Source organism: Oncorhynchus mykiss, chromosome 3, assembly GCF_013265735.2.
Source record: "Oncorhynchus mykiss isolate Arlee chromosome 3, USDA_OmykA_1.1, whole genome shotgun sequence".
NCBI classification, from domain to species: Eukaryota; Metazoa; Chordata; class Actinopteri; order Salmoniformes; family Salmonidae; genus Oncorhynchus; species Oncorhynchus mykiss.
Window position 1 is genome coordinate 28794533 of NC_048567.1, and position 72089 is coordinate 28866621.

Here is a 72089-nt window from a genome sequence, read left to right on the forward strand (position 1 = left end):
GAGCGGGGTTTTTTTTTGTCAAGAAGAAGGACGGGTCTCTGCGCCCCTGCATAGATTATCGAGGGCTGAATGACATAACAGTGAAGAATCGTTATCCGCTTCCTCTTATGTCTTCAGCCTTCGAGATCCTGCAGGGAGCCAGGTTTTTCACTAAGTTGGACCTTCGTAACGCTTACCATCTCGTGCGCATCAGGGAGGGGGACGAGTGGAAGACGGCGTTTAACACTCCGTTAGGGCACTTTGAATACCGGGTTCTTCCTTTCGGCCTCGCTAACGCTCCAGCTGTCTTTCAGGCATTAGTCAATGATGTCCTGAGAGACATGCTGAACATCTTTGTTTTCGTTTACCTTGACGATATCCTGATTTTTTCACCGTCACTCCAGATTCATGTTCAGCACGTTCGACGTGTCCTCCAGCGCCTTTTAGAGAATTGTCTTTTTGTGAAGGCTGAGAAGTGCACTTTTCATGCCTCCTCCGTCACATTTCTCGGTTCTGTTATTTCCGCTGAAGGCATTAAGATGGATCCCGCTAAGGTCCAAGCTGTCATTGATTGGCCCGTCCCTAAGTCACGCGTCGAGCTGCAGCGCTTTCTCGGCTTCGCGAACTTCTATCATCGTTTCATCCGTAATTTCGGTCAGGTGGCAGCTCCTCTCACAGCCCTTACTTCTGTCAAGACGTGCTTTAAGTGGTCCGTTTCCGCCCAGGGAGCTTTTGATCTCCTCAAGAATCGTTTTACATCCGCTCCTATCCTTGTTACACCTGACGTCTCTAGACAGTTCGTTGTCGAGGTTGACGCGTCAGAGGTGGGCGTGGGAGCCATTCTTTCTCAGCGCTCCCTCTCTGACGACAAGGTCCACCCATGCGCGTATTTTTCTCATCGCCTGTCGCCGTCGGAACGTAACTATGATGTGGGTAACCGCGAACTGCTCGCCATCCGGTTAGCCCTAGGCGAATGGCGACAGTGGTTGGAGGGGGCGACCGTTCCTTTTGTCGTTTGGACTGACCATAGGAACCTTGAGTACATCCGTTCTGCCAAACGACTTAATGCGCGTCAGGCGCGTTGGGCGCTGTTTTTCGCTCGTTTCGAGTTCGTGATTTCTTATCGTCCGGGCTCTAAGAACACCAAGCCTGATGCTTTATCTCGTCTCTTCAGTTCTTCAGTAGCCTCCACTGACCCCGAGGGGATTCTCCCTGAGGGGCGTGTTGTCGGGTTGACTGTCTGGGGAATTGAGAGGCAGGTAAAACAAGCGCTCACTCACACTCCGTCGCCGCGCGCTTGTCCTAGGAACCTTCTTTTCGTTCCCGTTCCTACTCGTCTGGCCGTTCTTCAGTGGGCTCACTCTGCCAAGTTAGCCGGCCACCCTGGCGTTCGGGGTACGCTTGCTTCCATTCGCCAGCGTTTTTGGTGGCCCACCCGGGAGCATGACACGCGTCGTTTCGTGGCTGCTTGTTCGGTCTGCGCGCAGACTAAGTCCGGTAACTCTCCTCCTGCCGGCCGTCTCAGGCCGCTTCCTATTCCCTCTCGACCGTGGTCTCACATCGCCTTAGATTTTGTCACCGGACTGCCTTCGTCAGCGGGGAAGACTGTTATTCTTACGGTTGTCGATAGGTTCTCTAAGGCGGCTCATTTCATTCCCCTTGCTAAGCTTCCTTCTGCTAAAGAGACGGCACAAATCATCATCGAGAATGTTTTCAGAATTCATGGCCTTCCGTCAGACGTCGTTTCGGACAGAGGTCCGCAATTCACGTCTCAATTTTGGAGGGAGTTTTGCCGTTTGATTGGGGCTTCAGTCAGTCTCTCTTCCGGCTTTCACCCCCAGTCTAACGGTCAAGCAGAACGGGCCAATCAGACTATTGGTCGCATCTTACGCAGTCTTTCTTTTCGCAACCCTGCGTCTTGGTCAGAACAGCTCCCCTGGGCAGAATACGCCCACAACTCGCTTCCTTCGTCTGCGACCGGGCTATCTCCCTTTCAGAGTAGCCTCGGGTACCAGCCTCCGCTGTTCTCATCTCAGTTCGCCGAGTCCAGCGTCCCCTCCGCTCAGGCTTTTGTCCAACGTTGCGAGCGCACCTGGAAGAGGGTCAGGTCTGCACTTTGCCGTTATAGGACGCAGACTGTGAGGGCTGCTAATAAGCGTAGAACTAAGAGTCCTAGATATTGTCGCGGTCAGAGAGTTTGGCTCTCCACTCAGAACCTTCCCCTTAAGACGGCTTCTCGCAAGTTGACCCCGCGGTTCATTGGTCCGTTCCGTATTTCTCGGGTCATTAATCCTGTCGCAGTTCGACTTCTTCTTCCGCGATACCTTCGTCGCGTCCACCCGGTCTTCCATGTCTCCTGCATCAAGCCCGTCCTTCGCGCCCCCGCTCGTCTTCCCCCCCCCCCCCCATCCTTGTCGAGGGCGCACCCATCTACAGGGTCCGTAGAATTTTGGACATGCGTCCTCGGGGCCGTGGTCACCAGTACCTCGTTGATTGGGAGGGGTACGGTCCTGAGGAGAGGAGTTGGGTTCCCTCTCGGGACGTGCTGGACCGTGCGCTGATCGAGGATTTCCTCCGTTGCCGCCAGGTTTCCTCCTCGAGTGCGCCAGGAGGCGCTCGGTGAGTGGGGGGGTACTGTCATGTACTGTCATGTTGTGTCTTGTCTCTGTCCTTTCCCTTCACCCTGTCTCCCTCTGCTGGTCGTTGTTAGGTTACCTTTTCTCCCCCGCTTTCCCCCAGCTGTTCCTTGTCTCCTCTTGACTACCTCGTCACCCCTTCTCCCACCTGTTCCCCTTTTCCCTCTGATTAGGTCCCTATATCTCTCTCTGTTTTTGTTCCTGTCCTTGTCGGATTCTTGTTTGTTGTGTTTCATGCCTGAACCAGACTGTCGTCATGTTTGCTGTAACCATGTCTTGTCCTGTCGGAATCTGCCGGTCCGTCTGAGCCTACCTATGTTTGGTAATTAAAGAAGCTCTGTTTAAGTTAATTCGCTTTTGGGTCCTCATTCACGCACCGTAACAGAACTGGTACTGTTGGCACCCAGTTGGCACTCATGCCTAGTTATGTAAAGTTATGTAAAGGGGGTTTGGGCTGAGTGCAGCCCACATGAAATGGTGATCTGCTAGCACTAGCCTAGGCACTTGTCTCCGTGTAGTCTAAATAAAATGTGACGATCAAAACACGCCTGTTCAGACCAGAACAATACCATGGTGTAGGGGGATGCATGTGTCAACATCATGTTCTATAACACTTGGATTAACCTCTCCACTGTTCTAGGGAGTGTATAGAAAAAGCTTCTGGACGTGCTGATCTTAGGATCAGGTACCTTCATGTCCTTATAATCGTATTCATTATTATCTAAGAGGCCAAACTGATCCTAGAGCAGCACTTCTACTCAGGTGAGTATTTAAGGTGAGTATTTCATTTCTAACCCAAGGACATACTGTACAGCTGTTGACATTTATATCGAGAACGCTCCCTCTTGTTGACTCATATCGTCAAGATGAGACAAATGAGAAAAAGAGGAGAACAGAAGACGAAGCGAAACAGGAAGTGAGATAATTACCCATATTGGGGCAAAGTGCGCCAGATAGATCATGCCTGAGTTAAGAGAAAGAACAGCTGTGCAGTTTTGGGAAAATAAGAGAAAGTACTGATACTGGTCACAAAAATACATCCACACATATAGGTTTCAGTTTAACACGTGTAAAATCTATCAATAAACTTACAACAACAAAAAATGTAATGAAAGAATGACCAAAGGATATGAAAGCAATACCAATCCCCCAGGGCCCATTATGCACTTGTTGACAACATTGGATGAACTCTACGCTATGGCAATTCAAGTCCATAACACAACACTATACAGCAGTAGGCTTACTGTCCATATTGTTGTGCAAGTTTGATTGTCAGTGTTGTGTATAACCCAGGCCTACCTGTTGTCTGTTATCCCCACCTACCTGTCATGTGTGTCTAGCAAAATAATGATATCAGCTCAAGCCTAGATTTCAATCAAATCACCATTTACATGAAGTTATTTTTGGGAGAACTTGCATCTGTGTGTGAATATACTTTGTTATCAGCAAAAACAACTTTATCACTGTCAATCAACTTCTTCGCTCAATAGTTGGCTAAAATATATATGTATGCAAATGTAGGCAAATCCATCAACACTACATGTCTATTCATGTAGTGTCAGGTGACATTGGAGCAAACAGTCTGGAGTTCAAATTTGATGTAAACTAGGCCTGGGGGAGTAGGCCCCACTGAGGAAGGGCTACTATAATATGGCCTACATAATGGGATGGGCAACCTTGATGCGGGTGGGGGCCACAAAACATCTAAATTTATCAGGAGGGGCAGCAGCGGCTCTGTGTACCCACATTTAATATATCTGAGTGAGAGTGACAAAGCAGATCAATGGGGGTCCTGGTCAGCAATTCAACCGTTATTAATACACGTTTGGATAGCTGTCTAGACTATGGGCTACTTGAGTGACTGACATAACAATAGAAAAACTGCTGAGGCATAACCACATTTAGGAATTGCACCTTGTGTATTCTACTATTCTTATTCTCCCCGACTTATTTTTGGGGGCCGCCATTTCCCATCCCTGGCCCACAGTACATGACCAAAGCGCAGCACAGTCCGAAGGTTCGAAGTCAGAAGGAGGAGATTTTTCTCCAATGTCGGGGCGGGGTCTTGTGACTCAACACTAACTTCCTCATAGACAGTAGAGCCGGTGAACTCTGTCACTCTTCAGCATTGTACAGTTAGAGGTCTGAGTAGGCTGCAGTGGAAAAGGAACGGGAAAAGTTGTACAGTATAATAATCTGCCCACTGGAGTAGCGACCGGTATACCGGCTGCAATTCTCATCATTTGAATGTCTGGTGACACAGCGCGAGAGGTGGGCTTCGATTGTCAAGTCGCAAAGGTGCATTCAACAGCAGATATAACGTCGGGTAAGCGCAATCACCCATTCTACCTTCAAGAATGAATTGCAAACTTTTCGCCATCCTATCGCCACTATTCTTGGGTAGGCCTACGTAAAATCTAGAGTAGGCCTACACACACGTTTCTTATTCTTTGGTTTTCATCAATGAATCCATGTGCATTCTTTCTTTTTAATCATTCGTTTGGGCTATTTTGAATCCCATTCATTACGCATTTTAGCCTGACGTCAGTAATGTAGGCCTAATGTGCATTTATTGAAGTAAATACTTTTTACTTTTTAATTTGAACTTTTCAGTTTTTAACTTTTAATTTGCAAGGTGAGGCTAATGAAAATAAATTCAGCAGTGCTCCGGGATTATGAATGAATGAATGAATGAATGATAGATACAGTAATGCGTATAATCCATGTCAGGACAGGAAGAAATTTAGAAATAGCCTACTTTGTAGCAGTTTTGTTCATATTATACTACTGGCACTAAGTAACCTGAGAACAACTGGAAATTGAGACTAGACTATACTTAAATGTTAGCTTTCTGCTGGGCAATGCAACAAAGGGAGTTATTAAGTAATGCCATAACAGCATGTAGGCTTTTGTTTTCACGTGTCAAGCATAAGAGCCTCATAGAATGGGATCTTTTGACTAATGATATGTCAATTTCAATATGAAATTTCTACTTTTCACATTTCTAAAGCAACAACCGGTCAATAGCTCCCACCTAAACGACTCCAAGTATCTCCTTTTATAAGTATAGTAGGAACGGTGAACTAGTAGTGCATGTGGTGCACTATGTAGGGAATAGGGTGCCATTTGAGACGGAGCCATGGAATACTTATCACCACTATTCTCTCTGTTTTCTCTGGATTTCGTGCTACCTGTTGAACCTTGAGGCTGTCATCAAGACTAGCATGCCTGGGGCATCCTGGCACTGATGCAGGTAGGTAGCTGAGTAGTTCCCTCCTCATTGACTCGGTGGTCAGTCCCCAAGGCTGAGCAATTCTCAGTGGCAAGAGGAAATGGGATGTGGCCATGTGTTTGGGATGGGTATGTCGCTGTGTTTTGAGTTGTGTGAATTTTCATAGTTGCATAGTACTGTAAATGCTAGCCATATTTAGGGTTGAACTTTCCCCAAATTCCCTGGTTTTCCTGAAATCCTGGTTAGAAAACATCTGGAATCAGTATGGAATAAGCAGGAAAACCTTTTGCATCCCTAGTCATGTTGCTGTCTCATCTGTTGCCGTTTCACACATGTTACATTGGGCGAGAAAGGGAAGATAAATCATACCCTTAAAATAGCTGTGTTACCACGCTTACTGTGGGTTCCAGACCGACTAGGTAAGGCGCCTGCCTGTGCAGTTGGTTCTCCCTTCCATGCTTCCTGCCTTCTGCCCCACCTGGGACATCTTTAGAAATCCCTGTTTTTCTACACTCAAAAGACTACAGTAGCCACAAGGCTGTTGACAACCAAAGCAACCATTATTGCAGTTGTTTAGCAGTTAACCCACTTCTTGTAGTTTGTTTCAAGTAATCATTTTATTTTCAATTTCTACTTCAAGTGGAGCACACTGTTAATAACATATAAAATAATGTCATTCAAATAAGTTGACTCACAAACATAAGTATACCTGGATGCTTATGTATCAACTTTAAAATAGGGTGTGCTTTGTTTGGGCTAATGGCTAGGTTCCAAGATGGTGTAGCAGTCGGACGTCTGTTTTGTCTTGTCCCGTGTATATATCGTTTTCTTCGTATGTATTTTTATTCTCAATATCCATCTACGGATTGAAAGAGGGTGGTGACTCTAATTCCATCGGCGGCATCATTTAGGTTGGCCCCTAGGTATACTTAGGGACCAACCTAAGTTTGGCTATGAACCGAGCGTGAACCAGCAAAGTTCCCCCATGGGTTGTTGCGTCACCTCGCCTTAGCTGAGGAACGCACCCTTAACCTCTCTCACTAAAGTGTCAGAGGTCTGACAAACTACAGTGTTCTTTAAAGGAGCCCCTCTTCTGGGTGTGTTGGTACAGTATAACAGATGCCCAATCTAATTCATAAATTGGCACCATTCCAATTACACTATATATACAAAAGTATGTGGACACCCCTTCAAATTAGTGGATTTGTCTATTTCAGCCACACTCATTGCTGACAGGTGTATAAAATCGAGCACACAGCCATGCAATCTCCATAGACAAACATTGGCAGTAGAATGGCCTTACTGTAGAGCTCATTGACTTTCAATGTGGCGCTGTCGTAGAATGACCCCTTTCCAACAAGTCAATTTGTCAAATTTCTGCCCTGGTAGTGCAGCCCCGGTCAACTGTAAGTGCTGTTATTGTGAAGTGGAAACGTCTAGGTGCAACAAGGGCTCAGCCGCGAAGTGGTAGGGCATACAAGCTCACAGAACGGGACCACCGAGTGCTGAAGCGCTTAATGCATAAGAATCGCCTGTCCTCAGTTGTAACACTCACTATAGAGTTCCACACTGCCTCTGGAAGCAAAGCCAGCACAATAACTGTTCGTCGGGAGCTTCATGAAATGGGTTTCCATGGTCGAGCAGCCTCACACTAGCCTAAGATCACCATGCGCAATGCCAAGCGTCAGCTGGAGTGGTGTAAAGCTTGCCGCCATTGGACTCAGGAGCTGTGGAAACGCGTTCTCTGGAGTGATGAATCACACTTCACCATCTACCAGAAGTACGCTACCTGTCGCAATGCAGATGTTTACTGTAAAGTTAAGTGGGAGGGGAGTAATGGTCTGCGGCTGTTTTTCATGGTTCGGGCTTGGCCGCTTAGTTCCAATGAAGGGAAATCTTAAGGCTACAGTATACAACGGCATTCTAGATGATTCTGTACTTCCAACTTTGTGGCAACAGTTTGGGGAAGGCCCTTTCCGGTTTCAGCATGACAATGCCTCCGTTCACAAAGCGAGGTCCATACAGAAATGGTTTGTTGAGATTGGTGTGGAAGAACTTGACTGGCCTGCACAGAGCCCTGACCTAAACCCATCAAACACCTTTGGGATGAATTGGAATGCTGATTGCGAGCCAGGCCTAATCGCCCAACATCAATGCCCAACCTCACTAATGATCTTAAGGTTGAATGGAAGCAAGTCCCCCCCCAGCAATGTTCCAAATTCTAGTGGAAAGCCTTCCCAGAAGAGTGGAGGCTGTAATAGCAGCAAAAGGGGGGCCAGCTCCATATTAATGCCCATGGTTTTGGAATGAGATGTTTGAAGAGCATGTGTCCACATACCTTTTGGTATTGTAGTGTATGTCTTCATAAATGATTTTAAATAAGAAAATAAGCTTGATTCATAAACAAGGATGGAAGTAAGTGTCTTACCACTAAATCTTACGCAAAAACCTTAGATTTAATAGATCAAATACAAAGCTTGTTTCATAAACATGGATAGAAATAATAGTACTCGTTGATCTATATTAAATTACATTTGATTTATGAAATTAGATTGGATGGGAATTAGATTACTTTCGACATTGATGCTCTTCGTTTTTCCGTAGCATCACATTGTCACTTATGAAAGTCAGAAGGTCAAAGATCATACCCCCAAAGACATGCTTACCTCTCACCGTTACCGATAGGATCTTTGACCCCCTCTAGGGCCTTATTAATTCAGTGCTGCGGAGAACACGGACGGAATCACAGAATCAAGACATTAAAACGCAATTCAACAATATTAAAACATTTATTGAACATAGGATATCAACTAAGTGTATTGAATGAACGTATTAGAAAATGTGTTAATATGCCAAAGATTATCATAAGACCTGAACAAAATGCATCAGTGATTCATATTTTCCCGTAAACTTTCTGAAGCCGCAACGGCACAGGAATCCCCTTGTCTGAATTTGCGCATTTGTCTACCACTTTGTGTAGCCATTAGCGATGATGCTAATGTAAGACAACCTCTTCTGGTAGATGGAAAGGTTCCCAAAAAACCTTCTCAATTAAATGTTAACTACAAAGTAGCCTATGCCTACCTGGCAGAATGATATGATTGTTTGTATCAATCCAGTGGCCATTTTGTTTTGCGAAATCCGCAACCACATCATGAGCGTTACAGTAACATCACTAACCAAATTGTCTCAGAATGGTGCACAGTTAAATTAAAGGGTAACTACACCCACAAATTAAAGTGTCTTTAGATTTTTCCAGACCTCAAAACTGGTCTACGGATGTGGTATTAGCATGGTTGTGGACTTAGAACAACCAAAACTGAAAAAGCAAGGAAAAACAGGGGGGGGGGGGGGGGGGGGGTGGGGACTAACAATCAGGCATAAGATTTGACTGATTTGTAACTCCAAAATATCACAATACATGATTTACCATTCATTTCTCTTGGTCACAAAATAATTTGTAGAAGAACCAATTCAAACAGCAAATGCATCCAACATGTTTGTAGTCACAAGCTTGATGTAATCATTGCATACTAGGTTTATGGGACCAAATACAAAACCTTTGACTACTTTATTTATAAGAATCTTTAGCAGTGATTGCAAGTTCGTCTCTTTTTACTGACTCAGATCTTTTCGACTCCTTCAGTCAAAAGAACATATTTTGACTCATTTTTGTTAATTTGTGTCAGTAAAGCCCAGACTTGTAGGACCCCCTACCGGTGAACGATGAACTGAAAACTCGAAAGTGTCATGATTCTGCATGTCATTCTTCATAAGGGGCATATTGGAGTTGTCATTTGTGATATTGTTTAAAGCGCAGTTATTTGTTGATTGCTAGGCATACAAATAAGATCATTTGTTGATGCTTTTGAACAACTCTTGGCAGAATGCATTGCTTGACTGCCGTGAGGGTGATTGGCACCATATCGTTCGCGAACTGCAGCACCCCAACGATTCGTTCTCGAGTTCGAATTTGTTGCCAAAGGCTGTGTGTATGTTTTGGTTCTGCAAATCTGTGTCCATCATAACATTCCATAATAAATTAATTGCATAAATTTTTCCACCATGTGATCAATTATCAGTTCTATAAATGTATTACTTTTTTTGTGTGTATTTCACCCCCCTTTTCTCCCCTATTTTGTGATATCCCGTTGCGATCCAATTATGATCTCGTCTCATCACTGCAGCTCCCCAACAGGCTTTGGGAGAGGCAAAGGTCGAGGCATGCGTCCTCCGTAACATGACCTGCCAAACCGCACTTCTTAACATGCGCCCGCTTAACCCGGAAGCCAGCTGCACCAATGTGTCGGAGGAAACACCGTTCAACTGATGACCGAAGTCAGCCTGCAGGCTCCCGGACCGCCACAAGGAGTTGCTAGAGCGCAATGAGCAAAGTAAAGTCCCCCCCCCCCCTCCCCCCTAACCCAGACGACGCTGGGTCAATTGTGCGCCGCCCCATGGGACTCTCGGTCACGGCGGTTGTGACACAGCCTGGGATCGAACCCGGGTCTGTCGCGACACTCAGGAGGCCCATGTATTTTCTTCTTTATGGGACAATCTTTTTCCCTGCGCACACATGACAGACAGCTGTTGGTCGGAGCACGGCCACTGGAGTGGAGTGCGTATTAAGTCATTCAAAAATAGTGAATTGTTTGCGAACTGCACATCACTAATCAATGTCAGTGTCAATCATTTTGATTTAAAAAAGGATTACTTGTTAAACAAAATCTCTTTCTTTGAGCTATTTTATTAGTGTAAAATAAACATTTTTTTCGCATACAATATAGCTCATTATTTGAATGATTTATTTTAGAAATATATTGCTCATCTTTATCAAGGGTGTCAATCATTTCTGACCCTATATGGACAGTGGTAGTTCAGCTCAAAGCCATGTACCGCTGTCAACTTTGAAATAAAACCGCTCTTCCTCTCACTTGTACACCACAACTGGGGTGGCAGGTAGCCTAGTGGTTAGAGTGTTGGGCCAGTAACCGAAAGGTTGCTGGATCGAATCCCCGGGGTAAACATCTGTCGTTCTGCCCCTGAACAAGGCAGTTAATCCACTGTTCCCCGGTAGGGGACTGACATGTCGAGTTAAATAAAGGTTGAGTAAAAAATAAACTCAACTTCCTCCTATGAAGAGCTGTGTGATCTGTAGTGTCCTGCTGTGCCAACAAGGCCAGTCTGTTGGTTTTACAGTGACTCTTTTTTTCAGAGGGCAATAAAAGCCAACATCCTTTATGCAATATGTAGTGTCTGGCATTCCTGCCTTGACCCAGCTTATGGAGTATATAATGTGTTTTGCCTCTCTCTCTCGCTCTTCTTGTCTCTCTCTGGCATTTTAAGCGACCACGGTCACATTCTTTGGAGGTCTCTGTGTTTTGCTGAAGGTTAGTAGTGCTTTGTTTTGGAGTGGTGTCATGTTTAAACTTCAGTGGGACCATAATGACTTGTAACCAAATGTATTGGTCACATACACATATTTTGCAGACGTCATTGCGGGTGTAGTGAATTGCTAGTGGGTGGGGTTTGGGGGCTGACCGTTTCTAGCCCATAGTACAATGATGACGGACAAGTGCTTGCAGGTCGCTAAAGACTACAATGTTGAATTGTTGTGACGGGTTTGACGCTGCACACCTTTCATTCCCTCTTTCTCCAACTCTGTTGAGGAAGGTTCCAGTCGTTGTTACTTTTTGCGGTCTGCTTGCTGTCTTTGCTGACTCTCAAACACTCTAAGAGGAATTGTTATTGTGGTCTGTGAAATATTGGTTAAGCTACCGAGGCAATAAGAAAACAACTAGTTTTACAGAGGGAAAAAAACAAACATAATAAAGGTATTGAGCACACAAGTGGTCCTGAAATGGACATGTCAAGCATTACCTACAAAGCAGGCTTTTCTTTCTGTATCCTATATCCTATATCCTCAACCCCCATTTCCCTCTTCCTCCTGCCTTCCTCTGGTAGCCAGACTAGCCACTAACCAGGCACCCTTCAATTGAGTGTTGGGCTGCGTGGCAGGCAGCTGGAGTGTGTTTGGCCTGTCTATGAATGGGGGGGGGGGGGGGTGACCTCATGTTTCCTGCGTGAGTGGGGGTGGGTATCCAGGTGCTGCAGTGTTATTGTGAGTGGGCACGGCTTCCTCCAGCGGCTGCTTTGTTGGTAAATGACTGAAATACGATCCTGAGAGTTTGACCCTCTGCGGGAGGCAGCGTAGGTGCTCCCTGTTCTGCTGTCTCTTCTCCTCTCTCGTCTCTCTCTCTCTGCTATAAAGGTTATTTATGCCATATGTCGTTCTCTTCCATATGTTGTTGTTCACTTCTCCCCTCACCTCTTTCTATCATAAATGTTTATTTTGTCCCTCCTATGACATCAAGTAATCCTTCATCTCTACCCGATCTTGTCAATGCATGTTAAAGAGTTTGGCTATTCCAATAACATTTTGTGAGAAAGCCCTGTCCCACTCCTAGCTGCGGTTGGAACTGCATGACGTCAGCTACACCTCCATAGTTCTCGTGACGAAGCAGATGTTTAGGTGCACGATTCCTGTTGGGTCATCACCCCCCTCGGCCATGTATCCGGCTCTTGTGAGTCAGCCATGACTGGTTCCCTGGCCGCGCCCAGGCCTCCAGTAGGAGGATGTTGTCTACTGCAAGACTATGAGAAGTATAGCTATTGAGATATTGAAAGGCGTGTAATCATAATTAGTCCCCTCCTGCACAAAACAAAAAATATTTTATCCTGTATTTTAAGCCTGATCCAAAAATAAGAATTAAACAAATGAAAGCAATTGGCTGAGGATGATGCTGGACCATCTGACTAACAAACAAAAAAAATCTGGGCATATCACATGACTGCGCAAAACACATGGCCCTAGTCATGACGTGAGATGGACTGTCTAGATAGTATCAACACCTTCCATCGTGATTTAATGTTATCCTGTTTGTTCATCATTTTAATGGCACGTCTATAGTGTGGTAACCTGCCATCTCAGTGTTCAGTCTGGCTTAGGCAGTCTGATGGTTGATTTCATCTTTTGGCATGCATGACGATCCCCCTCGCCTAAACTTGCAACACTGTTAGATAATGTGCCCTAGAACACTGGCAGGGCACACCACAGTGCCTAGTCAGTTATAAACATCACTCTCATTCCCCGTTTTCCAATAAATGGAGGCCATAAATATATATGTATTTTTTTAAATTTTTCCTACAGCAAACATGCCTCCAAAACCAACAAGCAAAGTCACATCAAGCTGTGTAAAAGTGCACAAGGCACTTGAGACAACATGTAATGTGATGTGTATTATGAATGCCGTACATACAGTAATGGTTGCATTGGGATGTGGTTAATCATTAAATCATAGGATGGGCCTATATGATTAACAGAGGCACTTGGGGGGGTGTGTAATGTTGTCCAATAATCTATACAGCGTGGTAGGGTGTGTAATTTTGTCTTGCAACACACCTGAGAGAGAGACACCGTGTGTACAGGCCTCTTTGCAACTGTTTACTCAGCAGCCCTATGTCCTCCATTGACGTGGGAGTGTATATGTTACACAGATATATTCGCCATGCAGTAACTTAAACGTCCCTTTCGTAGCTGTCCCCTGTTACTTTGTCAACTCCCAAAAGCATTTATTTCGGGGACCGTGACCTACCAGAAACCTACTGGCTGACAACAATGAAATGAATAACAATGAGGAGGAAGGGTGAGGTTTTAGCGAGAAATCCATTGATCAATCAAACGCATCAGCCCAAACCTTTTTCTGCTTGCTTTCTTCTAATGGTAGTAATACATGGGTTATGTATAGCGTCTTTCACGACCCAAGACGCTTCTGCTCCGTGAACTTAAAGGCGGCTGCCAAAAACCCCACATCTGTGGGACAGACTGTCCTGAAGGATCACCCGCCCGTGATAAGCATGTTGTTTCTCTTGTCGTCTTTCAGTAATCTTATTCTCTGCTAGATTTACACCTCCCATAATGTATGTGACAGAAGTCATTGTTCATCTGGAGTGTCATGGATTTTTGTCTTCTCCTTTTTTGGGTTGCTCTCACTCACCAAGCATATGGCCTAATTGGCCATCACTTTGAGGCATTGTGGCTTGCTCAGATCCCCACCACAGAGTGATTCTCAACAGCCCTGAACAAGGCCCAGCACTGTTGCTAATTCTAACGATGCAACCAGAGAGCATTAGAGGGCCTGACATCTTTCCACCACAGCATGCTCACAAGGCTTTCTCATAACAGTGATGTCCTGGCGTAGCCATCCTTGTTTGTTCCAACATGCCATCAACACCACTGCAGTGGCTTTGTCTTTTATATGGCTTGGCTACCCACCTCGCCCCAGCACTCACGCGCTCACACACTGAGCTAAGTGCCAAGGCCGGTGTATTAGGCTTGATTGCCTCCCACCACATCTGCAAGAAATGAAACCAAATGACTGTGACATCGCCACAGATGTGGAATAATCGGAGGTGTGTTTGCGTGTGCGCGCGCATTTCCTTGTATTTGTGTGTGTGTTTGGATGTATGTGGAGTGGACCCCTTTTTGTTCAGATACTGAACCCTGTACCATAAGTTGTTACTCAGCGCATCGTCTTTTCTGAAGACGCTGTGTGAAGTGTGTACGTGCGCAAATTCCTCAACCCAAGTTATGGATTGGCTCACCCTAGCCGACCCTGGACGGACCCGTCTTGCATGGATGTTACTTGTACAGATTAGATATGTGTTTTCTCCTCTGTTAAATTCATATGGCTATTTTGTTTATTTGGAGCACAGCTGCGAGTGAGCGTGTTCCCCTCTCTGAGTAAACACAGGCAAATCCCTGCTCCGCCTGATGGAACTGGTGGGCCATCAAGAATGTGACTCCTTATCCGGGTATCTTCAGTAGCCGCCTCTCCTTTTCCCTCGCGCTCCCTCTTTTCTCTTCCCATCTCCGTCGTCGAATAGACAGTCGAGTTCTCTCTCCAGAGGAGGCAGGCTTAGACTAGGCCAGACCGACCTGCCACATTCACACATTCCGATAAAGGTGTGAGCGCATGTCACTCCGTGGACCATAAATCGAAGTGGATATGATAAGTTGCCCAAGTCCAACATAAACATTGTGTTTACTTGGCAGCAGCATGGGTACATGATGCCGCTAATGTGCAAGAGTCAAAGGCAGAGTAGGGGGGGGGAGGCTGTTCCCATCACAATGCCTTGTACTTGCAGGAGCCATAAATGGGAGAAAGTGTCCTTGGCTTGGATATAAAAGAACACCAGCTCCTGGTTGATGAGGAGAGGAAGACGGAGGTGATTTACGACAGGACGAGCAACGGCGAGCCACTGCCAGGGATGTTGAATGAAGGGCTGCAGAGAGGAGATGGAGAGAGGAGTGGCCCAAGAGGAACACCGTTAATGCTCGAAGGCACATCTGTCAGTGGCCTGTCACAGCTTGGCTTAATCTGAGATTACTGCAAGTCCCTACTGTTTTAGATGGCGTTCAGTCCATACTAATGCTATTGACTCTCGCTTGTAATGAATGGCTTGTGTTAGGCACTAGGCCAGAGATATTCCACTTCTTTTTTTCTGCATGTTAAAGGTAGACTCAGTAATATGGCGTAGATGCAGAAAATAAACAGCGTAGTGGGTACATTTCTGCAAGTCTTGCATCTCTCATTTCTATCTGCAGTGCTGCTCATGGCGACGTAATTTAGCGGCGTCTACCGTTTTAATTCAACAGAGCGGAAGAGAACATTGTAATTTTATCAGACACGCTTGATTAAACTGTTTACCTTTTTCCTTTTAAGGTCTTTTGTCAAACAGTCGGCTCTATGAGATCATAGGACTAATGTACTCCAAACAGCGTAATCTGTTTGTTTGATAGGTCTCGCAGAACCAAAGGGTGGATTAAGCCCAGGATGTTTGTGGATAGTTGAATATACACTGTAAAAAAATATATATATATAGTTTCAACTAATTATTATTAAGTAACAGCCTTTTTTACTTTACTGAACTTTTCTATTAGTATTTACTGAACTTTTCTATTAGTATTTACTGAACTTTTCTATTAGTATTAGCTGAATTGAACCTTTTTTTTAGTTGGCCCAAACTTGGCACCAATTTGAGTCAGACAAATTCTGTCAACATTAAATGTGTTTGCTCAACTTGTCTCGTGTTCATTCACCTATTATTTGGGCATCTTAACTCAAAACAATTTTTTAAAAGTCTGTGGAACCAGTTACTTAATAATAATAATTATATTTAACAAAAATATAAACGCAACAATTTCAAACATTTTCCCGTGTTTCGGCTCATATTAGGAAATCAATCAATTGAAATAAATTCATTAGGTCCTAATCTGTGGACGTTGCCATCTCCATTCAGACTAATTTAACGGGGGTTGCCAGATTACCTCTCTACTCTCCACTGAGACGGCGTCAAAGCTGCACATTCTCAACGCATTCCCCCATTCCTCTCGAGCAACGTCTGGCAAACATTATTAGTTGTTTGTTCTCTACTTTTTGACATACTTTAGTAATTTTTGCACTGCAAGTGGAGTAGGAGACCTAGGCATCAAACGGAACCACATCCAAAACAAGTGCTTCCTTGAAGAAGCTGGTAGATGGAAACCCGTGTTCAAATTTTGTGATCGCCGAAAACAGTGGCACCCCACTGGTCAAAAACTGGTTGAATCAACGCGGTCTCCACATTTCAACCCCCCCAAAACATCAATGTGTTGTCGTTGAATCAACATGGAAAAGTGATTGGATTTAGAAAAAGGTCATCAACATACAGGCTTTTCATCTTCTTTCACCCATAAAAAAATAATATCTAAATCCAATGACATGGTGACACTTGAATGTAAAATCAAAGCTAGACGTTGAACTGACATCTGTGCCCAGTGGCACTATGATGTTAGAGGGCTTTTGGTCTTCTTATGTCTGCATATAGATGATAAGGATCATAGGTCAGACCACGTCATACTTCTCTGTTGAACGCAGAGATAATTTGTGTATGCTGTATATATGTGGTCCTACACATTCTTGTGTTTGTGTGTGTGGGTGCCAGCTTTTTAACCTTCACAGTGTAGTCAGATTGAATGGTGTTTACTGTAGAGTGCCGTGGGGTGCCCTTTTATGTCACCATCTGTGGTTGACTGTGATGCTGTGCACGCTAGCATCCCACTAATCAGGGCTGTGCAGTAGATCTCGTTAATTTACACCTTGTGTGACAAACATGTACTTTTAGTTGATCGATGGAGGCGCCAGGTTTAGTCAGAGCAGTGACTAAACCTGGAGCCTTTGCCTACACACTACAGCTTTAGTCAGAGCCGTGACTAAACGTGGTGCCTTTGCCTACACACTACAGGTTTACTCAGAGCCGTGACTAAACCTGGTGCCTTTGCCTACACACTACAGGTTTACTCAGAGCCGTGACTAAACCTGGTGCCTTTGCCTACACACTTTCAGTCTGTCTGCCAGGTTTCTGTCTTTTCCCGTTTCACTGCTCAAGTCATTTTCCTGTTCTTACTTGTGTTGCACGGTATACCGAAACTTCGGGACTTTTTGTACTAGAACATGAAAACGGTTCGGTACTAGAACCTGTCACTTTCGGTACTTCTGTGAAATCTCACGTCGTCTACTGATTGGGAGAGGATCAAGTCTGTCCTACGGCGCAGCCGATGTCCCCTCATAGAGCGAGCGCACCGTTCCTGCTCCACTACTCATTGCTAGCTCTAGCCTGTCCTGAGGAACCACTGCACTTACTGGGAGTCTTGGCTACATCATGTTAGCTCCACACTTAGGCTGCCCAGAAGTGAACACACTTGAATAATGCAACACGGCATGTAGAAATGTTGAAACTGTTAATTACTGTTCGCAAAACAAGTTCATTACAGGCTAGAACACTTTACAATGAAAGAAATAGGTAGCTTCCAGCTTTGTAGGCTAACTTTCCTTGCTAGCTCACAGCTGATGCTAACATGAATAGACTACAGTAGTACCTCAAAACATAACAAAATAATAAAAACATATTGTTGAAATCCAAAGCTGATAGTCACCAAAAACTATATTAATTCCCTTCGTCTCCCCTGACTCACATATCTCCCAGTCAAGATCATCCTTGAACTGACTGCATGTGAATAAGCACTCACTTTTGTAAAATAACATACTGCTTCTTCTATGCAAATGTTGTTTATCAGTATAATAAACTCAGTCCCAAATGGAAAGGAAACTGTTTTTCATCTGTAGCCCCATGAAATCAGTCAATACAAGCTCAATAACACAATGCATGCACACACTTCTATTGAATATGCATTCACCGGTATTGCGAATAGGCCTAGGTTACATCTGGATTTACCCTGTTTATCAGTAGATTTACTATACGAATAAATCAATACCGTAGTTGGATTGGTAAAAAAGAAAGTCAAATTGATTGTGTAATGTATTCATTAAAATGCCTACATTTCAAAATTCAAACCTTTTCTTCAAATGTAATGACATTGAAGTAAAAAGATCTGTCTGGATAAAGTGCTATTCTGTGACTTTAGGTAATATGTCTTGTTTTTTGCCGTTGTATCGCTTTGGTATCAAATATTGTCATGTTATCGCGTATCGTGATACCAACCTGGTACTGGTATCGAAGTAAAAATTCTGGTATCATGTCAACACTACTTCCTACTCTGTTTAATCTGTTCTTAAGTCCTAGTCTTGAGGTTTCGCCTATACTGTTTCCTATAGCCTACCGTCTCCTGAAGAAGAGACATGTATAGGACCAGAGTAAAAGAGGGAGTTGAGAAAGAGTGGTGGAGATTGTGGATGATAGATTGAGAGAGATAAGACATGTCTGATTGGGACTCAACGTAATTCAACTCCACTATCTGTGTTTACCGAAACACCTGTGCTTGCTTACGGTGTCTCTTTATTTAACCAAAGTGCTGGGTGGACTTTGCAGTTTATCACTTTGCAGTGAATTAGGCGGAGAAGACGAATAGTGTTTTGCATGGCTGCATGATAAAGAGATCCCATGTGACACAGCGAGATAAGAGAGCGTGACGGATTGTGGCTCTCCTCTGGTAAAGTCGAAACTGGATTTCTTAGATTGGGCTCTCCTTCAAGCGCTATTGAACACTACAATAGTCAAGTCCAAGAAAAACTCCCTGTCCATTCGCACCAAGGTATATCTGCTATTTTTGATAATGATTATGGGAATTAAAAGGTGTCTACTGAGCATCTACTTATAACAACCTGCCACTCCCCAAATATCTTCTATGACAGCAATGCAATGACCTGCCCTTGACCTGGCTACTACTAGTTCTGACTCATTTTCCTCAGCAGTGGAGACAGAAGAAGGGTGCGACCAAAGTGAATGAGCATGGAGAATGTGCCTGCATCGCAAAGTCCAGCAGATAGTGCACCTTATAGAATAAGGAGTTTCATCTCTGGGCCCATGAGCTACCATCTTTCATGCACAACTATGAACGTGGTCCAGGTTCTCAGGTTGGAGAAGGGCAGAGAGATGGAGAGGTAAGGGGAAGGGTAGCGGAGGGGCACGGAGTGGAGTCCTTGGCATGGCAGCTTGATTTATGGACACCTTTTGAAGTGTGCTCATTCCAGCCGGTGTGTGTGTGTGTGTGTGTGTGTGTGAGCCGGGGCGTTCTCCTCACGGTACGGAGAGGGGGAAAAATGACCCGCGAGTCGCTGACCCCCACTGCCTGCACCACTCACATATGCACTTCCTGATTTTGTGGCAATTCATCAGCATGCATTTGACCTCCGACGCTAAAATGAGCAACGCAGTCTTCTCTCAACAGACACGTGACATTCTCTTCTCTCGGGTCCTATGTGAAGGTCAAAGAAAATGAGAGAAGGGGGGGGGGGGGGGGGGGGGGGGGGGGGGGAGAGAGAGAGAAAGGAGGTGGTCCTTTTTGATGGGTCTGCTGGGGATCATAAAATTGGGTCAGGAGAGGCGTGTTTCAGCACAAGCCAGCAGTCTTTCCTCTTTCTTCCCTCATGCCGGACTCTGGAAGGATGTTTAGTAACTGTGTGGTTGTGTAAGTTTATTCCCTAGTGGCCTAATGCTGAGATGTTTTTATTTTTTATTCCCCCCCCCTCCATGGCTGGTGTGTGTAAAACTTGTCACTTTTCCCTGTTATGACAGCTTCAGTGAAATCAGTGTTTGAATGAGCACAGCTTTCATTGGTCTCTTATACCAGTGAGGAGGGTAATTTGGCAGGATTATGCCTATTAAACTCTAGTGCTTCTTATCCCAGTCTGGTCCACTCTCTGTCTGCACTGGTTATCCACTCAGTGTGCTTTGATGACTGACCAGGATCTGCCCACTTTGTTTTTAGAGCTCATTTCCTAAATATATCAAGTTGTTTGATCTTATCGGGTTCAATTATGAGTGGAAGAGTCGGAATTGTGAATATAAGCAATAATTACACTCAATGGGAAGTCCCCCAAAAAAGATACTTTGTTTTCATCCCTGTTCCCTATATATGGTGCCCTACGTTTGACCAGAGTGTGCCCTTGTCAAAAAAATAGTGAACTATAGAGAATAGGTTGCGATTTGGGACTCAGTTTAAACAAACTGCTGGTGTGTGTATACAGCTGCTCGCTGTGTCTGGTCTTCCTGCACAAGTCACCCATTGTCCCCCGATTTTGTATTTTTGTCTTTGAGCCCTCGATCTTCCCATTTAGCTTTTCAGTGTAAAGAAGTTGTGTGTGTGTGTGTGTGTGTGTGAACTTTTGCATGTGCTGTATATGTTTGTATGTGTGCACAGTGGCCTGTGTGTGTTTCTTTGTCTAGTTGCTTGTCTCTGTGTCAGGCATGTTTATACAGTACATGTCTGTTTTTCTTTGTGACCGTGTGTGCATGCCTGTGTCGGTGTGTTTGTGTGCACAAATAGTACTCGTGTGTACTGTGTACTAGGGTTGGGATCTGTGAGATATCCCAGAGCGATCTCTGTTTGGGGGGACAGGAAGGAGTAACTGGCCCCCGCGTTGTCGTTGACCCCATGCTAGTCATAGGGGTCGCCGTCCAGCAGGAAAGGAACCCACTTCTGGTCTCTCCTACAAATACCAGAATTAAAGAAATGGTCATTACGTTTTTATGAGTGGAAAATTTAAATTTGAGATGGGGGGGGTGGTACTCTCGACATAGAAATGCCTGCCGGTCGCGCCTGTCGCTCCACCATTATCACACCCAGTTATTAGGTCTATTATTCTATTTTTGTACTGTAGATCTTTAGTACGCTGCTTTTAATATGCTTCTGTTACACTGTCCCTTACTGTACTGACATGGATTGACCTGATCTTCAGGTTCTGGGGGCTTTTGGCCAACTTTTTCAGCGTTGCATCAGTTTTGTATATTAATTTTATTTTGGGCACCTCGGATCCAGCTGCCAGCTCCTCCGCCAAAGACATAATGTGGTTTTATCGGGGCCAAAGTAATGAAGTCAGCCCACAAGTCATGTACAGTATCCCCTGAGAGTGATTTTTTTTTTATCATGCACTACATTGAGTGAGAGAGTCAACATATTTCGCATTGCCACAGCATCACCTCCAGAACGCTGGTTGCTGCCCTCAGTGAACTCCGGGAGGACAAGAAGCAAGGGAACACTTCACTGCCAAGCGTTTTATGGTGCCAGGGAATGAGGGCACTGTTTACACGTCTCCAAGGAGACCTTACTCTGTGAAGAAAAAAAGGGCCTCTGCATATTACTGGAAATGACTTATGACGGTGATTCATCCCAGTCGTTTCCCATTTGGCAGGTTCCCTCAGCATTTTCTGGACATACGTGATGTTTTTTCCCCACAAATAAACCCATCTTTTCAAGGTTATGGAGCGAGAGAGAGAAAGGGATGGTTTTTGGTGACCGCAATTTACTCTTGAGTTGCAGAGAACATAGCTAGGGTAGATGAGGTCAACTTTAGTACTCATTACAAGTGTACTTACTACTCTCACCCCCAGGTGGTATATACTGTACTCGATACCATCTACTGCATCTTGCCTATGCCGTTCTGTACCATCACTCATTCATATATCTTTATGTACATATTCTTTATCCCTTTACACTTGTGTTTTGTGTATAAGGTATCAGTTGTGGAATTGTTAGGTTAGATTACTCGTTGGTTACTACTGCATTGTTGGAACTAGAAGCACAAGCATTTCGCTACACTCGCATTAACATCTGCTAACCATGTGTATGTGACAAATACAAGTTGATTTGATTTACTAGGACCGATATGCAACACTTCCAATAGGACAGATGCCTATACCTGCAACCTATACCTGCAAGCCACAAAGCCTCCAGATAGTCCCTATGTAGGTTTGAAATGGAGAGAGCGAGAAATAGGGAAAAATACCATTGCCACATTGACCAAAAATCTGGCATCTTAACACAAGGACCAGGTGCCACCATAGCAATCATGAGTGGCCATGTGTGTTTGTGGAATAATTGCTTGCAGTTGTGGCGAGCAGCAATTGTGCGTCGCCATCAAAGGGTGCTCAAATTGCTGACTGTGCGGGCTCTGAAACTCTACTCCAGCTCCTTGATGCCCTCGCTAACTGTGCTGAGTCGGCAGAATCAGGCGACCCCTGGGAATGGCCAGTTTACAGGAGCCATTTTGGCTCTGTGCCGCATGGTCTAGCCTTGGTTTTTGGTCCCTGTGGGTTGGAAATGGACCTATAAAAGGCGGCGGGGAGGTAGGGCATGAGGGGATGATGTCAAAACAACTTGCTGATGTATTCATGCACATTGTGCTTACTCTTGTCATGCTAAATGGTCTGTGCAGCATTTGACTAGCCAACTTTGTGTCAAAGGTTAAGGGAACAACACGGATTACCATTTTGGTAAGCAAATATAGAATGTGAAGTGTCATTCAGGTCAGATCCCTAGAAACCAGGAAGGATGGAATTTGCATTGTCCGTTACAGACGAAAGGAAATCCACTGCTCTGGAAAGGAAGGATAAGAGGCAGCATGGATCTTTCACCACTGTCTCTGCATGATGGACCGGGCTCTGAAAAATGCCTTTGTTCTGTATATCAAGTTACCGGTGTCCTATCTCAGCCATTTGAAAAAAAAATCTTTCACCTTTTATTTAACCAGGTAGGCAAGTTGAGAACAAGTTCTTATTTACAATTGCATCCTGGCCAAGATAAAGTAATGCAGTTTGACACATACAACAACACAGAGTTACACATGGAGTAAAACAAACATACAGTCAATAATACAGTAGAAAAATAAGTCTATATACAATGTGAGCAAATGAGGTGAGATAAGGGAGGTAAAGGCAAAAGGCCATGGTGGCGAAGTAAATACAATATAGCAAGTAAAACACTGGAATGGTAAATTTGCAGTGGAAGAATGTGCAAAATAGAAATAATGGGGTGCAAAGGAGCTAAATAAATAAATACAGTAGAGGAAGAGGTAGTTGTTTGGGCTAAATTTATAGATGGGCTATGTACAGGTGCAGTAATCTGTGAGCTGCTCTGACAGCTGGTGCTTAAAGCTAGTGAGGGAGATAAGTGATTCCAGTGTCAGAGATTTTTGGAGTTTGTTCCAGTCATTGGCATCAGAGAACTGAAAGGACAGGTGGCCAAAGGAGGAATTGGTTTTGGGGGTGACCAGAGATATACCTGCTGGAGCGCGTGCTACAGGTGAGTGCTGCTATGGTGACCAGCGAGCTGAGATAAGGGGGACTTTACCTAGCAGGGTCTTGTAGATGACCTGGAGCCAGTGAGTTTGGCGACGAGTATGAAGCGAGGGCCAGCCAACGAGAGCGTACAGGTCACAGTGGTGGGTAGTATATGGGGCTTTGGTGACAAAACGAATGGCACTGTGATAGACTGCATCCAATTTATTGAGTAGGGTATTGGAAGCTATTTTGTAAATGACATCGTCGAGGATCAGTAGGATGGTCAGTTTTACGAGGGTATGTTTGGCAGCATGATTGAAGGATGCTTTGTTGCGAAATAGGAAGCCGATTCTAGATTTAACTTTGGATTGGAGATGTTTGATGTGAGTCTGGAAGGAGAGTTTACAGTCTAACCAGACACTTAGAATATGTGGACAACTACAAATACCTAAGTCAGAACCATCCAGAGTAGTGATGCTGGACGGGCGGGCAGGTGCAGGCAGCGATCGGTTGAAAAGCATGCATTTAGTTTTACTTGTATTTAAGAGCAATTGGAGGCCACGGAAGGAGAGTTGTATGGCATTGAAGCTCGCCTGGAGGGTTGTTAACACAGTGTCCAAAGAAGGGCCAGAAGTATTCAGAATGGTGTCGTCTGCGTAGAGGTGGATCAGAGACTCACCAGCAGCAAGAGCGACCTCATTGATGTATACAGAGAAGAGTCGGCCCAAGAATTGAACCCTGTGGCACCCCCCATAGACTGCCAGAGGCCCGGACAACAGGCCCTCTAATTTGACACACTGAACTCTATCAGAGAAGTAGTTGGTGAACCAGGCGAGGCATTCATTTGAGAAACCGATGCTATCGAGTCTGCCGATGAGGATGTGGTGATTGACAGAGAAAGCCTTGGCCTGGTCAATGAATACGGCTGCACAGTATTGTTTCTTATCGATGGCGGTTAAGATATCGTTTAGGACCTTGAGCATGGCTGAGGTGCACCCATGACCAGCTCTGAAACCAGATTGCATAGCGGAGAAGGTGCGGTGGGATTCAAAATGGTCGGTAATATGTTTGTTGACTTTGCTTTTGAAGACCTTAGAAAGGCAGGGTTGGATAGATATAGGTCTGTAGCAGTTTGGGTCAAGAGTGCCCCCCCCCTTTTGAAGAGGGGGATGATCGCAGCTGCTTTCCAATCTTCGGGAATCTCAGACGACACAAAAGAGAGCCTTGAAACCAGTCCTACTTCAGCAGGGGTCCAACATTTTCTAGCTACTTTTAAATTGCGAAGCATGTCGCAAGCAGCTCATTAATTCTTTCTTAGCTTTCAAATAGGCAGTATTTTGTCATTTCATATTCTGTGTTTCTCCATTTAATTTTTCCTGGTTTGGGATTTTGTTCAGTTATTCACTCAATTACAAGTATTCATAGAACATCCAATGTCATTGTTTTCTCTAAGTCTATGTTAATGCTTAAATTGCATCAGAAGAAAATTTGAGGGCTGAAAAACAAGAAACAATTAGATTTTTTGTGTAATACCCCTTTACTTGTGCATTTTGTGAAAGAGGAATGTGCTGGTCTATGGATGTTTTTACTGCTGCATATGGGAAAAGTGGGAAAAGTACCCAATTGTCATACTTGAAAAAAAGTAAAGATACCTTTTAAATGACTCAAGTAAAAGTGAAAGTCACTCAGTAAAATACTACTTGAGTAGAAGTCTAAAAGTATTTGGTTTTCAATATACTTCAGTATCAAAAGTATAAGTCATTTCAAACATTAATTTAAGCAAACCAGACATCACAATTGTGGTTGAAATTTATTTATTATTATTTTTTTTACGGATAGCCTGGGGCACACTTCAATACTCAGATAATTTACAAACAAAGCATTTGTGTTTTAGTGAGTCCGCCAGATCAAAGGCAGTTGAGTTGACCAGGGATGTTCTCTTGATAAGTGTGTGAATTGGACCAGTTTCCTGTCCTGTTAAGCATTCAAAATGTACTTTTGGGTGACAAGGATAATGTATGGAATAAAAAGTACATTTTCTTTAGGAATGTAGTGAAGTAAAAGTAGTCCAATGGAAATGGTAAAGTATAGTTACCCCAAAAATGAACTTAAGTAGTACTGTATTTTTACTTAAGTACTTTACACCACTGCATATATCACGACAGAGTTTTTAAATCAAAGTCCCACCCGATTTTATATAAAATAATCATTATATTATTCTGCCAGGTAAGCCTACTTTGCAGTTAACATTTAATTGAGAATGTTTTGGGGTAAGTGTTTTTCTATCCAGAAGACACTTCTCATTATCACAAACTGGTTACAAGAAGTGAATAAGAGACAAACGTGCGCAGCACACGGACATACAGAGGCAATATTGATGGAACTTAATTTGCAGATATTATTTTACGTTTGGCTTTTTAAGCCAATTCTGGCTAACTAGGAGTGGGATCATGTCAATGTGGATTTGATTGGTTAGAGCTTGAGGTGTGAGGTTTGTTTCGGACAGTTTGCGCTGGAACACATGCGCTTTCAGAATTGTTTTGCGAGCTAATGATAGGTGGGCTGCGAGCTACCAGCGTTCGACCTGTTGGAGACGCCTGTACTACAGCATAACATGTGTGACTGAACCCATTTCTATGACTGGATCACTCCCCTCCAAATTAGAAAATCACAATTTCCGTACCAATATCCAAGTGTCAATAAAGCGCCACAGTTCAAAAATATCTGACAGATTTAGTATTTTTTTGTTTCTGGCTCCAGACATAACAGCCTTGTGACTGGGGAGGTTGTTGTTGTGTCTGGCTGTAGGTACAAACGAGGGGAGCGGGGAGGGAGGTCGAGATGTAAAACACCGGCAGAGATGAAATTGTCACCACGCCAGTGAAGATATTGCATAGGAGGACTCCCTCCGTTTCCCCTTCTGAAGATATGTGCAAACACCATCCTCCCCGGAGACCAGCTAGGCTGACCTGCTGCTGAATCACTCTGAAAGGGATCCAGAGTGTATTGACCCACTGTAACTAAATATTCTGGTCGTACCGCTCTAGTAGCACCATTCTCCTTTTAGGTGGGCGAAATGCAATACTTTTTCCAAGGACCAAGCGAGGGCAGCGTGTTTTTTTGTTCTGTTGCAAGCATTAATAAAATTTGCCACACAAAAAAATAACTACAGCCTTCGACAGACATTCAAGCAATCGACTTCCCATGGTATCTTCACGTCCGCATTTACACCTTGCTCCAATGACGCCTCAGAGGATGATATTGAGCCAAACCCCTCCCCTCACTCTGCCAGTGTCTGTAGGGTTCTGCTTTCAAAGAGATGAAAGAGATGTCCTTGCCTATCCCCTGGATTGGAGTGCAGATGATGACAGGCAGCCCAGCCAGGGGGAGGACAGGACAGTGACGAGAATGATGGGATGGCCATGTTTGGTAATAAATCTTCACGGTGCTGCTGGTCAGTCGGAAACGGGGGAGCAAGGCCACTCCTGGGAATCAGGGTCATTTTGGCTTCTGAACAGTACTCACCCCACTCCATATAACACACTCCCTACCAATGTCCACTTGGGCCCTAACTGAGAACTACATGCTTGCTCCTTTTTTTCAGACATTTCTCTCTCTCTCACCTTAGCGTTTAAGTATATTCTCTTGTTTAATTTCATACTCTTTCTTTTTTTTAGCATGCCTAGCGTTTTATCCTTTTGTTGAAAATGATCTCTATATAGCCTTTTCTCTCAGCTCTTTAGTCTCTGCATTCCTTCACTTCCTGTATTCCCCTTGCAATGCTGACAGTCTTGTCATTATCTTTTCATCAACTAGTTTTTCCCCACTCAGGTCTAGGCTGATATATCTCCCCGCTTGCTACCTGTCTTTGTCACTTACTGTACCTCTCGCTTTCTCTTTCTCGCCCTCTCCGTTTTTGCCTCTGCCCTCTTCACATTTACCGGCGAATACCAGCGCTGCAGAGAAAGTAAAGACAGACCTTCCTGCATTCTCCAGTCAGTGACTGTCCAAAACCTCCTTTGGCATGCTGGAGTTGACTGCATACTTCCCCCGAATCCAAACCAGATGTGAAATTGTAATGTATGGCAGCGTTTTTTTTTCTTCTTTCTCTTCAAAGGAAGACAAATGTGGTCCAAAAATGTAGTCTTTTCACCATCCACACAGTGATATATAAAAATACATCCAGATACATTTTCCAGAATCTAAAGCTGTTCTTCATGGTTGGTTGAAAAAGCACCGTAGGATTTAGAATATTTTTTTCTGTTATTGCTTGGTGTTGGGGGAGCATTATGGTAAGCTTGGATAGACAGTTCGCAGAGGGGGGAGGGGATATATGAAAGTTGCATTTCGGACTGCTTTACTTCTGAGAGTAGCTATTCATTCTTTTCTCACAATGAGCGTGTCCTCTCTTGGCAAGTAAGAATGTGCTTTTATCACAATGTACTTTTTTTGGCATTTACAGAAGTCCGTAATAGGCCTACAGCAATTACTGATGAGGGCTGCGTTACCTCCTTTTCTGTGGTTTACTGACATTCTCCATAAGATGCTTTAAATCACCATGAAACTCCTGTTCAATGTTAAGCCCCATTCCCCCCCCCCCCCCCCCCCCCCCCCCCCCCCCCCCCCCCCCCCCCCCCCCCCCCCCTTCGGGGCCAGTAAGCATATATCCGTCTACTCACTGCGTAAACCCTGCTAACGTTCTAGCGGAGTTTTGTGTCCCACATAAGCCTGTCTTTTTTCCCGGGTTTCCTCTGCCTCTCTTCAAATCTCTAAATCACATCTCTCCTCTACACCTGCTCGCTCATTAAAAGCTAAGAGAAGAGACAAATTACAAAGGCCCTGCCACAGGTAGTCATTTGGCCTCCTTTATGTTTACGACACTCCCCCTCATCGGAGCCCTCGGTGTCCTCCCACCACCACACCAGGCTGTGTTTAAATGCTCAGGGACAATGACCGGTTAGGCCTCCTGTGTCTGGTCCTCTGCCCAGCCCACCTTTGCTGAAGTCAAACCCTCCCGCATGGGAACAGTGTACCCCTTTCTCGCTACTTAGCTAAACAAAGCTCAGCTGTACTGGGTCTGCCAGTTTACGCTTCCAGTGTAGTTGCTGAAAGCATGTGGGAAGGACAATATGAGAAGAAGGAAGAAAATATCTGAGCCAGCACAGTATGGCTTGAGTCTGCTTGATAGTATGAAACATGGTCAGCCGAGACAAAGTATCTCGATGGTGTTCTTTTAGGGATCACGGAGAATTGCGATGGCCACAGCAGTAGTGTTTTAATGGGTCCTACTGATTGTAGCCTTATGAAATGTGTGAGAAATAAGGATGTTGGTGGGTGGGCCAGGTTGTTCTCGTCTGAAAGTGGGGGAGAAAAGATGTAGAAGTGGCAACTCTTCAGCTCGATCCTCTGTTTGTTTACCAACGGCGTCCGATCTGTGGCTCCACTCCGAGGCTGGAAGCGTAAACAGCGGTGGCCACAGATTGCGCAATGGCTATGCAAGCATCCCGACCCGTGGAAGCTATGGAGTGCTGGGGCGGAGTTGGCCTGTTACAACCACACTTAAGGAAATGTTGGTTTGACGAAGGTTTGACCTACCGAAACTCATCAGTTTAAGATATTGTTCCATTGAACTTGCCACCTCAATAAAGGCATTTTAATCATGAAGAGTGAGTGCCTTTGTCCTCCTCGTTTTTTTTGATGTTGGGTACTATTGGAAAGCACCTAGCTAGGTTCTGTGTCATCCCCATGTGGATCGTCATTCTTCAGTTAGAAGCCGAAAGCATCTTTGTGGTCTGTGTCTGTACATTGGGTTGTTATAGTGACTGTTTGTAAGCCTGGTGTTATCTCGTTTTCATGAGCAATTTCCCTCTGCTTCCTCTGACTTCATTGGCTCACCCCTTCCTCATAGTTACTGTAGTGTCTTTATCTGATACTGCGAATGCCAGCAAGAGCAGTTCGCAACTAAAAAGTACAAACAGATGTTGCACATGATATGTGTCCCCCTAGTTTGACTTTGTTGCCTCATCGTGCCTCTTCTCTCTTGTCAACCGACTTGCATAGGCCGAGTTAGTGTCTTCAGAAAGTATTCACACCCCTTGACTTATTCCACATTTTGTTGTTACAGCCTAAATTCAAAATTGATTAAATAGTATTTTTTTCTCTCGCCAATTTACACACAATAAGCCATAATGACAAAGTGAAAAAGGAAATACATGATCTAATTTGCGTTAGTATTTACACCGCTGAATCAAGAGTTTTGTAGATGCACCTTTGGGTAAGTCTCTAAAAGCTTTCCACACCTGGATTGTGCAATATTTCCCCAATAAAAAAAAAACTGAATTCTTCAAGCTCTGTCAAATTGGTTGTTGATCATGGCTAGATAACCATTTTTAGGTATTGCCGTAGATTTAAGTCAAAACTGTAACTCGGCCACTCAAGAACATTTACTGTCTTGGTAAGCAGCTCCAGTGTAGATTTGGCCTTGTTCATTGTGAATTAATCTCCCAGGGGAATTCATATCCCAGTGTCTGGTGGAAAGCAGACGGAATCAGGTTTTCCTGTCTAGGATTTTGCCTGTGTTTAGCTCCATTCCGTTTATTCTGAAAAACTCCCCAGTCCTTAATGGTTACAAACATACCCATGACATGATGCAGCCACCACTATAGTAAAAAATAGGGAGAGTGGTACTCTCTAATGTGTCCTGAATACAAAATGTTAATTGCTTTGCCACATTTTTTGCAGTATTACTTTGCCACATTTTTTGTAGTATTACTTTAGTGCCTTATTGCAAACAGGATGCATGTTTTAGAATATATATATATATATATATTCCTACCATAGCCATTGATCTGTAACTGTCACCATTGGCCTCATGGTGAAATCTCTGAGCTGTTTCCTTCCTCTCCGACAACTGAGTTAGGAAAGACACCTGTATCGTTGTTGTGATCGGGCATATTGATACACCATCCAAAGTGTAATAATTTTACCATGCTCAAAGGGATATTCAATGTTAGCTTTTAATTTTAACCATCTACCAATAGGTGGCTTTCTTTGCGCGTCATTGGAAAACCTCCCTGGTCTTTGTGGTTTGAATGTGTGTTTTTGAAATTCACTGCTCGACTGAGGGACCTTACAATTATCTGTATGTGTGGGATACAGAGATGAGGTAGCCATTCAAAAATCTTTTTAAACACTGTTATTGCACACAGAGTGAGTCCATGCATCTTATTATGTGACTTAAGCATTTTTTACCCCTGAACTTATTTAGCCTTGCCATAACGGGGGTTGAATACTTATTGACTCGAGACATTTCAGTTTTTTTTATGAATTTTAAAATCAGACTAACACAACACAATGTGGAAAAAGTAATGCGATGTGAATACTTTCTGAAGGCACCACTTATCTAGCACGACTAACAGTAGCTAGATCATTCTGTCCCCAAAAGCCTAAATAGGCAGTTGAACCTGACAGCCCGTTGACGTCCTGATGTTAACCGAAGTGGCCAGGCAAATGTCCAGCCATCTTGGCCTCATAGTTTTCTCTCTGGAGAGTGTAGTCCTTGAGAATGATCAAGTGTTTAAATCCCAAAGGACTCTGGCCTTGCCTTGCATTCCAGTTTATGAGTAAAGGGATTGTAATCCCAATGACAGTCTAGAACAAACAGGTTCTGGACCATTTAAATATTGTTGTGTAATTCACGCCATTTGACATTTAGCATTTGTCACCAAATGGAAAGTCTTATCTAGCTGACACGGCGTGATGCATTGAGTAAATAAGACCGGGAGAGGTTCCCCGTTTTGGCGAAGTTCTGAAATGGTCATATTGCAATTGGGCTGTGACACAAATGAACTTTTCTCGATATGCTCAACCGGGCCTTAAATGATATAGTGAAGTGTCCAGTGCTGTATTTTCTACCCGTCTCAAAGCCAGCCAAGGAGCTTTACTCTGTCTGGAAGACATCCAGACGGTAGAACTGAGGAACACAATGTGGTGGTATGTGTTTATCCAAACCCAACGTTTCACTTTTCCTCTGCTCTGATTTATGACGTGCCATAGGTTTCAGATCCCACGCCAAGATTGGATTTCCCTCTAAATGTCACCCTCTTCTTTGCTCTTTCTATCTATTCCATTTGGTTTCTTCTTAATTTCTCCTCACTCTGTCTTTGCCTTTTTGTCTCTGTCCCTCTCATATTCCCCATTCTAGCCAGTTCAGCTAATGCAACAATTGTCATGTTTTAATAAAAAAAAAATTACTAAGCAGATTAATATTAACTGATACACTACATGACCAAAATGATGCGGACACCCCTTCAAATTACTGGATTTGATAAATTCAGCATGGCCGAGCAGCCGCACACAAGCCTAAGATCACAATGCGCAATGCCAAGCGTCGGCTGGAGTGGTGTAACGCTTGCCGCTTGTACTCTGGAGCAGTGGAAATGCGATCTCTGGAGTCCTCTGGCAGTCCGCTTCATCATCTGGCAGTCCGACGGACAAATCTTGGTTTGGTGAATACCAGGAGAATGCTGCCTGCCCGAATGCGTAGTGCCAACTAAAGTTTGGTGAAGGAGGAATAATTGTCTGGGGCTGTTTTTCATGGTTCGGGCTAGTCCCCTTAGTTCCAGTGAAGGGAAATCTTAACCCTACAGCATACAATGACTTATAGACATTTCTGTGCTTCTAACTTTTTGGCAACAGTTTGGGGAACAGTCCTGTTTCAGCATGACCCTGTGTAAATAATTAGGTCCATACAGTTTGTCGACATCGGTGTGGAAGAACTTGACTGGCCTGCACAGAGCCCTGAACTCAAACCCCATCGAACACCTTTGGGATGAACTGGAACGCCAACTGCGAGCCAGGCCTTATTGCCCGATCTCACTAGTGCTCTTGTGGCTGAATTGAAGCAAGTCCCCACAGCAATGTTTCAACATCTAGTGGAATCTCTTCCCAGAAGAGTGGAGGCTGTTATAGTAGCAAAGGGGGGACCAACTCCATATTAATGCTCATGATTTTAGAATTAGATGTTTGACGAGCAGGCGTCCACATACTTTTGGTAATGTATGTGTATATGCATTGATGTTTTTATATACATCAATGGTTAGTTCAATGTGTGTAAACTCTATTCCTTTGGGCTGCAATAGGAAGCCATCTTTGTTTCCCCTCTACTCTTCCATGTCTTTGAGATGTTGTGATATAGGAGAACTATTGGATAGACTCAGACAAACTGAGGAGTGGTCATAGACTGTACGGAAGTACTCCGTGCGCATCAGACTTGCCTGACCTACTGCAGAGCGCTGAGTGGTTAGAGGTAATATCCCTAAGGAGACCATTGGTTAGCTCATGTCTAACACGCAACCGCTCCCCATATTCTGGTAGTCTATCCTTTTTCTCTTCTCACACTTTAAGATGTCCATTTAAGGCCATTCATGTCCTTTTCTTCGTGTATGTCCTTTTCTTAGTATACGAACAACAACAACCAGTCTCATTCCCAAGTCAGTAAAATATAAGTGGCATTTTGAAACCGGGAGCACACATTCTTGTCGAAGTTAAAACGGTTGTAGTCGGTAATAATAGCAAGGTTTTGTTGACCTTGTTTGAGTCTCCTTTCCACACTTTGGAAAGGAGACTGAAAGATACAGCAGCATTGATTGTGGTTGATGTCTGTGTATGTGTGTGAGGACTGTGTGTGTGTGTGAGGACTGTGTGTGTGTGTGAGGACTGTGTGTGTGTGAGGACTGTGTGTGTGTGAGGACTGTGTGTGTGTGAGGACTGTGTGTGTGTGAGGACTGTGTGTGTGTGAGGACTGTGTGTGTGTGTGTGTGTGAGGACTGTGTGTGTGTGTGAGGACTGTGTCGTGGGTGTGTGCCTGCATGTGCGTGTGTGTGTGTATATGTTTGTGCTTAATCATAGAGTACACACAGACAAGCACGAGCTTGAACTCTACACAGAACACCTGTTGGGCAAAGTACACAGGGCGACGTCGCTGTCTAGTACGTCAAGGGCTCTCCTTGCCATGTTTACACCGGCTCAGCCTAACGCTTACTCACCGACACTCTGATCCACTACGGCAGACTAATTCTCAACACATGATTATAGATGAAATGTTGAGAAATGGCACAAGTAGAGTAGCTATAGAGTCACATTTTTCAGTCCCTAAGACATGCATGTGTTTCCCACAAGATGCACTCCGGCTATAGATAGGCCTGTAATGCGCTTGGTTTATTTGGTTGTCTCGTAAATATGACCCTTATATCCACACTTTGAAATCCTTTTTAGAATAACTTTCTCTGCTCATGCTCCTCATACCATTTTCCTTCACAACTTGTCTTGTCAATGGTATGCCAGTGTTTTTATAATTGTGGAACATTAGATGGTTATGTCATCATTTGCTTGTGTAGCATACTTAGTGGGACTCGCTACAGTCTCCTCGACAGCCGGCGACCATCTCTCTCTCTCTCTCTCATCTGTTGATGTAAGCACACTGTCTACGGCTTTGTCTGGCAACTCTGACCGTAGCCAAACAGACGTTTTACAAGCAGATACTCTCATTGGGCGTTGGGACAGGGGAAGAGTGTTAGGGACTGTTCCCAGCGCGGAGTGCAACGGCCGGTTTGTTTTGGAGTGAACCGAAGCGCGAGCAAAGTTTGGGTAGGGGATTAGCAGGCTGTCAGTGAAACCGGACCGAGGACTTGGTTTGGTGTGAGGGAGCCCTAACTAACCCATCTCTGGCGCACATCCTGAGTCAGAGCCTGCTTTATCTCTATGCATAGAGAGAACCCTAGCAATGAAATGTGATTCTATCTATCTCTACGGATTAACCTCGCTCTGTTGGGTCTCCAATCAGCCCACCTTCGTCTATCGGGGGGGGGGGGGGGGGGGTGTGACTAGACTAGACCGACCTTGGCGTCCTCTAGCTATCTCACCGGATGTTCTGGCTGAGAATGAGAGACTTCAACTCCAAACAACGGCCTAGAAAGAGTTAAGAAAGTCAAAGGAAAAGGCAGTTGTGAGAAGCCACTCCGTTTTACCTACAGTATATAGCATTTGCAGCATCTGGATGTGTTTCCATTGAGCTAAATGTCTTTCAGTTGCAAAAGGGAGTGTCTGTAGTATACCAGAATGTATTACCAGTGGAGTATAAGTAACCTTACTGTAAGATATGACAGCATAAGCATAATTGTTGTCCTTGGTGGGGGAGGTAGTGCTTTCCTAGGAGTCTCTGTCAGGGGACTCTCACTCACTACTCTAGTGTTTGGGAATGTTATGAGCAGAAAGTGGTTTTTCTTAGTCACTGCGCCCCCAAGCACAGAGAATATGGACTCCTTCCGGGAATCCGGGATACACTGTGAGAAATAGTCTAGATTGTAGTTCAGAGTACCACTTCCACCCCCTACAACCCCCCCCCCCCCCCCCCCCATCGTCGTCTGCGCAAACAGCAGCCCCCTCACCATCTTTTTAGGGGGTGGTGGTGATTGAAAGGGGGGTTGTCTTGCTTTGCTTTCTGGATTCAATCACTTGTGGAGCCCCAGGGTCATACACTGACGTCATGCTCTCTCGCTGTGAGAGCTGGGTCCTGTGGCATCCGGAGTTCATTTACCCGTCAGGGCAGTCTGCTCACCCCTCACGGATTGTTACTCTTGCGTTTCAATACTACAAGACGTAAAGTCAAAACAACCCGTTCTGTCCTACCATAATATGTATTTATGTATCGGGCTGTGGAATATCGACAAGTGTAAAGTTCCCATCCGGAGTTTGGAGCCCTTTGGAGCCACTGGCTGCTACCTAATCTTAACTGATTGCTGGCAGGCGAGTTATTGTAGCTCAACCCCTCGTCTCCCGAGGGGCCATAAATAGACTTGTGGTTTGGATGTTGGGCCAAAGCTGCCTGGATGGGCCATGCAAACAAGTGGGCTCCAGAATGCCCTGGATGATCCATTCCAGGTACCCGAAAGCTTGTATCCTCGGTTGTTTAGACATCTCCGATGTAATATTGGTCCAGCCTTCACAGAACTAGTGCTTACATCAAACATAAGTGCTTTCTGGCCATACTTTGAACGACTTGTTTGCAAGCTACTGATAACAAAGAACAGGGAAAGGGCAATTAACAGATCCTCCATTTTATTTTAGATGAAGGATGACGTCAGAGCACAGGCTAACCTATACTTTCAGTACCGTATGAGTATGCACATGTTTGGAAAGCGAGGCTAGCGCATACCTGGTGTGGCTGATATGTTTTTGGTTTGATGGCGCAGGCTACATCTTAGACCTGTGTCATATGTATAGACAAGCCATTGGCGTGAAGCTAGCTAGCATTAACTTTGGCACGCTGAAGAAAGTATTGAACCGCGGGGCTGCGAGATCAAATTCCATCCAATCAACCGCGTTCGGGTTAATCCAAGGTGGTTGTCAGTGATGCGAGCCCCAAGTTGAATGACTATGAAGTGAATAATAGCTGAGTCTCTCAGGTCCTCGGGGGATAGGTATCAGTTGCCTCAATGGTTGTAGAGATGTGGTAGGCTTGTGATGTGAACAAGAGGCAGCAAGAATCCCCAACAGTAACGCTCCCTAATTTATGGTTCTGTTTATTGAAGGGGGAGGAGAGGGGGTTGAAAGTACCTCTCCAAAATGGGCTCCAGTGGGTTATTTATGAACATTAGGAGCAGGTGAATACAGTTTTATCTCGACTCCATCACCCGACTCATTTAACAGCCTTTGTCTCGGGGCAATTCCACATCAACAGAATGTTGGTTATTTTAAAATGTATGTCAAACAAAAACCAATGATTGCAAAGATCAACAAATCTTACAACTCTATGCACAAGGACTACTTTTAACAATTTCCACAAACCTTTACTCGAGCAGTGGAATTGCCCCCCCACTGAGAGCTGAAACAGTTTAGGTCTGATGTTGTCTTTGATACAGTATTTTGTTTGTGTGTGTGTGTGTGTGTGTGTGAACACAGGCAGCACTAGACCTCTAAAGTCTCTTCATTATTTTATCAGACATTATTATTATTATTATTATTTCTGGGCGGCTGTAAATGGATACTCGGGCTGCTTGCTTTGCCAGAGTGCTGTATCACTTACCACAGGGCTTTCCTTCAGCGACGCTGTAGTGTTTTGGCAACCAGATACCATTGCCATAATGCGCAAACAATTTTGTGTACTTCAGCTAAGATCTAGTATGCCATCAAACTGCTGTTCCTGTAAAATCAAAGTATAAATATAACATTACAGTATATGTCAGGGAATATACACTACATCACCAATAGTATGTGGATACCTGCTTGTCGAACATCTCATTCCAAAATCATGGGCATTAATATGGAGTTGTTGCTATTAAGTTGGAAGCACAGAATCATCTAGAATGCCATTGTATGCTGTAGCATTAAGATGTCCCTTCACTGGAACTAAGGGGCCTAGCCCGAACCAGGAAAAACAGCCCCAGACCATTATTCCTCCTCCACCAACCTTTACATTTGGCACTATGCATGGAGTCGGTAGCGTTCTCCTGGCATCCGCCAAACCCGATTCGTTTGTCGGACTGACAGATGGTGAAGCAGGATTCATCACTCCAGAGTACGCATTTCCACTGCGCCAAGCAGTGGCGGCGAGCTTTACACCACTCCAGCTGACGCTTGGCATTGCGCATGGTGATTTTGGGCTTGTGTGCGGCTGCTCGGCCATGGAAATCCATTTCAAGCTCCCGACGAACAGTTATTGTATTGACGTTGCTTCCAGAGATAGTTTGTAAGTCGGGAGTGAGTGTTGCAACCGAGTGAAGCTAGGCGCTTCAGCACTCGGCACTGAGCTTGTGTTGACCTACCACTTTGTGGTTGAGCCGTTGTTGCTCCTAGACGTTTCCATTTCACAATAACAGTACTTACAGTTGACCGAGGCAGCTCTACCAGGGCAGAAATTTGACAAACTGGCTTGTTGGAAAGGTGGCATCCTATGACGGTGCCACGTTGAAAGTCACTGAGCTCTTCAGTAAGGACGTTCTATTTATTTTACACCCCTTTTCTCCCCAATTACTGTCTTGACATCCGCTTAACCCGGAAGCCAGCCGCACCAATGTGTCGGAGGAAACACTGTTCAACTGATGACCGAAGTCAGCCTGGCCTGCCACAAGGAGTCGCTAGGGCGCGATGAGCCAAGTAAAGTCCCCCTGGCAAAACCCTCCCCTAACCCGGACGACACTGGGCCAATTGTGCGCCGCCCTATGGGACTCCCGGTCACAGTCTGGGATCGAACCCGGGTCTGTAGTGCCTTTGACCGCTGCACCACTCGGGAGGCCCAGTAAGGCCATTCCACTGCCAATGTTTGTCTATGGAGATTGCATGTCTGTATGCTCGATTATATACACCTGTCAGCAACGGGTGTGTCTGAAATAGCTGCATCCACTCATTTGAAAGGGTGTCCATATTTTGTGGGTGGGTGGGCGGGCAGGCCGGCCTATCCTGGATGTGTGTTTTCACAAGAGTCAACTGTGATGAGTTTGACATGAGGGTAGTCGGTCTTCACCGCTGTCTCAGTTGGTGGTCCACACAGATCTCCATCTCTTCCCAACAGAAATGTATGCATTTACCATTTCATTCCTTTAATCTCAGACCGTAGATTCAGAGGGGTTGATAGTGTTACGGAGGAGTGCAAGCAAAGCCCAGAGTGATGGCTCTGTGCAACTCCGTTGTCTGTTTCTGTGTGTGCATCTCACTTTTATCACACAGCAAAAAAAGTTAATAGCCGCTTTGAACTACCTCTCATGAATGTCTCTCTCCATCTCCTGTTCCCTCTGTCTCCTCTTTCTCGCACTGTCTCTCTCGCTCCATTGAGTGTTAAGGTTTAGTTAAACTTCAATTCAGTTAAAGGTGAACAGTAGAAAGTGAAACGAATGACAAACAGCCCGAAAAATGCTTCCAAATGACACGTTTAACAAACAAAAACAATACAGGTGTTAACGTTAAGTTCACTGATGGGTACGGTCTCTCCTTTCTCCAACTCCCTCTCTCCACCCTGCATGTCCCCCTCTCCCTGCCTCCTTGCCGCTCGCCTTCCCTAGCACTAGGGGTTCATTTTAAAGGCTTGTGTTCATGCCGATCCTGCTTTTCTGTTGCAGGGATGGAACAAGTCACAATGAGCGACCGGTTCGATTGCGACAACTGCAAGGAGTCCCTGTACGGACGCAAGTACATCCAGGCAGACGGGGGAGAGGGGGACAACCCCTACTGCATCCCCTGTTACGACAGCCTGTTCGCCAACACCTGCGACGAGTGCAAGGAGCTAATCGGCCATGACGCCAGGGTAAGATTTTCCTTTTGGCTCCACTAGTGGGTCATGTTCATTAGGGCATGCAATTCTAGTTGAGTCATTTTAACACTGCAAACTGTTGTTACATGTTAATGAGTGGTAGTTAGGGGTCGTAATCTCGATTAATTATGCATTCTGTATGCTTAATGAGGCAGTTGTCTTTCATGGTCTGAATGTGGCAGGGCAAGGTCTAGGCAAATTTAACATGCCATTATAGTGGTTTTCCAACCAAGCTCAACTAGCCAGCCATGCCATGTCAGACCATGAAATGTTGCGTGAGGAAAATGTCTCCTTGTTGCCCACAATGAATGCAGTTTTAATATTTCCTTAATGGAAAACACAAACACGTGAAGTTGATAATTTGCTACAGTAAGAAGAGGGAGTGGATGCGGTAGAATAAGCATTGAGGGTGCGTGCTTGGCTAGCATACACACACACACACACACTGACACACACAGGAGGCCAATGAGTTATCATCGACACCCTCAAAAGCAGCGAACACACAGTAAAGCCTGTGTTTGTCTTCGACCACACAAACTGTTGTAGCTCTGATTCTGATCTCGACTGTTGCCCTTGTTGTATCTCCAGGAGCTGTTCTACGAGGACCGGCACTACCACGAGCACTGTTTCCGTTGTTTCCGCTGTGACCGCTCACTGGCGGACGAGCCCTTCACCAGCCAGGACGAGGCCCTGCTGTGCAACGACTGCTACTGCAACGAGTTCTCGTCCAAGTGTGTGGCCTGTGACAAGACTGTCATGCCAGGTACTGGGGGAGGCATGGAAACACTCTGCATGTAACACTGGAGGCTGGTGGAGGGAGAAATAGCTCATTGTGGGTGTAATGGAAAGGAACTTTTCCATTCATTTCTTTCCAGCCATTACAACGAGCCCGTCCTCCAATTTTTAAAGTGACACCAGCCTCCAGTGACATGAACACACTCACTCCTAGCATATGTATTTAACATCGGCTACACTACGCGACACAAGACTAACCATGATCTCCCCCACATCCTTGGAAATGTAGTCCTTGCGTCACCGAGCATTGTTCATCATTTCTGCAACTGAGTGTTTAAGATGGTCTGAAGATATAAGCTACTGAACATGAAAAGCACATAGGCTTTGTCGTAAAAGCTTGGGATCTAGAGAAAAATCTTTGACAACAAAACATTTGCACTTAGCCAGAGAAAGAGAGAGCAAATGTCATAGAGACAAAGAAAGAGTTAGCGAGTCAGCGCGGCCGGTCGCAGAATGTGACCGAGTAATTGCCCGTTTTCCTTACTTGCTGTCTCTGAGCCAAATCCCAGTGCCTTGGAGAGCGGCCAGGTATCTGACGATAACGAGATAAACCTGTAAACTATTTCAGCACCGCTGTATCTATCAGCCAAAACGAAAAGTCGTAAAACAGCAAATGATTCCAGGAAGAGTGTGGTGGAAGGTGGTCTTTTGTTGTTGTGGTTACTTCTCTTTTAGTTTAGACAAAAATTCCCATTACTGTATTCAGTTTGCATTGATGGTGTTGGATATCCGGGAACCCTCGTTCAGTAATGATGGCAAAGACAAACCTATCATGTTTCCTAGAAAATAATGACATGTTTTAGTGCCAACCAGATTGGGTATAGTGTAATATTTTTTGGTCCCACTTTATTTGGACAAAGAATTTTTCTTTAATGAATCGGACGAGAGGGATTTACTCCAAACACCCGAACAGGCCCTCATCCCCGTCATTCGCAGGAGAAAGAGACTGCGGTTTCGCAGAAGGAGATCGGGTGCCTTGTGAGGATCCGGGCAACGAGTGGCTAATCTGCCTTTGCCATCGGTACTATTGGCCAACGTACAATCACTGGATAATACTGTTGAAGTCGGAAGTTTACATACATTTAGGTTGGAGTCATTAAAACTCCTATTTCAACCATTCCACACATTTCTTGTTAACAAACTATAGTTTTGTCAAGTCGGTTAGGACATCTACTTTGTGCATGACAAGTAATTTTTCCAACAATTGCTTACAGACATATTATTTCACTTATAATTCCCTGTATCACAATTCCAGTGGGTCAGAAGTTTACATACACTAAGTTGTCTGTGCCTTTAAACAGCTTGGAAAATGTCAGAAAATGATGTCATGGCTTTAGAAGTTTCTGATAGGCTAATGGACATAATTTGAGTCAATTGGAGGTGTACCTGTGGATGTATTTCAAGGCCTACCTTGAAACTCAGTGCCTCTTTGTTTGACATCAAGATTGTAGACCTCCACAAGTCTGGTTCATCCTTGGGAGAAATTTCCAAACGACTGAAGGTACCACGTTCATCTGTACAAACAATAGTACGTACGCAAGTATAAACACCCTGGGCCCACCAGCCGTCATACCGCTCAGGAAGGAGACGCGTTCTGTCTCCTAGAGATGAACGTACTTTGGTGCAAAAGGTGAACAGAACAACAGAAAAGGACCTTGTGAAGATGCTGGAGGAAACGGGTACAAAAGTATCTCTATCATCAGTAAAACGAGTCCTATATCGACATAACCTGAAAGGCCGCTCAGCAAGGAAGTAGCCACTGCTCCAAAACCGGGTCTTCCAAATGGACAAGGACCCCAAGCATACTACTAAAGTGATGGCAAAATGGCTTAAGGACAACAAAGTCAAGGTATTGGAGTGGCCTTCACAAAGCCCTGACATCAATCCCATAGAAAAGGTGTGTGCGAGCAAGGAGGTCAGGAGGAATGGGCCAAAATTCACCCATCTTATTGTGAGAAGCTTGTGGAAGGCTATCCGAAATTATTACGAGGATTACATTTCAGGAATTGTGAAAAACGGAGTTTAAATATATCTGGCTAAGGTGTATGTAAACTTCTGACTTCAACTGTGTTACCTCAATTACCTTGATTAACCGGTGCCCTCGCACATTGACTCTGTACAGGTACCCCCTGTATATAACCTCACTATTGTTATTTTACTGCTGCTCTTTAAGTATTTGTTACTTTTATTTCAGAGGTATTTTTCTTATCGGCATTGTTGGTTAAGGTCTTGTAAGTAAGCATTTCACTGTAAGGTCGCCATCTGTTGTATTCGGCGCATGTGACATACAATTTATTTGGATAGTCCAATACCAGTCAAAAGTACCAGTCAAACGTTGTACACACCTACTCATTCAAGGGTTTTTCTTTATTTGTACTATTTTCTACTTTGTAGAATAATAGTGAAGACATCAAAACTATGAAATAACACATGGAATCATGTAGTAACCAAAAAAAGTCTTAAACAAATCAAAATATATTTTATATTTGAGATACTTCAAAGTAGCCACCCTTTGCCTTGATGACAGCTTTGCACACTCTTGGTATTCTCTCAAACGGCTTCATGAGGTAGTCACCTGGAATGCATTTCAATTAACAGGTGTGCCTTGTTAAAAGTTAATTTGTGGAATGTCTTTCCTTCTTTAATGCGTTTGAGCCAATCAGTTGTGTTGTGACAAGGTAGGGTTGGTATACAGAAGATAGCCCTATCTGGTAAAAGACCAAGTCCATATTATTGCATGAACAGCTCAAATAAGCAAAGAGAAATGACAGTCCATCATTACGTTAAGACATGAAGGTCAGTCAATCCAGAAAATTAAGAACTTTTTTCAAATGCATTCACAAACACCATCAAGCGCTATGATACCTGGCTCTCATGAGGTCAGCCACAGGAAGGGAAGACCCAGAGTTGCCTCTGCTGCAGAGGAAAAGTTTGTTAGAGTTTCCAGTCTCAGAAATTGCAGCCCAAATAAATGCTTCACAGAGTTCAAGTAACAGACACATCTCAACATCAACTGTTCAGAGGAGACTGTGTGAATCAGCCTTCGTGGTCAAATTGCTGCAAAGAAGCCACTACACTACTAATGGACACCAATAAGAAGAGACTTGCTTGAGAAATGGACATTAGACTGGCGGAAATCTGTCCTTTGGTCTCATAAATCCGAATTTGAGATTTTTGGTTCCAACCGCCGTGTCTTTTGTGAGACGCAGAGTAGATGTACGGATGATCTCCAGATGTGTGGTTCCCACCATGACGCATGGGGGTGGAGGTGTGATGGTGCTTTGCTGGTGACACTGTCAGTGATTTAATTAGAATTCAAGGCAAATTTAACCAGCATGGCTACCACAGCATTCTGCAGTGATACGCCATCCCATCTGGTTTGCGCTTAGTGGGACTATTATTTGTTTTTCCACAGGACAATGACCAAACACACCTCCAGGCTGTGTAAGGGCTATTTGACCAAGATGTAGTGCTGCATCAGATGACCTGGCCTCCATAATCACCCGACCTCAAACCAATAGAGATAGTTTGGGATGAGTTGGACCGCGAAGTGATGGAAAAGCAGCCAACAAGTGCTCAGCATATGTGGGAACCCCTTCAAAACTGTTGGAAAAGCGTTCCATATATTTTGATTTGGTTAACTCTTTTTTGGTTACTACATGATTCTATATGTGTTATTTCATAGTGTTGATGTCTTCACTATTATTGTACAATGTAGAAAATAGTAAAAAAAAAAAAAACCTTGAATGAGCAGGTGTGTCCAAACTTTTGACTGGTACTGTAGATGTACAGATGGTCATACTATCAACAAAGTATCTTTAGCATCTAGGGTTAGAATAATGGTTCGGCTAAAGGTTAGTGTTAGTGGGTAGTTTGTTGAAATGTTGTTGACAGTTATTGAACATCTACTGAACATCTACAAACCATATACTGTATTTGGGAGTTGGGAATATCCAAATAAAGTGTTACCTATTATTCTGATGTGCGGTCAGTAGTGGCTTCTTGTCGAGGGTGGAGTTTTGCCCTGTTGGCTTCACTTGGTAAAGCTTAGGTGTCATTTTCCTTAGAACTCCAAACCAAACTTAAATCACCTCAAGAATACCCCCTAAGCCATTTGAATGGAATCCTCAGAAGTACTCGGTCACTTAGATCCGATAGAACAAGACCTGGGTTCAAATACTATTTGAAATCTGTCAAATACTTTAAGCATTTGCTTTAGCCTGCCTGGAATACCAGGTGGGTGGGGTTTGCACATATCTGACTTTTCTATTGGTTCCATTGCAACAGGCAAGTTCAATCAAGCACAGCTTTAAGTATGTGACATTGTTTCAGAAAGTATTTGAACCCAGGTCTGGATTGAGCTACAGTAATGTCGGTTGCCAGGAATATTCAGCCAGGCAGGGAAGTGTTGTGCACTCTTGACAGGGCCTTTTCTTTTTGTTCTCACTCAATTTTCCCTTCAACAAAATATTTCTTCAACAGTGGGACATTCTGTTGCTATTATCGCTGTCAACTGCCATGCATCTTCTGACTTGGACCTTCTCTTTAGTTTTTTTTTAATGCTTTTTACTTCAATATAGTCCTGTTGATAAATATTGATAAATATCTCCTTCTTTCTCACTTCATTTTTCTCTCCGATCTCTCTATCTCTACACTCCCAGGCACAAGGAAGTTGGAGTATGGTGGCTCCACATGGCACGAGGGCTGTTTTATCTGCCACAGCTGTGAGCAGCCCATCGGCTCTAAGTCCTTCATCCCAGACAAGGATGAACACTACTGCGTGTCCTGCTATGAGGATAAGTTCGCCCCGCGCTGCACCCGCTGCAAAAAGGTCTGTGTGGAAATTTTCCCCAAATTCCCTCTTTTTGTTCGGCAGATTTATATCCCTGCTTATTCCTTATTTCCTGATTCTGGGAACCTAAGGAGTTGTGGCAAAAACCTTAACAGAGGGTATCCATTTGGTATTTTTATTGAATTTTTTTATCACATCTTTTGAGTGTGTTCCATTCTATCATTTTGACTTGGGGACTTTGACTAACTATGATGACCTTTGACCCTCTCTTCCCTCCAGGCCCTGGCTAAAGGGGGTGTGACGTATCGGGATGAGCCGTGGCACAAGGAGTGCTTTGTGTGTACGGGCTGCAAGGTGCAGCTGGCAGGGCAGCACTTCACCTCGCGCGAAGACAACCCCTACTGCCTCAAGTGCTTCGGCAGCCTATACTCTAAGAAGTGTGAGGCCTGCAGCAAGCCTATCACAGGTAGGGTCAAAGGTCATCGACAGCTATTATGACCCAGGAGCAGGGGACAGTTGAGAAAGGCTGCTATAGACATGTATTTTTTTCTGAGGATGCAGGTTTACTGAGTAACTGTTGGCCATGTTCCAGGCTGCCTACATAGCAGTAACGCACCAAATCTCAAAAAGGATGGATAGCATGGCGTTCAATCATTGGTTATTTTTACTCGTGGCTACTGCATTGCAGATAATCTGGAACGTGGCCATTGATTACACATGTTTATGTATGGGAGGAGACCTCAGTGGCTTCTTGTTGGTTGTTAAATAACTATTTAAATGTCTAAAATAACACCTTCCTGTCTTGTCTAGGTTTTGGCGGAGGGAAGTACATCTCGTTTGAGGAGCGCCAGTGGCACCAGCCCTGCTTCACCTGCACAGAGTGCTCTGTCTCTCTGGTGGGGGCAGGCTTCTTCCCCAATGGAGACCAGATCCTGTGTCGCGAGTGCAACACCAATAGCAATCTATAGACTACACACACACACCGTATCGCCCCTCTCCTCACACACGCCCGCCTAGTTCAACCCCAGGGCCCCCCTCATCACTGCCAAGGTTGTTAACACAGACCCACAGACTGCCTCTCAGGTCACACACACACACACACACACACACACACACACACACACACACACACACACACACACACCTTGCTCACTAGACCACAGCTCAATCCCAAATCCTCCCCCTGTGTTTTCTGTTGCTTGCTGTCAAATACCAGAGCTAAGCATCAGGCTACTGAAGCACAGACACAGACAAAAATCAGCGAGACTAAAGTTGATCTAACTTGGCAGAGGCATGTTTTCATGACCAAATAGACCTACATTTCCTTCAACTGTATGTATGGGGTGACTTTTTGGTCAGATTATGTTTGGTTTAACAGAGGGAAAAGTAATGTCTTTGGAACTGAACCGTTCTGAACGTTAGGCGGACAATTTTAAAATGATGTACCAAAGAAATGTAATATCTGCCATCAAATAATTAACTGGTATTTGGGGGGGCGGCGGCGCCATCCATGGATCCGAAATCACCGAAGAATTGAATTCCACTATCGCTACTCCAATGTTCTGTATTAGAGGCTGTAGCATTTTAATATGTGAGGATAACACTGACCAACATGCAAATTGTCCATCGAACATAGTTCGAAATCATACTATTTTGATGTAGTTGCTATCTAGCCTGGAGAGGGGAGATCCACTCCAAGGCTTTCCTTCTCCACAGTAAGTCATGACTATGTAAAAAAAAAAAAAGGGTTATGTGCCTTTTAAAAAAATTGCATACTTTATATGGTATGTATTATCAAACCAAAGAAAAATGCTTCCAGCTATGCAAACTTGCTAGATTTTTGTATGAACGTATCACCGCTAATCAATGAAAGCGGCACTTTGTAAAGCAGCTACAGAACACTGATATTTACTACATGTAAATGTTCGAGTGATTCAATGCTGATAATTGCAGTTTTGTGCATATGACTGTTCTCCTATGTCAATTAGGTTTCAAAGCAGTATTTGCTGTCATGCTTTAGTTGTTACTTACACTATAGCCGTATCATGATTATTTGAAGAGAATAATATGTTGCGGTCATTTGTTTATGCAGTTGTCAAACACTGCTCCAGAAAGTTAATGTCTTTATAGTATACTAAAGAATATGTCCAATAGATGGAGAAAAAAAAAAGATAGATATTGAGAGAACGTGAAAAGAAAGATGGCTTGGTGGTGCTGGAGAAAACCAATGAAGTCAGTTAAGGCATAAGTGAAATGCTGTCATGTATTTGCACTATGGCTAAAATATTCCCCTCGCTCCCATAGTCTGTGAACATACAATCGCAACTCAAGCATTTATATATGGAGCAACACCTAAACCACTCTGCCTTTTTTAACAACTATTGTTTACTTTTTTCCATGTTGACACTTAACTATGATATTTTTCATTAAGCATATTTCCTTTTTTTGCCTTTTTTGTATTTAATCTTTCTGTTACTATCGCTGTTGTTTGATAATGAATGGGCTAGTCCCAAAGAAGCTGAGCTGCATTTCATCAACTAAGTGGTATGCATGTCTTTGTCATTACCAGACATGGGTTCAAATCCTATTTGAAATCATTTCAAATACTTTATCTGGGCTTGATTGAGCTTGCCTGGCCCAATGGAATAGTGGCAAAACTGCAGACCTCATCCATTTGCACTTCAGGCAGTCTTAAGGCAAATGCTAAAAGTATTTGGGAGATTTCAAATAGTATTTGAACCCAAATCTGGTCATTACTTGTTTGCCTAAAAATGTATATTGATTATTGCTGTTGAGATTGTCACTTATAGAAAAAAATCAAAAAAATATCTTTATTTCATTATTTTGAGCTTTGATGCTGGCAAGTCAGAGTTGGCAAATGTGCTTTTTATGATTCTAAAAAAAGATGGAGAAACACACCTGTGTGACGGAAGAGTTGATTCAAATCAGTTGAAAATGTATACTGTTAAATTTGTGTGACCTGTTTATAAAATGTTATTAAAGAAATCTTAATTGAAACTTAGTAACTTTCATTTAAAAATAAAAAAGTTTAGTCGGAAACCAGATGTTTAAGACTTAGTTATAGTGAAACACCTCAGTTATATTTTGGTCTTTTAGTAGTGAATCTAGCTCTTTATGCTCTTAGCGGTTCAACTCTACCATCTCAAGACAGGTATTCGGTATGAAATACACTCCCTTTCTACATGAGTTGGTGGTGCCACCACAAAGCTTAATATAAAACCAGGTGACAGCAATGGTCTTGGTAAGTGGAGTGTGCCAAATATATTGCATGATGCTTCCTTGACTAGACTACTGACGTTACACAAAATTCAAAAGGATGTAAGGCACATTTCCGCATATGACCAAATTTAACGTTTTTCCTTACCGTTTCATACACGTACTGTATGTGCTTATACGAATACATAAAAAAAACATGTAGGCTAAGAGGATTATGTTCATATTTGTAGCTACAGCCATCATAAGAAATAGATGACAATGGTGGTCATGTCAACTAGTTATACTTTTTCCCAAACCGCTATGGTGGCGCAGTCCGAATTAAGTTGGCTCATAGTTCAATGATTGTGAGTTCTAATTCCACATGGGCCTGTATTTGCAATGTTCATCCCATGCCAACACAATTCTAATTCTCAAAAGTGAAAGCATACCTGTGAGATGGGTAGTAGTTGTAGGTTTTTATAAAGTACCCAAGACCAATCTGTGAGTTAATTTGATCATTGGAAAAAGAGGGACTGTGTAAATACTGCAATACAGGTTGGATTGAATTGAGCCCATCTTCATTGCACTTTTCTTCCCAACACAATACTACAATAAATGTGAGTCCACATATCAAAGATTTTTCTGTGTGCCATATGGGGGATTTGAACTTACTCTGCCAATGGCAATAGATGTCAGGAACTCAGCACCTTGCCTTGTAAACTAACTGTCCAAAGCCATATCTAGTTCCGATGCACACTATTTTATTATCAGAACGTGCCAGTGGACCTCTGGTAAGTATGCTTTAGTGAAAAAGTGTTGGGATTAGGTACAACTAAATTTACCCACCCCCAAAAATGAATATTTATGAGCAATTCCCGCCACCCACAACTTCTCACCTGAATGCATTTTTTGTATTTATTTGAAGGGGTTGGGTAAAGGCTGAAATTGGGATTGAGAGTTTCCCTAATGTGTGGGTTGATGTTGTGCTAGTGATCTTGTACTGTATACAGTAAGTCATCCAGTTCGGCACTTGTTTGTGCAACTAGCTTTAGACAGTCAATGTATGTAATTCAAATTATATTTTTCTGGCAGTATAGTACATGTCCAGATTCCTACTTCTTTGTTGGCCGAGGTTCAGTGTAACCCAACCACTGGAAGCCTCTAAGCCTGATTCCGTATATAACACAAGGGTGTAGTAACTACACATCTTTGCTATGACAGTGTGTGTGTATGTATGTGTGTTTATGCTGAGTAGGCCATTTCACTGCCTTGATAAAGCCCACAGGCCAATAACAAACAGACCGCCAGATACTCTCTCCTGTGGGCATTGGTTCAATGTCTTTCTCTCTCCCTCCCGCCTTTTCAGATTTTTTCACCAAAAAAGGAAATGGAAAACTTCGCTCATGGGAGGAGAGGAGAACTGGAGGGAGGGAGTGAAAGAGGGAGGATGAGCACATCTGGAGTTGCTCCATGGTAACTTTCACTCAGGGCCAGTTGCACACACATGGTCCCTCAGATTTATGGGAAGATGATTCGGGTAGTGAGGTGAGGGCTGATCGGAGGGGTCAGAGCAAGCCCATATGACTGAGCCATCTCAGAAACAGACATGGGATGAAGTTGTTTATATAGAAGCTGACCTTACACATGGTATAGGCTACACAAGACTCTCGGGCTCTAAGAAGTTAGACTATATTTGTATTGACTGAAAGTGGTAGGGATGGAATTTTAAAAAAAATACGCAATCTAGCAGGGAATAAAAAAAAAGATTCAGAGTAGTGTGGTATTAGTATATTGTATACCTTTTTCTATAGTGACGACCTTAACCACATTGACGGGACCGCAGTGGAGAATTTCCTCGGCGTACACTTCCCTGACAATCTGAAATGGTCCACCCACACAGACAGTTGTGAAGAAGGCGCAACAGCGCCTCTTCAACCTCAGGAGGCTGAAGAAATTCAGCTTGTCTCCTAAGACCCTCACAATCTTTTACAGATGCACAATTGAGAGCATCCTGTCATCAAGGACAGCAACCACCCGAGCCACTGCCTGTTCACCCCGCTATCATCCAGAAGGCGAGGTCAGTACAGGTGCATCAAAGCTGGGACCGAGAGACTGAAAACCAGCTTCCGTCTTAAGGCCGTCAGACTGTTAAACAGCCATCACTAGCCGGCTACGACCCGGTTACCCAACCCTGCACCTTAGAGGCTGCTGTCCTATGTACATAGACCTGGAATCACTGGTCACTTTAATAATGGAACACTAGTTTAACACTAATAATGTTTACACACTGTTTTATTCATTTCATATGTACAGAATCTGTGGAAAGAACTGAAAACTGCTGTTCACAAATGCTCTCCATCCAACCTCACTGAGCTCGAGCTGTTTTGCAAGGAGGAATGGGAAAAAATGTCAGTCTCTCGATGTGCAAAACTGATAGAGACATACCCCAAGCGACTTACAGCTGTAATCGCAGCAAAAGGTGGCGCTACAAAGTATTAACTTAAGGGGGCTGAATAATTTTGCACGCCCAATTTTTCAGTTTTTGATTTGTTAAAAAAGTTTGAAATATCCAATAAATGTCGTTCCACTTCATGATTGTGTCCCACTTGTTGTTGATTCTTCACAAAAAAATACAGTTTTATATCTTTATGTTTGAAGCCTGAAATGTGGCAAAAGGTCGCAAAGTTCAAGGGGGCCGAATACTTTCGCAAGGCACTGTATATGCTGTATTCTACTGTATTTTAGTCAATGCCACTCCGATATTGCTCATCCTAATATTTATATATTTCTTAATTCCATTAATTTTACTTTAGACTTGTGTGTTGTTGTTGTGAATTGTTAGACCAATACACTTTGATTTGATATGTCGGCTCATTTGGAAATGACCTTCGGATTTCTATAGCGATATCTGTAATACTTCAGCGGAACAGATTGAATAGAGCCCTTAGTGGCCCAAGAATACACACTGTCTGTTGAGTCTCGTGCAGTGTCTCTCAAGCTAAAACATATCATCTCTAAATTCCATGTCATAAGTGCTATAAGAGAAACCATGAAATGTATCCCACACTGGGCCTCAAGTAGAAGTAGGGCTGAATTTAGGTCAGTGTCCGGATCCTAACTTGAGATAGTTGTGGACAATTGGAATTTCCGGGCAAATAAAATCCAAATAAATCCAAAAACAGACAGTAAAATAGACTATTGCCATTTAGCAACCACCCAGATGCTTAGAAACAACCTTGGCCTTCCTAATATTGTCTACAGTTGTTTTTAGATGGTTCACAGTAGCTGACAGATGCCAAACCTGACACAATTCAGGTTTGGCATCTGTATACTGTAAAGGCTAAGCTCCCCACCTGCGACTTGAAAATGCAATCCTCTGGCAAACAATCGCCATCTTTCTTTACCGCACCTATTACCAACATGTTCAATTAGGAAGGTTTTCTTGGAAATAGAATCGCAATGAATGTCTGGCATCTAGCCACAACTGGCAAATGAGAGAATATCACATACTCTCAAGGTTTCTACCACAAACAGGAATTGGGAAGAGCACAAAAACACATCTCTTATCTGTCTCTCCCTTCCATTGAATGTGTTTGCCATCCCTTCACAACTCTGGACAAACATAAAATAATGCAGAGAGTTGATGTTGCGTAGGCATGATAAACTACAGTATGGGCTTTCACTTGGCTCTACCTTTATTTAACTAGGCAAGTCAATGACAGCCTAACTGCCGGTTCAGGGGCAGAACAACATATTTGCACCTTGTCAGCTCGTGGATTTGAACTTGTAACCTTTCAGTTACTAGTCCAACACTCTAACCACTAGGCTACCCTGCCGCCCCAGGTTTAGTTTCTTAAGTAAAAATGTCCATTAGAAAATGGCTTCACAAGTCTATTCTCACACGCATCCACGCTACTCAGAAGTCCTTAGTTTCTGACAAAAGACAGTAGCTACAGTATCTACACAGTTTGACTGACCAATAAGCGAACAGGACAACCATGAGTGAAAAGGAAATAGTAACTAATCCATATTTAGGCTGTGAGGCCAGCAAGAATAACAAAGTAGTCATGACATTACTTTAGTTTCTCACTCAAACATACTGACAAGCTTTGTCATTCAAGACTGCCTGACAATTTGTTTATTTCTAATCTTTAATTTCCACTGATTTGGAGAAAGGAATGATAGTTAAGAAACTAATATGATGCCTCTGACTCAATGTCCAGAATATTTCTCCCAAAATATTTTACTTTAACAAACTACATTTTTTTCCCTTCTTAAACCTCTAAGCTTTGGTGGGGGTACTAAACTAACATATGGAATGTATTTAATATGGTAATTTAGCTATGAGTGTCATGCGGAACGGAACAGGTGAACCCAAGAGCAGACTCAGATGGGGAGACTGGGAGGGGGTAACCAAGGTATTTATTGAAACACGCTGGGGGAAGCTCAGGCGGGTTGCTGGAAACCAGGTGTGGAGGCTGAGGCTGGAGCGAGAGGTGCTGGGACAGGGTAAGCAGGTCCGGAGGGAAATGCAAGGGAAGGTAGAGTGGGGAATCCAGGACAGAGTAGGAGGATTGTCGAGGAGTCGGACTGGAGACAGGGACCAGAGTCAGAGCAGGCAGAACTGTAGCGGAGAGGAAAACAGCGTCAGGCAAGGGAAACCAGGCACAACAGGAACAAACGGCTAGAAACATGGACTGACTGGACAAAGATTATAATCTGGCGTGGAAGTGGCAGGACTGAGTATTTGTAGAGGTCTTGATTATGGAACAGTTTGCAGCTGGTGGGGATCTGCTCTGTCTCTGCCCATACAATCACACACGCACAGAGGGAGAGAGGGAGAGGGAGAGAGCACTGGGGGAGTGGCGGCAGGTCGGAGACACCAGATGACCACTAGAGGGTGTGGCAGGAGCAGATGAGTTTTTATTTTAGGGCCCCTTTAGGTGTAATTTTTTTTTTATGTATTTGATAAATATTGAATTAGGCCTTTACTAATATAGCCCAGAGAAACACATTGAATAACACATTCATAAATGGCAAAAAAGACAGTCCAAAAATAAATCATAAGAAACAAGGTTTGGAAGTGTTTGTCCTACTGTATATCTAAGAGATATAGTAAAGCTCAGGAAATGTTTTTTTACTTATGAACTTTTTTGGCTCGGCACAAAATACCTTCATACTTTCATTCATTTTTTTTTTTTTACCGGTACCGTTTAACTTCAGATGAGTCCTGTGACACTTGTGGGGGTCATAGAGCAGAACGGAGAACACCATCGTGTTTGTGAGAATCTCTCCTTTCCACATTAGTGCTTAGGTCAAACCGTTCGGACGCTACAGACATTTTCGTGAGAAGACCGATTTTCTTCCCGGGATGTCTCCTGGTCTGACAAACACCGCTCTAGCTCTGTCACCTTTCACCCACAGGTGCGGAAGTGCCACACAGGTGGATGCGGTGGATTGAGATGCATACAATGCAAAAACATACAATGCACCGGTGCGTCAATCGACTCTAGGGGGTTTACACAAAGGCAGTCTATTGCTCCTCATCTCCAGCTAATGCACGTCTGGTGCACATGTGAGTTTCATCCCACTAATAATTATGCTCATCGCACTTCCAGCACGTGGCACAAAATCCTTTCCCCGACAATAAAGGGCATAACGGGTTATTATAAAGTCCATAAAAGTAGGAGGGAGGCCTGATTTGACACTAGTTCCAGTGATCCTCAGGCCTTACAGGAAGTGGGGTCCATAAAGCCAGCTGTATAGGGTGATAACAGGCTCCATGTTGTTCCCACATGGCCTTTCCCATTCTCATTATACTAGACCTAGAGGATCAAGACTGCCGGTTACCGGACCAGTTAACAGAGGCAGAAAAACCAAATGACTGTTTGAATAGTGTAATAATAATTGTTTATTGTTAGTCTATAAATATGCATTTGTAAATACAAATACAGAGTGAAACTTCATACTATACTTGTAGTGTTTCAACCACGGAAATGGAATGAGTATTTGAGGAGATCCCACCCCCACCCCCACCCCTCAGTTTGGATTTGTTGTAAGTGTAACACTAGGGTAACACAATTGTCGTTATTCATAAGCCGAAAACATGAACCTAACTAAGAAACCTGTCGAAGAACAATAGTTCTGACTCATAGACACGTTATCTCACTCTCATGATGAATCATCCACTAGGTGGACACATTTGAGATTCTGAGAGCAGTTCTCCAACAGCAAATTGAATGAAACAGCTTTTTATTTTATAAGCTGCTGCATTGTTGAAACAGGTGGTTTCATGGAAGACTGATTAAAAAAAAGCAGAAAGTAGGAACCAAAGCGTGTTATACTCAAGAGGAGGGGAGGGCACATAATTAAAGTCACACAGGAATTACACAGATCAAGATCTACACAGCAGCCATTCTTTGCATATGATTTTCAGAGATTAAAATCACACCATTCGCACTTAACACTGGAATTGGAGAAGTAGTATTCTGGTAGAGAGTAGCAAGTCAGGCATGACGGATAAACCAGTCTTGTCAAGACATTTCATTTATTTAGTCTGTTCCGAGAATTCACACATACAGACAGAAATTTATTTTTTTAGCTCTTAAAGATAACTTCCACCAATATTTCTTTACCCAAGCAGACAGAAGCCTGATTGCTGTATTGCCATTAGCCTGTAGCCATTAGTCTTGTTAACTACAAAACTGCTAAGCCAAAAACGTATATTCTAACTTCTGTTCTATTTGACAGAAGACTGTGAGATCATTGGCTGTTTGAGGCAGTACTAATGATCAAAGGACAGTGGTTAAGTGTTTGGCTTGTGAACCTTTAAGGCCTACACATTGACACTGTGAACAAGAGTCCATGTGGGGGAAAGTATGGGATCATGGCCAGTTGCTAAAATCCAAAATGGAGGACAATCATAAACTACTGTCTTCCCATTGCTCATGGACCAGTTGGTCAGTAGTGAAGTCTGTTGATGCCTACAGTACCCATATGGCTGTCCTAATATGGACACCGTACCAGTGTCAATTTCTCCTGTGATACTCGATGACTGACGATGACGTAATCTGAAAACCTCAATCTGTCCAGCCACTCAAACAGCTGCCATTCTCTCAGTAGTAACTCCTCACTTTGCCCTGTGTGAAGTCTGCACAATGTCTAGACAAGCACACCTAAAGATTAGTCACTGAGATGGTGTTACTAAATGTTTCTGTAATGTGCCCTGAAACAAACCATAAAAATTGAGACCATAAACTATGCCATGGCTCCTCCTGATGCTAGGCCTAGGGGAAGGGCCATGGAATGTGATGAGATGACACCATCACCATCTGATCTGACACACTTGTGTCCCCCGGCAGCACTGAGGCCACCTGCCATTCCTGATCCAGAAACAGACAGAGCTATGAGAACAAATGGGATGGGCCATGTCACCCAAGCATTTGAGTCAGCAAATGTCATGATGTCATCAACTACTTGTTTAGATTCCAGTAAACAAGATGACATCAGTGTTAACAACTTTTTATTATGTTTTAATTTAACTAGGCAAGCCAGTTAAGAACACATTCTTATTTACAATGACAGCCTACCAGGGAACAGTGGGTTAACTGCCTTGTTCAGGGGCAGAACAAGATATTTTTCACCTTGTCAGCTCAGGGAGTCGATCCAGCAACCTTTTGGTTACTGGCCCAATGCTATAATCACTAGACTACCTGCCGTGTTAATACCAATGCAAGAATAACTTTGCAATAAAAGCATTATAACCTGTATTGGTTCAACTGAGATGTGGAATATTAAAGCGAAAAGCTGAGCACACATGAGAGAAACTTTGTTTGATTGCCAAAAGATGACTTGAAGAAAACCTCAAAGTTGTCTCCTTATGATAAATCAGGGTTTGTTAGTGATCATTTTTGGCACGAGGGTCTGCTATACAAATTGATGGAAAGTGGTGTTGGGGGGAAAACATTCAACATGATAAAATCCAAGTAGACAAACAAGAAGTGTGTGGTTAAAATGGGCAAAAAACACAAATTTCTTCCCACAGGGCCATGGGGTGAGACAAGGATGCAGCATAAGCCCCACCCTCTTCAACATATATATCAACAAATTGGCAAGGTCACTAGAACAGTCTGCAGCACCCAGCCTTATCCAGCTAGAATCTGAAGTCAAATGTCTACTGTTCGATGATGATCTGGTGCTTCAGTCCCCAACCAAAGACGGCCTACAGCAGCACCTACAGTTGAAGTTGTAAGTATACATACACTTAGGTTGGAGTCATTAAAACTCATTTTTCAACAACTCCACTGTCACGTCCTGACCATAGAGAGTCCTTATTTCCTATGGTGGAGTAGGTCAGGGTGTGACTGGGGGTTTAGTCTAGTTTATTATTTATATGTGGGTGTTCTAGTTTTCATGTTTCTATGTTGGTGATTTGTATGATTCCCAGTTAGAGGCAGCTGGTAGTCGCTGTCTCTATTTGGGGATCATATTTAAGTAGTGTTTGTTCCCACCTGTGTTTGTGGGATATTTTATTTTGAGTAGTTGTATGTCAGCAATCCATTGTCGGCACATTTCATTATTAGTTTATTATTTTTGCTAAGTTTCACTATCAATAAATTATGTGGAACTCAACATTCGCTGCGCCTTGGTCCGTTTCTACAAACGATCGTGACATCCACAAATATCTTCTTAACAAACTATAGTTTTGGCAAGTTGGTTAGGACATTTACTTTGTGCATGACACAAGTAATTTTTCCCAATTTTTTAAACAGATTAATTCACTTAGAATTCATTGTATCACAATTCCAGTGGGTCAGATGTTTACATACACTAAATTGACTGTGCCTTTAAACAGCTTGGAAAATTCCAGAAAATTATGTCATGGCTTTATAAGATTCTGATAGGCTAATTGACATAATTTGAGTCAATTGGTGGTGTACCTGTGGATGTATATCAAGGCCTACCTTCTAACTCAGTGCCTCTTTGCTTGACTTCATGGGAAAATCAAAAGAAATCAGCCAAGACCTCAGAAAAAAATTGTAGACCTCCACATCCTCATCCTTGGGAGCAATTTCCAAACACCTGAAGGTACCACGTTCATATGTACAAACAATAGTACTGTCACGACTTCCACAGAAGTTCCTCTCCTTGTTCGGGCGGTGTTCGGCGGTCGGCATCACTGGTCTTCTAGCCATCGTCGATCCACTTTTCATTTTCCATTTGTTTTGTCTTGTTTTCCTACACACTTGGTTTCCATTTCCCTCATTAAGCATTGTGTATTTAACCCTCTGTTCCCACCATCTCCTTGTGTGGAATTGTTTGTTTGTAAGTGTTTATGCATTATGTTACTGGAGCGCGTCGGGTTTTGTACCCATGTAGGTTATTTTTTTATTGCCGTTGGTTTTGAAATTAAACTGCTCCGGCTATTACCTATTTCTGCTCTCCTGCGCCTGACTTCACTGCCACCAGTTCCGCAACCCTTACAAGTAACACAAGTATAAACACCATGGGACCATGCAGCCGTCATACCGCTCAGGAAGGAGACGCGTTCTGTCTCCTAGAGATGAACATACTTTGGTGCAAAAAGTGCAAATCAATCCTAGAACAACAGCAAAGGACCTTGTGAACATGCTGGAGGAAACAGGTACAAAAGTATCTTTATCCGCTCAGCAAGGAAGAAGCCACTGCTCCAAAACCCGCCATAAAAAAGCCAGACTACGGTTTGCAACTGCACATGGGGACAAATATCGTACTTTTTGGAGAAATGTCCTCTGGTCTGATGAAACAAAAATAGAACTGTTTGGCCATAATGACCATCGTTATGTTTGGAGGAAAAAGGGGGAGGCTTACAAGCCGAAGAACACCATCCCAACCGTGAAGCATGGGGGTGGCAGAATCATATTGTTGGGGTGCTTTGCTGCAGGAGGGACTGGTGCACTGGATATATTGATGCAACATCTCAAGACATTAGTCAGGAAGTTAAAACTTGGTTGCAAAATGGGTCTTCCAAATGGACAATAACCCCAAGCATACTTCCAAAGTTGTGGCAAAATGGCTTAAGGACAACAAAGTCAAGGTATTGGAGTGGCCATCACAAAGCCCTGACCTCAATCCTATAGAACATTTGTGGGCAGAACTGATAAAGCGTGTGCAAGAAAGGAGGCCTACAAACCTGACTCAATTACACTAGCTCTGTCAGGAGGAATGGGCCAAAATTCACCCAACTTATTGTGGGACGCTTGTGGAAGGCTACCCGAAACATTTGACCCAAGTTAAACCATTTCAAGGCAATGCTACCAAAGCTAATTGAGTGTATGTAAACTTCTGAACCACTGGGAATGTGATGAAAGAAATAAAGGCTGAAATAAACCATTCTCCCTACTATTATTCTGACATTTCACATTCTTAAAATAAAGTGGTGATCCTAACTGACCTACGACAGGGATTTATTACTAGGATTAAATGTCAGGAATTGTGAAAACTGAGTTTAAATGAATTTTGCTAAGGTGTATGTAAACTTCCGACTTCAACTGTAGATCTTCTGCACAGATTCTGTCAGACCTGGGCTCTGACAGTAAATCTCCAAATAAGGTCCAGTTGCCAGGACCACAAATACAAATTCCATCTATACACCGTTACCCTAGAGCACACACAAAACTATACATATCTCGGCCTAAATATCAGCACCACAGGTAACTTCCACAAAGCTGTGAACGAGCTGAGAGACAAGGCAAGAAGGGCCTTCTATGCCATCAAAAGGAACATAACATTCGACATACCAATTAGGATCTGGCTAAAAATACTTGAATCAGTTATAGAACTTTATGACTCACCAAACAATAATTCACAAAATGGGACAAACACCAAGTTGAGAATCTGCATGCAGAATTCTGCAAAAATATCCTCTGTGTACAATATAAAACACCAAATAATGCATGCAGAGCAGAATTAGGCCGATATCCGCTAATGATCAAAATCCAGAAATGAGCCATTAAATTCTACAACCGCCTAAAAGGAAGCGATTCCCAAACCTTCCATAACAAAGCCATCAACTACAGAGAGATGAACCTAGAGAAGAGTCCCCTAAGCAAGCTGGTACTGGGGACTCTGTTCACAAACACAAACAGACCCCACAGAGCCCCAGGACAGCAACACAATTAGACCCAACCAAATCATGAGAAAACAAAAAGACAATTACTTGACACATTGGAAAGAATTAACAATAAATCTGAACTAGAATGCTATTTGGCCATAAACAGAGAGTATACCGTGGCAGAATACCTGACCACTGTGAGTGACACAAACTTAAGGAAAGCTTTGACTATGTTCAGACTCAGTGAGCATAGCCTTGCTATTGAGAAAGGCCGCCGTAGGCAGACCTGGCTCTCAAGAGAAGACAGGCTGATCAAATCAAATCAAATCAAATCTATGTGCACGATGCCCACACAATTAAGTGGAAACTGCACTTCCTAACCTCCTGCCAAATGTATGACAATATTAGAGACATATATTTTCCTCAGATTACACAGATACACAAAGAATTTGAAAACAAACCCAATTTTGGTAAACTCCCATATCTATTGGGTGAAATACCACAGCGTGTGACATGTCCTGACCTTAGTTCCTTTTTATGCCTCTGTTTTAGTTTGGTCAGGGCGTGAGTTGGGGTGGGCATTCAATGTTTTTGTTCTATGTTTTGTATTTCTTCTTTTGTCCTGGTGGTATGGTTCCCAATCAGAGGCAGCTGTCAATCGTTGTCTCTGATTGAGAACCATACTTAGGGAGCCTGTGTTCCCACTATGATTTGTGGGTAGTTATTTTCTGTTTTGTGTATTCACCTGACAGAACTGTTTCGTTTCTTCCTTTCACTTTGTTATTTTGTTTTGTGTGTTTAGTCTAATAAATAATTAACATGGACACTTATCACGCTGCATATTGGTCCGATCCTTCCTACTCCTCCTCAGATGGCTAAGAGATTCGTTACAGAACTACCTACCACAACCGGACCAAGCAGCGTGGTAACCAGGAGCAGAGGGTTCTGGACTCATGGACATGGGAGGAGATTTTGGACGGTAAGGGACCCTGGGCACAGGCTGGGGAATATCGCCGCCCCAGGGAAGAGCTGGAGGCAGCCAAAGCCGAGCGGCGGCATTATGAGGAGAGAGCCAGGAGAGCAGAGACAGCAGGTAAAGGGAGCCAGCGCTTTGAGGGAACACGGCTGGCAAGGAAGCCCGAGAGGCAGCCCCAAAAATGTATTGGGGGAGGGCACACGGGGAGTGTGGCTAAGTCAGGTAGGAGACCTGAGCCAACTCCCCGTGGTTACCGTGGCGAGAAGTGGACCGGGCAGGCACCGTGTTATGCCGTGAGGCGCACGGTGTCCCCAGTGCACAGGCATAGCCCGGTGCGCTACATCGCAGCTCCTCATATCGGCCGGGCTAGAGTGGGCATCGAGCCAGGAGCAATGAAGCCGGCTCAGCGCATCTGGTCTCCAGTGCGTCTCCTTGGCCCGGGTTATATGGCACCTGCCCTACGCATGGTGTCCCCGGTTCGCCAGCACAGCCCAGTGCGGTCTGTTCCACCCCGCCGCACTTGACGGGCTATGGGGAGTATCCAGCCAGGACAGGTTGTGCAGGCTCAGTGCTCGAGACCTCCAGTGCGCCTCCACGGTCCGGTCCATCCGGTGCCTCCTCCACTCACCAGGCCTCCTGTGGCAGCCCCACGCACCAGGCTGTCTCTCCGTATTCTCCCTCCAGAGTCTCCCTCCTGTCCAGCGCTTCCAGAATCTCCCTCCTGTCCAGCGCTTCCAGAGTTTCCCTCCTGTCCAGTGCTTCCAGAGTCTCCCTCCTGTCTAGCGCTTCCAGAGTCTCCCTCCTGTCCAGCGCTGCCAGAGCAGCCCGTTAGTCAGGAGCTGCCGGGGCCGCCCGTCAGTCAGGAGCTGCCGGAGCCGCCCGTCTGTCAGGAGCTGCCGGAGCCGCCCGTCAGTCAGGAGCTGCCGGAGCCGCCCGTCAGTCAGGAGCTGCCGGAGTCACCCTTCACTCCGGCGCTGCCGGAGTTGACCTTCACGCCGGCGCTGCCGGAGTCTCCCACCTGTCCGGCGCTGCCGGAATCTCCCGTCTATTCGGGGCCCGCTGCAAGGGTCCCCAGTCCGAGGTCGGCGTTGAGGGTACCCGCTCCAAAGGCGCCACTTAAGTGGGCCAAGACTATGGTGGAGTGGGTTCCACGTCCTGCGACAGATGCCCACCCAGACCCTCCCCTATGGGGTTAGGTTTTGGGCCAGAGTCCGCACCTTTGGGGGGGGTACTGTCACGTCCTGACCTTAGTTCCTTTTTATGTCTTTGTTTTAGTTTGGTCAGGGCGTGAGTTGGGGTGGGCATTCAATGTTTTTGTTCTATGTTTTGTATTTCTGCCATCACAGCAGCAAGATTTGTGAACTGTTGCCACAAGAAAAGGGCAACCCATATTTATGTTTATTTATTTTCCCTTTTGTACTTGAACTATTTGCACATATTATGACATTTGTAATGTCTTTATTATTTTTGAACTTTTGTGAGTGTAATGTTTACTGTTCATTTTTATTGTTTATTTAACTTTAGTTTATTATCTATTTCACTTGCTTTGGAAATGTTAACATATTTCCCATGCCAATAAAGCCATTTAATTGATTTGAGAGGAGAGGGAGAGGGAGAGGGAGAGGGAGAGGGAGAGGGAGAGGGAGAGGGATATTTGGGTTAAGGTGCACAACATTACTACTGTACTACATCACGAATGCAAGGTTGAACGGTCTGAAAAAAAACAGCAACAAAAAACTTTAAACACAAGGTTGAGTGACAGTGACAAAGCAACGATCTGTCAAAACAGAGGAACTGCAACTGGTGTTGTCCTCAATGAGTGAATGTCAGACAATAACAAGCAATTTAGAAATTGGCTAGTACAATCTGGCTGAAAGGCATGATTATATGGTTGTCGCCCTCTACACAATGGTGACTTAATTGTACTGTGTGCTTACTGGGAGACAAAAGGAGACTGGGAGACACAGCGGGGTGTTGTCACCAGAGTTTAGATGATAAAAAGTCAAAACAGCATAAAAAGATTACCTTTGAGGAGCCTGATCCTAGATCTGTTTGTGCTGTCTTGCCCACTCATATGGTCAATGTCATGCCAATGACCATAGAAGTTGGCAAGGCAGCACAAGCAGATCTAGGATCATGCTAGCTTAGGAATGTTGCCCCAGTGAAATGTGGCACCAGACGTGCTCTGTACGGGAGTGGGATGGTTTTACGGGTGTAAAAACAGGGAACGCATTCCGAGGGTTTACTCATCATTCCAAAGAGGCTCTCCCCTGGCCTGTCTCAAGGTTTTGGGTTAGCCTGGGTGTCTTTAGCAGACGTGACTCGACCCCAACGTGTCAGACGATAGGTCTTTCTTCCCAGTAACTGTATAGCCATGCCTCACCAACCACTGACCAGTAACAGCATGTTTGTGACCAAATAAATTGTGGTTGTTACCAAAGATATGAGGACAAGTTTTATAGTGAGGCAGTAACTACAGCAAACATGTCTATGTACTGCCAGACTATGTTTATGAAATCATAATTGTTACCTCAGCAGTTGGAGGACAAGTCAAAGCTTCTGTACACTGGAACAAGAGATAGGCTTAGTTGCACAGTGTAGAGTCCGTAACTACACCAAACATGTATGTGTACTGTACCAGCATTGATACATAGATGGAGCGGCAAATGGAGCAACATTAACAATCTGCTTTGTAACAATACTAATATAGGAGTTCCATGGTTCATTAAACCTCTACACGCAGCACCAAATAAATTAAATTGGAGCTATCAGAAACATTAAAATAGAGCTACCAGATACATTAAAATAGTGCTACCAGATACATTAAAATAGTGCTACCAGATACATTAAAATGGAGCTACCAGAAACATTTAAATAGAGCTACCAGAAACATTTAAATAGAGCTACCAGATACATTTAAATAGTGCTATCAGAAACATTAAAAAAGTGCTACCAGATACATTTAAATAGTGCTACCAGATACATTAAAATGGAGCTACCAGATACATTTAAATAGGGCTACCAGATACATTTAAATAGAGCTACCAGATACATTTAAATAGAGCTATCAGATACATTAAAATGGAGCTACAGTAAGTCAGTGTGTAATTGTATGGAGAAAAACACAAGCTTCCCTAGCCCCAAACTGACATTCCCGGCCGTGCCTGATGTTGATAGCTCCCGTCTTCTCCATTCACTCCCGTCTGAGGTCAAGGAGTTGGGCTTCCTTGCAGATCCTCGGCTGTGGTGTGGGAAGCTTCCGTACTGCCCCATAATGAGTTCTCTCGGTGGGGAAGACCAGGCATTATTTTCCCAGAGGCAGGGATGGATGGATGGATGCAGCTTTGGATCCAGACAGCCAAACCTCCAGACAGAGGCACTTTGTTGTGTCAGTAAATGTCTACATTCCGAGTGGTAGCATTGTCCTCTAAACACACGGTCATATTAATTGACAGACAGACATGCAGACAGACAGACGGACGGACAGACGGACAGACAGAGACATGCAGGCAGACAGACAGACTATCCCATAATGAGTTCTCTCTGTGGGGAAGACTAGGCCTTGTTTTTCCAGAGGCAGGGATGGATGGATGCAGCCTTGGGTCCAGACAGTCAAACCCACAGATAGAGGCATCGATTCACCCTGATACTATCACACTAATCATCCACTGTATGTTTATGGGAGTGAGTGACTGCAGAAGGTCCAGTAAACCTCACATGATCTGAAAGCATATGGGAACTATAGAATCGAAGGAAAAAGCACAACGTAAAATAAATAATTAAGTAAAATCATCCTTGAAGAATGCAAATGTTTAACATATGAGAGGAAGGCGGAACAATTACAAATACTCAGATTCCATAATCAATGTGTTTCAATTACTCACAGACCAAGTATAGGAGCTTTTAGATAATGGCATCAGAACGTTTGAATACTGTTTCAGTAACTGTTCACACGTGTTGCTTTGTTACCGTCCCATCCCACTGCATTTCATACATTATGCAGACTTCTAAGTATGCAATAGCCTGGTCTCAGAGCTGTTTATACTGTCTTGGCAACGTCTATGGTGATTGTCACGCGAGCTGACAACACCGCACAAACAGATCTGGGACTAGGCTATGTATGCATGATTTTCCAAGTCAATGCTCTACACAATAAAAACATATGTGTCTAATTAGTACCAGATAGATGTTCTTTGGCTTGTAACCATAGTGGAACCCTTTTTGGTGCTATATAGAATCCTTTTTTGAAGGTTCAATAAATAACCATGGTTCTGAAAGGAACCTGTATGGTGCTATAAAGACCCCTTTCCTAAGGTTCTATAAAGAACCATTAAAAAAAGGTTCTGTATAGCATGACAAAATTGTTCCGCTAAGGTTATAACCTCTTTTGTATGGTTCTTAAAATAGAACCTTTATGGAGAGTGGCTCTATAAGGAACCTTTCTCAATCTGAAAGGTTATTTGTAGATAATTTTGAAGAACAGTACAGGGTTTCTTATTCTGGTCAGCCATATTATACTGTTAAAATCCCATAGGGGGGTTAATATTGAGTCAAGTGAACTACCTCTGAACAGCTGGGGGTCCCTGACAAGAGAATTGAGAACCACTGGCTGATTTAGTCAACCGTTCATACCGGAAGTCTTATACAAGACACCATCACTGTTTGGCCATAGTCATACATCATTTTAATGGCATAACACAACACATTTGATCAACTGGAATGACACTCTCACTCACGATTGCACAAAAAGACCTATGAGCCAACCATGCCCCCAAATATTCAAATGAGCCACCTCCCCTACATTTCAATTATCACCAAAAGAGCAAAGAACCCTTTTGTGAACTCGAAAAGTGAAAGACTCAAAGGGTTCTTTGTGTCATTATGGTTCCACATAGAAACATCACCCTTTCCAAAGAACTCTTGAGGAACCCTTATTTTCTTGTGTATTAGGGTTTTTAGCCACATACAAATCTAACTATGCTCATTTTCTTGTATTACTACCAAATCCCCAGTTTACCCATAATGTCTTTGATCTCTCCAGTATTCAGTTTCCTAAACAACAAAAAAATGGTTACATCAAATTAAGGCCAGTGAGACTTTGAACATGAAGCATTATCAACCTGAAACAATTTTGGGGAGGGTGTTGGATTGGTCTGTGGTCTTCACACCCTTTGACTTTTTCCATATTTTGTTGTGATACAGCCTGAATTGAAAAAGGCTTACATTGAGATGTTGTGTTACTGGCCTACACACACAATACCCCATAATGTCAAAGTGCAGTTATGTTTTCAGAAATGCTTACAAATTAATTCAAAATGAAAAGCTGACATGTCTCGAGTCAATAAGTGTTCAACCCCTTTGTTATGGCAAGCCTAAATATGTTCAGGAGTAAAAAGGTGCTTAACAAGTCACATAATAAGTTGCATGGACTCCCTCTGTGTGCAATAATAGTGTTTAAACATGTTTTATGACTACCTCATCTCTGTACCCCACAGTCGAGGTCCCTCAGTCGTGCAGTGAATTTCAAACACAAATTCAACCACAAAGACCAGGGATGATCTTCAATGTCTCGCAAAGAAGGGCACCTATTGGTAGATGGGTAAAAAAAAGATAAAAGCAGACATTGAATATCCCTTTGAACATGTTGAAGTTATTAATTACACTTTGGATGGTGTATCAATACACCCAGTCACTACAAAGATACAGGCGTCCTTCCTAACTCAGTTGCCAGAGAGGAAGGGAACCGCTCAGGGATTTCACCGTGTGGCCAATAGCGACTTTAAAACAGTTACAGATCAATGGATGTGATAGGAGAAAACTGAGGATAGATCAACAACATTGTATTTACTCTACCATACTAACCTAAATGGCAAAGTGAAAAGAATGAAGCATGTACAGAACAAAAACATATTTTGAAACATGCATCCTGTTTGCAATAAGACACTAAAGTAAAATTGCCAAAAATGTGGCAAAGAAATTAACTTCATGACATGAATACAAAGTGTTATGTTTGGGGAAAATGTAACACATCACTGAGTACCACCACATATTTTCAATCATGGTGGTGGCTACATCATGTTATGGGTATGTCTGTCATTGTCAAGGACTAGGGAGTTTTTTTTAGGATATAAAGAAAAGCAATAGAGCCAAGCACAGGCAAAATCATAGAGGAAAACCTGGTTCAGTCTGCTTTCCACCAGACACTGGGAGATGAATTCAGCTTTCAGCAGTTCAATAACCTAAACACAACACCAAATATACACTGGAGTTGCTGACCAAGAAAACATTGAATGTTCCTGAGGGAAGATTGTTGTCTGGCAATAATCAACAACCAATTTGACAGAGCTTGAAGATTTTTGAAAAGAATAATGGGCAAATGTTGCACATTCCAGGTGTGGAAAGCTCTTAGAGACGTGCCCAGAAAGATTCACTGCCGTAATCACTGCCAAAGGTGATTCTAACATGTATTGACTCAGGGGTGTGAATACTTATTTAAATTAGATATGTCTGTATTTCATTTTCAATGCATTTGCTAAAATTTCAATAAACATGTTTCCACTTATGTGGTATTGTGTGCAGATGGGTGAGAGAAAAAATATATTTAATCAATTTTGAATTCAGGCTGTAACACAACACAATTTGGAATAAGTCAAGGGGTATGAATACTTTCTGAAGGCGCTATAAACCTATGTCTCATTTTCGAGGCATGAAAGAACATTAGGTCCAAGAGTAACAGTGTTTTTTCGAGTGCCTGTGACACAAATTAAGACATTTTTAATAACCTTTATTTAACCAGGGGAACCCACTGAGACCAGGGTGTCATTTCCAATGGTGCCCTGAGAAGAACAGTTCAAGCAATGTAAGCAACAATTCAAGCATGATCATTACAAAATTATCGTTACAACATATTAAATAAATCACGTTACACTCCAAAGGGTATTTGAAACAAATATATACAATCAATGAAAACACACATTTAAAAAAAATCTGATCCCTAAATTCACCTTTTGTGACCAAAGAATCAAGATTTAGAGTGACCTGTAGGACTGAGGAGCATAGTAACTGAAAGCAGTTTTCCCTAAATCAGAGGAGACCTGCAGACCCTCTAGAACTAACCAGTCTTGAGAGCCAGTCTTATAGTTGCTAGGTTTTCAATTTAAAAGTGAGGTGAGGTAGTATGGGAGTTTCTGGAGAAGTGCTTTACTGAACATACAAATAATAGCCAACGTTGGGTAGTCAGAGACTACCAGCCAACAGAACTAGATGAAACAATGATGCATATGGAAATTACCACCAGTGATCAAAGCTGAGTAGTAGACTGAATCTATAGGTTTTTAACACAGAGGCTGTCGCGTGCATGGAGATTGAGTCGCAATAGTCATTTACTGGGAGGAGTGTTGCTTGAACAATCTTCCTCCTATTTTCAAAAGTGAGACAGGATGTAATTCTATACTGAAAACCAATCTTTACTCATAACTTTTTAGTCCGCTTATTGATGTGTGTTTTCAAGTACAGCTTATTGTCAATCCAAATACCTAGATACTTTTAATGGGGTACTAGCTCAATTTAGGGTCCTCTCAAGGCACAGATATCTGTGGTCTTTAGGATCTGCAGGTCTTTAGGATCAATTTTACGAGACATCTAGAGGTTTTCATGGAAACCAAAATGATTCATGTAAAAAGTGAAGAGTAAATGGCCTACACTGAGCTCCATCAGCAGATATACATTGAGTTCTGTCATACAGGTCATTTTTTAACCAGACGCAGGCTGCTTGGTCTAGAAATACGTAGCAAGAGTGTACGATCAACCGTATCAAATACTTTCTACACATCAATATAAAAGGGCAGCGCAATGCTGGTGTTTTTAACTACCTTATGTCATTTATGACTAGAGAAGCAGCTGAGATGGGGCTGTGTCCGAGCCTAAAGGCCTGACTGGTGAGAGTTCAGAATAGAGTTAAGTTTTTTCTCAAAAAAAGACCGCAGCTGAAAATGTATCAAGAGTTCTAATATTTTCGCTAGACTTGAAAGTTTTGAGATTGGCCGATAATTATTAAGATCACAGGGATCACCGCCTTTATGGATCAAAACAAGGGCCGACCTCCACACCTTGGGTATTATTCCGAAGGTGTGGAGGTCGGCCCTGGTTTTGATCCATAAAGGCGGTGATCCCTGTGATCTTAATAATTATCGGCCAATCTCAAAACTTTCAAATAGAATGGACAGATAAAAAAAAGTTGTGTCAAGGGCTCCACAATCAGCCGTGGAAGACACAGGTCAAGCAAGTCTGCCTCAGTGGGCTTTTTAACATCAACGACAAAGAGAGTGTCCAGAACTTCCCTAGTCGTGACTTGCTGAAGAGAGAACAGTGGGTCACCATTTACAGTAGCAGGCAAGTCTGTGATTGAACAGGGGTGCATAAGAGATGTGTTTCTGTCATGAAGTCTTTTCAGAGTTGTCCTTATTGCTGCCATTTCCCCTTTCAAAATAAATGGCCTGCTGCAATAAAATGTTGGTTGAATGCGTCAGTTATTTCAGTTGAGCCTTTTATAGTACTGGAGTTAAATAGAACCTCCTTGGGCAGAGAGGTGTGGCTGCTTCTTTTTAGTGATTTAATATCCTTCCAAAACTTAGCGGATCACCACAAGGGTCAGAAATGGGATTAATGAAAGAGTTTGACTTAGCCCTTTTTATCGAAGTAGTACATTTGTTTCTAAGACATACTGTATAAGGAGATAAAAATGTAGGTACATTTGACCGCTAACCAGGTGACACATCGGGGTCACAGACGGAGGATTAAATTCAATTAAATGTTACTCAGTCCGATGATTCTATGAAATCTCCTTGTTAGCAGGATCTAATGTAGGTAAATGAGAGCTAGACAGGCACTGCATCGGTGTAATGCCGAGGAACTTAAAACTGCTGACTCTCTCTACTGCGGTCCAGTTGATGTGGATTGGGCTGTGTTCCCTCCTCTGCTTCCTGAAGTCAAAAATCAACTCCTTTGTTTTGCTGATGTTCAGGGAGAGGTTGTCATCCTGGCACCACAATGCCCGTTCACTTACCTTCTCCCTATAGGCTGGCTCATCGTTGTTGGTTATCAGCCTACAGCTGTGGTGTCGTCAGCAAACTTGATGATTGAGTTGGTGTCGTGCAAAACTAAGCTGTCGTAGGTGAACAGGGAGTACAGCAGAGGGCTTAGGACGCACCCCTGGGGGGCCACTGTGTTAAGAGTCAGTGTGGAGGAGGTGTTGTTGCCAATCCTCAGAGCCTGTGGGTCTGCCCGTCTGGAAGTCCAGGATCCAGTTGCTCTGAGCTTGGTGACGAGCTTGGAGGGAAGAATAGTGTTGAATGCTGAACTGTAGTCAATGAATAGCATTCTCACATAGGTGTTCCTCTTGTCCAGATGTGTTAGGGCCGTGTGGAAAGCGATGGAAATGGAATCTTCCGTGGATCTGTTGGAGTGGTAGGCAAATTGGATTTGGTCCAGTGTGCTGGCTTTGATGTGGGCCGTGACCAGCCTCTCAAAGTACTTCATGATGACAGAGGTGAGTGTGGCGGGGCGATGGTGTCGTCACACACAGAGAATAATCCATCACATGGTGACCTGGAGAGAGGTCACCCTGAAGTATGATCAAGTCTCAGTGTTGTCATGTTGCTAAACACGGGGCCAACACCAGATCTTCCACAGATGGAAAGAATAAGATGCATCTTACTGATACTTCATCTTCCCCTGCCATTCTGTTTACCTTCTTGTGTGAGGGGTGTAAATGGTGAAGGAACCAGACTACCAAAAAGCACAGCAGGTGGTGATATGGACATGAAAAAAAGCTCATTAGTTAATGAAAATCAGGTGGTCAATACAGTTGCATGGTCATCAATATGAATCTCAGAACAACAAAAAGGTTCACAAAAATGTTTATTATATTCTGCCTACCCAGGGTGAGTTCTGCATTACTGACCATGTAATCTGTTTGTAGAAATGATAGACTGAACAATGTATGTCATATATATTCTGCACAAATATGTCTTTATACTGTGTAATTCAAGTTTACCGGCATTTATCGTAGCAACCATTGAGTAACAATTCGTAGTGACTGTAATGATTCCATGTGGTGTGGGACACTCTAGTGGTTAACTGTAAATTTACACCCATGACAATAGGACTTCCCTGACAGTGCCATACTGTAATATCACAGAGAGAACAAAGTGACAGATATATCACCGGGTGTGAAGCATCCGCTTTGCGTTTCCACTCACTGTTTTCTATTGATAGGTCTTTGTATATATCCAGAAAAAATATGCTGATTCATGATTTCGACTGGCTGAGAAATGCTGCCAGCCTGTCTGTCTCATCCCTACTCCTGACACGTTCATTACTATGGAACACCTGGAGATCGGATTTAAATATTGAAACAATGTTGCAAATATCGGAGAGCCACAGAGAACACCAGTACCCGCGTGCACCTGAAAAACAAAGCAATGAGCGCTCTAAACAGCTGACTGACAGAAAACAATGCTAAATCAACTGATAAATCTTATGCGTTGGAATAAAGTTTTTTTTTTTTTTTACCAAGGGCGCACCGGCAAACAAACAGTGAAAATGAGGAAGTACAAAGGAAATCTATGCGTTAAGGAGCTCGGCTGAGGCCAAAATTCACCACTACTGGATGAGAAGCAGCACATAGAAAGAAATGGTCTAAACCAGGGGTGTCAAAGTCAAATGGACGGAGGGCCAAATAAAAAAATCAGCTACAAGACGAGGGCCGGACTGTTCGAATGTTCATTGAAAAAATTTTAAATGACGCATATAGTCTAGTGAACCTAATTGAACCTACTGAAAACCTAACAAATATATTACAATATGATCAGATAAATAAAGCAATATTTTCTTATGGCTCTGTCAGTAATCTTTAATTTTCAACAGACACAAAAGACAAATTTCCTTTATATAAATATCCCCATAACATGAACATTAAATGAAAGAAACCGGTATTCAAGGCACCATCAGTAGACTATATTTTCTATTTTAGCAAAAGTGGGCTAAATTTACTTCAAAGAAAAAACAATAATAGCAATTTTCTATCATCCACTCAACTGAAATATTTTTAAAATATAATTGGATTGAAATACAAAAAAATAAAGTGCAAAAATCTATTAATCAAAAACAACACTTTGTTTAAGGAGAAGTAACATGCAGTGAAAACAAATATTAAATTTTAACTTTTAAACTTGAACTGAGTAAAAACTCTAAATATGTGATTGCACAGTAATGTTCACTTGTTTGAGGTTGAGGGTGATACTTGGTGGTGTCCCATCTTTTCCACAAGTTCATCAATGTTCGGGGTAAGGCTCTGAGCTGAAGAAATCCTCAGAATTGAGTGGAGGTGTTCAGCAGTAAGTCGACTTCTGTGTGATGTTTTGTTCAGGTTCATCAAAGAAAACAGTTGTTCACACAGGTATGTGCTGCCAAACATAGACAACGTTTGAGCAGCCTGGATGCGCAGCTGGGGCATTGTGCCGGGGAGGAAACGGGCGAACTCCGCAGCACCCACTGCCGCATATTTTGCCCTCAGTGCATCATTGCATTGGAGGTCAATCAACTCCATTTGGAGGTTTGGTGGTGAGCTTTCCACGTCAACAGCAAATGGGTTACCGAGCAGTTCCAACCTGCTTTTTTGTGCTTCAAAGTCAGCAAATCGGCGTCGAAAGTCAGCGGCAAGCATACCTATTTTATCAGCCAACTGTGTGCTCGGGAACGCACTGGTAGAGAGCTTCTCTTTCATGGTCTGGCAGCTGGGAAAGTGGCTCAAATTTTCTTTCCGCATCTGCGTCTCCCACAGAGTCAGTTTGGTTTTAAATGCCTTCACTGTACTGTACATATCAGAGATGACACGATCCCGACCCTGCAGCTGCAAGTTTATTGCATTCAGATGACTCGTAATGTCACACAGAAAAGCCATTTCACACAGAAACATTTCGTCTCGGAGTTGTGTTGTGTCTTTCCCTTTGCTGTCCAAGAACAGACAAATCTCCTCACGAAGCTCGAAACATCTTTGAAGCACCTTTCCCTGGCTTAGCCATCGCACCTCTGTGTGATAAGGCAAATCACCATGCTCCGTTTCTAACTCCGTCAGAAATGCCTTGAACTGGCGGTGATTCAAACCTTTGGCTCTGATAAAGTTAACTGTGCGCGTGATGATGCTCATTACATGCTCCATTTTCAAGGCTTTACCGCACAACGCTTCCTGGTGTATGATACAATGATAAGCTGTCAGCTCACCTGTCGCGTTTTCCTCTTGCATCTTTTCCCGTATCTTCGCCACCAGTCCGCTCCTGTGTCCACACATCGCAGGTGCTCCGTCGGTTGTCAAACCCACGAGTTTTTCCCAAGGCAGCTCCATCTCATTTACACATCTTGACACCTCTTCATACAAATCATGCCCCGT

General features: G+C 43.5%; 1 protein-coding gene across 1 annotated transcript; it reads left to right on the forward strand.

The window, feature by feature from the left end:
- The first annotated feature begins 4700 nt into the window (after positions 1–4700).
- Positions 4701–46527, forward strand: LOC110517255 (four and a half LIM domains protein 3). The gene is made up of 6 exons (XM_021595399.2): positions 4701–4941; positions 38580–38764; positions 39359–39533; positions 44227–44396; positions 44637–44823; positions 45168–46527. The coding sequence occupies exons 1-6, from the start codon at positions 4863–4865 to the stop codon at positions 45323–45325; spliced, it is 954 nt and encodes a 317-aa protein (XP_021451074.1). The 5' UTR covers positions 4701–4862; the 3' UTR covers positions 45326–46527.
- The last annotated feature ends 25562 nt before the right edge of the window (positions 46528–72089 follow it).

Excerpts from the sequence above, each read along its gene's own strand:
- LOC110517255 (XM_021595399.2), top strand. The coding sequence starts at position 4,863 with ATGTCTGGTGACACAGCGCGAGAGGTGGGCTTCGATTGTCAAGTCGCA. Across the intron at positions 38,765-39,358 it reads TAATCGGCCATGACGCCAGG|GAGCTGTTCTACGAGGACCG; the intron begins GTAAGATTTTCC and ends TTGTATCTCCAG. Across the intron at positions 39,534-44,226 it reads TGACAAGACTGTCATGCCAG|GCACAAGGAAGTTGGAGTAT; the intron begins GTACTGGGGGAG and ends CTACACTCCCAG.